The sequence below is a fragment of the Setaria viridis genome, chromosome 2 (genome assembly GCF_005286985.2).
Source record: "Setaria viridis chromosome 2, Setaria_viridis_v4.0, whole genome shotgun sequence".
Classification (NCBI taxonomy): Eukaryota; Viridiplantae; Streptophyta; class Magnoliopsida; order Poales; family Poaceae; genus Setaria; species Setaria viridis.
This window is the reverse complement of record NC_048264.2, coordinates 4,800,489-4,859,955: the sequence shown is the minus strand read 5'-3', so window position 1 is coordinate 4,859,955 and position 59,467 is coordinate 4,800,489. Positions and strand designations below refer to the sequence as shown.

Sequence of the window (59,467 nt, the reverse complement as noted above, 5' to 3'; positions counted from 1 at the left end):
AATTTATGATAAATTAATTAACCTATTTTTAAACTAGTTATAGCTTGTCATGAAAGTTATATACTGAGGATATATAGTATATCGATAGGCTATAGCTGATAGTATTCCCACGGGCTAAGTTTAAATTTTGGCTTATTAAAAAATGGAGCAAGGTAAAATGATAGTGTCGTGGCAGAGTCGCTAGAATAATAAGATGGATTAAAAAAGAAACATTATTAGGCATTGATGAAGGTATATGTTATAATGTTGTTAGAGGAATTTACATATTTTAAACATAATGAAGGAATATGATAAGGATGTATAAAATGAATTATAACTATCCAAATTAGCAATAAACAAAAATTGATCGGTGGTCATCCTTTTCAATTGGATACTTCTGATCCAGATTACATGTTGAAGACCAATGTGGATGAAAATTAGATAATCTCTTCAATAAGCCATCAATCTGGGATACTCACTACCAGAAAACCGGAAATTCCTGTTGGTTTGAACCTTTCCCGTCAGTTATAAGAAAACCGACAGGAAACTTCACCCAATCCCGTCGGATGGGGAAAACTGATAGGAAACATCCTACGAAATCCTTACAGCTTAGTAGAACCGTCAGGATAGTGAAAAACCGACAGGAATGGTCTACCAGTTCCGGTGTGCATAGAACCGACAGGAAAGGGTTCCTATCGGTGAAAAAACCGACGGGAAATCTTTCGCCATAGGGCGCATGCAAAAAACCTGCGCAAAAAGTCACTTGCGCATGAAAAATTGACCAGTGCGCTCTATCCCATGCTACTTTACACTTGGGCCCACATACTGATGACCCACCCAACAAAATATCCACCCTTCCCTCCCCTCCGAACCCTATCCCATTTGCCGCTACCACCTCACGCCTTGGCCGCTCGACCAAAGCGCACACCCCCAAACGCCATCCCTCCCCTCCACGCCCGCCGCTCCCCCGATGCTGTCCCTCCCCCAATGAACGCCGCTCCCCGATGCCGACCCTCCCTCAACGACCACCGCTCTCCCGCCGCCATCCTCCCCACAACCAACGCTCCGACACCCTCCGCCACTGTCGCCTTCCCCCCAAGCGCCGTCGCCCCCACCACCGCCGCCTCCCTGACACACTCCTCTCTGCTCGTGGAATCCACAAGAGGCGCAGGCCGCAAGAGGCACGAGAGATCCAGAAGAGGTGCAGAAGGAAGGATCCACAAGAGGCGAAGGAAGGGAGTTAGTGTCGAGCACAAGATCCAATAGTGAAGCCTACCGCCACCTCCTGCATCTCGTATGATTAATTTGTCCTCTTTCAACTGTTACTTTCAGATATAGAAGTTAATGCATTAACAATATCATGTGCCATTTTACTTGTTCATGTGTGCTTTATGGATGCCTTGATTAAGTTTTTTTTATTTTGCTCATGTCGTGATAACCAATATGAAACATTGGATGATAACTTTTTTTTTTCAAATAAACACTGTGATTCCTCAGTTTTAGAGAATAGATGTAGCCATAGTAGTATTGAATCACTAACTGTAACAATTTGTGAATGGTAACAGTGAAAGTAAACTAGGCTGAGCGTGATTGGATGTATGGTGGATGGAACCATGGTAGACCAACATCTGATTGGATTGACCATACAAAGGAATTCTTGGATTTTCCCTTCGCTAATCATAGTGTAGTACAATATGGTACCATTAAATGCCCTTGCTCTATGTGTCGAAATTATTTTCGGCATGAAAGGGGTAAGGTAGAGCTACACCTATGTCAAAATGGGTTTAAAGAAAACTATAGAATTTGGACCGCACACAGTAAGAGGCGTGGCCACAGCAGCGTGAATTTGAGGGTTTTGGTGAAATAGATGACATGGATACTATGTTGGCTGACTTAGTTGCAGCTGCTCCATCAATAGTGGATGAGGAGCCAACAGCTGCTGCTGATTTTATAGGATGATTGCTAGTGCGGAAGAGTTAGTTCACGACCAAACAACACATTCAAGTTTGTCAACCACAGCTCGGTTGATATCTATAAAGTCACAGTGCAACCTCTCCATTGCGTGTTATGATGATATCGTGGCACTCATCCAAGAACTCTTACCTGCTGATAGTAAATTGCCAAAGGACTTCTATCCTTCAAAAAAAATTGTTAGAGGGTCTTGGCTTGCCTTATCAAAAGATTCATGTTTGTTGCAACAATTGCATGCTTTATTATAAAGATAATAAGGATAAACAGAAATGTGACTTTTGTGATTTACGTGGATGACTCAAACAAGGTCCCGCGTAAAGTCTTGCGCTACTTGCCCGTAACAGATAGGTTACAAAGATTGTATGCACATAAGAAAACAGCAAAAATGATGTGATGGCACAAAGAAGGCCCCCTTCTATGTCTGGTAGAATGGATCACCCACGTGATGCTGAAGCTTGGCAACAGAGACAAGCTGCCGCAACAAGTGGCCAGGTCGAGCTCCTCACTGCTCCCATTGTGGAAAATCACCAATAATCTGCGGTTTGCCTTCTGCGTGTGCTGATGTATCTCCCAGACCACTTGTTGCTGCTCCGCGATTGCCTTCTGAAGGGCTCTCCTGCTCTCCCACATTGAACAGTTGATGTGGATGACCTGCTCAAACTCCAATTCGGCCAGGGCTCTCTTCACATCTGGTGAAGTTGGGGTGGCGATGGCTCGGAGAACGGCGAACGCCCCCAAACCATCCCAGCCATCGAAGTAGAAGACGTTGTCTCTGCTACCGACGCTTCTAGTGGTATTAGCCTTTTCCTTCAGCGGATCAACAATTTGTTCAGCAGCCCAATTTCGTGCTAGCCTCAATAACCCGCGCACATTCGCATATGCATCATTCAGTGTTCATCGAGCATTCGGGGTGATCGGTGACTACTTTTCACTTGAGATTATGGCACCCTTCCTAGCATATGCTCCCTCCATCCTCAAATATACGACGTTTAGGATAAGTAAATTAGTTCATTTTTGAACTAAATAGTACTGTGTCCTAAACATTATATATTTATGGACGCATGGAGTATATATATAGCAGTACTAACTAATAAGCACTAGTACATCAACCCGTGCTCCCACACGGGCTAATATTTTTAAAAGCTATTATATTTGAAAATTAGTTAGAAATTAGACTTATAGCTAATAATCAAAATTGTTTACCTACTACTCTCTCCTTTTTTAAATACTTCAACATAATACTCATATATTTAGATGTGTACTTATCTTTATCCAGTTGTGATTATTTTTTAATTAATAATAACTCTATACACCTTTTCATCCACGTTCACAATTCCCTCCATATATTGTGTTTAGCATAAAAATTAATATTTTTTCATCACTTCCTCATATACATGTATAAATGGTCTACATGGTGACAGCCCACATGTATATACCTTAACTTAGTATTTATATATTAACAATAATATAAATAGGTAATTTAGAATCACATATTAGTTTACTTTGGACATTTTTGTTTGGTGAACATGAAGATAGTTAGATTAAGATATAGGTGTTTACTTTAGGTTATTTTTAATAACGACATACATGGGTAACTTATATACAAATTTAGAATAGAATTTTAAGCTATGCTTTATAATGATATGCATGGGTAAATTGGATAAGATTTTTTATAATGGCAGAGCTTGGTAATATAGATATAGGTTTAGGGGTTTACTTTATAATGTTTTCTATAACAATAGTGGTGGGTAGCTTTTTAGAAAATAAAATAGACCAATGACTATGATTATTAGCGTTTACATGATTGATATTTGTTGTTTATGACTTTTGCGAGATTTCTAGGATTTTTTTAGCATGTATTTTGAGAACAAATGTGGAGTCTCCGATGGGAAAAAAGGACACATTGCTAAAAAAACTATTATAGAATATTTTCATGATGATAGTGTTGGGTAAATTTTTAGAAAATAAAAAAGACCAATGACTATGATTATTAGAGTTTCTAGGATTGATGTTTGATGTTTCTAATTTTTTTATAATTTCTAGATTTTTTTCTAACGTGTCTTATTTGTATATGAAAATACGATGTAAAACCTAATCAACTTTCATTTATAAATATTGATGTATAAATTATACCATTTAAACTTTTAACTTTGAAAAATAAACTATATGTAATAACTTCTAATCGCTATCTTTATATGTCGTGTTGGACTAGACAAGTTATAATTAGAAACTCATTCATATTGATATTAATCATATTAACACTTGCTTAAAGAAAACCGATGTATAAACCTAATTAGCTTTTAATTAGAAAAAGCTAAGTAAATAAGTATTAGTCAAAATTAATATCATATTTATTATAAAAACACGAAACACGACGAAACAACGTTGCTAAACTATAGTTTACGATTAGAAGATTAATGCAGCAAGAACCAACTAGAACGAAACTTTGGTTGAGAAGATACACTATCAAAAGATTTGGGTTCATAAAAGAAAAGAAACTATGTGCTTCATACATTTTAAATGTATAAATCAATGTGCATGATATTTCAAAGAAATATCTTATGTTCGAACTAACTCATATTATATTTATAATTTGAAAATATGAAGTAAAGCTTAGTCAAATTTTAGTTACAAATGTTCATGTATTTTTTTTACCACTTTGAATCATTTAATTTGGAGAAGGATAACCTCTATGGGAATATCTAAGTGCATAACTTTATGATTCGTGTTGAACTAACCAATTTACAATTCGAAAACACATTTATATATATGCCAAATTAACATTTAATTAAGAAAACTCGAGATATAACCTATGTAACTTTTATTTAGAAAGCAAATTGAATAAACATTAATCAATTTAACATTATCATGAAAAACGGAAGTGTAGATCTAACTAGATTTTATTAGAAAACAAGCTTAATAGGTATTAATCAAATTAACATTTAATTATGAAAGCGAGGTATAACTCTAATTAGATTTTATTTAGAAAACTCAGTTAAATAGCATTAGTCCAATAAATATTAACTATGAAAAACCGATATGTAAACCCTAATTAAATGTTATTAAGAAAATGTATTCAAATAGACATTAATCAAATAAATTTTATAATAAATTTTTAAAACACACATTAAGGTAAACATCATGACTAGCGTGTAATTTATGGTTAGACGAAACTAACATAGCAAGAACAAGCTTAAACGGATACGAAACGCAAGAGGTATGATCATCTAAAGATTCTAGGGATCTAGCAGAGAGGAAACTCTAGACTCAGTGAATAGTCACTGCGAATAGATGAATCTCTGGGGTTAGATCTGCAAAAGGACAGGACTAGGGCTAGGTTGCAGGCATCTAAACTATCAGGGGTCGATATGTTAACTTTCCAAGACACAAAGTTCTTTTGAAAAGTTACACATTTCTTCAGGGGCGTGGATGCAGAGAGCTTTTGGCCATAGCGTCCGGTGGTTCTGGGCATTCGAATCGCCGGCGACTCGGGCGGCCTAGGGTTCAGACGGGTGGCGCAGGAGATGGAGGAGGCGGAGGGTGAGTCCGTGGGTGTCCTCACCTACGGCGGAGGTGAACAGCGGTGGCCGGAATTTGGAGGCGACGATGACCCCGGCGGTGGCTCGGGCTCCGCGCGGTGGAGCTCTTCCGGCGGTGGAACAGGGACGACGAACGGCGGCGGGTGCTCGTCCGGGCGTTGCGAATCCCGTGGCGTCCTTCTCTTGCCCCGACGAGCAGCGTCTCGGTGAATCGGCCGGTCAAGACGGTGAACAACGACCGGCTCGAGACTTCTCACGGTGGCGGGGTTCCGGCGACGATTGGACGGAGGTGGGCAATGCGGAGTTGCGATTCAGCGATGCGGTCCTCCTAACGGCGCTAGCTTGCTCCGATGGTCGACAGGCACGGCGAATCAGGCGAGCCGGCGGCGGTGCTCTGCTCCGGCGGGTGCTTGCACACAGTGGCGCAGCGCGGCAAGGCGAGGACGGCGGGACGAGGCGGCTGCAACAGGGGGTCGCAGGCTCACGGGGCGCCCCTCTATATACGGCGCGGGTGGCCGCAACTGGCGTGGCGGCGGCGCTGCCTGCCTGTGCAGCTCAGGAGAGAGCTGCAGGGCAGATGGGTTCAGTTGGGCCTGAACCGGGCCTCGTAGGCTCGGCCCAAAGGAGAGGTTGGGTCCACCTGCAACGAAGGAAAAGAGGGAGAGCTGGGTAGGGTTAGGGTCTGACGGGTTGGGTCGGGTTTGCTTGGATCCGGGATTTAGGGTTTATCATTTTCCGGAATAAAATTTCCAGTGCAAAACAAAATCAGGATAATTCTAGATATCGTTTTTAAAGCATGAAAAATATCTAGAAAATCCCAAACATACCAGGAAGAATCCTAGAGATAGTTTGGGATATGAACAGTCCAAATAAAACACTTGAAGCTCGTGAAAAGGGTTCTAAAGCCTTCTAATAAATAGATTTAGCTCTAGAAAATTGAGAATAAATCTCAGAAAAAGCTAGAAAATTCTCAAAAGAACCTGATCGTCGTCTAAATACATTTTAAAACATTTGCACTCAATAAACACTAAGATGCATTGACATGAATGCAACACACATAGAACAACACTATTTAATTTAGAAAAACAACCAATTATTTTTCCTATACTACATTTCCTGTCAAGAAAAATAAATGTTGGAAAATTTTTAAAATTATGAGAAAATTATTATTTCATTATTCTTTTTAATCACATCCTGAAATCCAGAAAATTCAGGATGTGACAATAACAAAAAAAATCCTATGCGTGTTCATCAATTTAATGAGGAGCTCATAGGAAAATTCTCACATAAAAGTATCATATTTTCAATAATGTAACTGTGATATGAATTCAATGTGCTTGAGTACACATGCCACAATCCTAGATTTCATGTTGCCAACTAAAATATTAGAAAAAAAACACAAATAAGCAAAATCTGCACATGTTAAGGAAAGAGAGACAGGATGCGAGAGTCTCTTTACCTGGAGTGTGGAAATTGCCAGAGCATGAACCGTCTTTGCACACCTTTGTGATTCGGTAGGACTCGAGATCAATAGTGAAAAGCCCCTCATCTGTCAGCACAAAGATGACAGCAACGCCATCCGCAAAGCCAGCTACATCAAGTGAGGCTGAGAAGACATCATGAGGAAGCAATGTCTCAATGTCAATGACTCTGCTTTGTGCCCATCCTGCATCAGTTATGTCAATTTTGATAGTATATCTGTTTTTTCTAATCATTTACACAACTTTCATGTCTACCAGAATTCACAAAAGTCTATTGCAGCGTAGTGAGGCTTACATAAGCCAAAGTCAGGTTTATGAAGATTTTGCCAGAATAAAGCATTCTTGTTCCCTTACTAATTATTTGCTTAATGTTGTTAACCTTGCTTTAATATTAATCTAAACCACAGAGAGTTGGAGAACACGACATCAGAGAAAACTGCAGCTTGCGAAAGGGTCAGAATTCTTGAAGAGAGGCTCAAAGAGCAGACTGAGAGACTGCAGAGTGAAACCAAGCAATCTCAAGAGACTGTGGCTTCTCAGAGAGAACTGCTTCGAGAACATGGGGTCCTGAAATCTGAGACGACCGAGAAGGATAGGGACCTGACCAGTTTGGGCATAATAACACTATAGTTGAGAAAAAAGAACATATATAGACGTCCAACAGAGAAATACAGGTATAAAGTTCAAAGTTCAAACCTTTGCCTCGTAAGTTCCCATATTTTAGCGAAGTGAATGTTTTCTTTACAGTACCTTTTTTATTCCTCTGTACTCTAGTTGTAGAGGACCGGATTGGCCCTGTCGTCAGATTAATTAAAAGCAGCAAAATGGAATTCCAGAAAGCTAAATAAACAGCTCAGAAAAGCCATCAATGTGAACAACAAGCTGGTGATAGAGTTGAAGACCTACAATGATCTTTTTGCCAAGATCCAAGGATCCACCCTGAGATGCTAGAGGTTTGGTTCTTTAGGACCTCCTAAAATTCATGTCACATCGAATATTTGGATGTTAATTAGGAGGACTAAATATGAGCTAATTATAAAACTAATTACACAGATGGAGGCTAATTCACGAGACGGATCTATTAAGCCTAATTAATCCATCATTAGCACATGTTTACTGTAGTATCTTGTCAAATCATGGACTAATTAGGCTTAATAGATTCGTCTCGCAAATTAGTCTCCATCTGTACAATTGGTTTTATAATTAGTCTATGTTTAATACTCCTAATTAATATTTAAACATTCGATGTGACAGGAATTTTAGGAGGTGCTAAAGAAACAAACACCCCTATCAGTCTATCCATTCTCAAAGACACCGAGAACACGATAAAGATAGGTCATTATGAAGATCTGTTGGCTCGTATTAACAATCTGGGAGAGGTAAACAAGCCTAAGATGCGGGAAACAATCAAAATAGCCACAAGCATGTCTGCTTACGGACCAGTCGCCACCATTTTTGTAAGGCTTCGTGCCTATCATGGAGACGACTTTGATCTTCAAAGGCTTCTTCTGCCATATGGACACTCAAGATTATGCTAGGATTCGAAATGCAGTTGAACCCCTGGCAGCAGAGGCTGCACAAAAATATATGGACTGAATTATGGTCACTTTTGAACACCTGTAACTAATTGTGATGAAGTCTAGGTCCGCCATACATTTGTGTTGTGGCAAGATGTTATTAGATAGGCTTAAAGTTTTGTTAGTTTTTAAGCTGAAAACCAAACATATGTTTGGTGCTACACCAAGTTACATCAAAGACAGGCAAGTTTGCTGTGATCAAGGCAAGGCAAGGCAAGGTAAGGCAAAAACGCAAGGCAAGGTAACCAAAGAATAAGAACATTTTGGCCAAGAGGTGACCTCTTTTCGTTCTCTCCAACTAGAATTTAACTGATTTGGCTATTTTATTATACGGCTGATGTGCAACCTTTGTACATGTCTTCACATTGTTATAATGTTGAGCATGCATGCCAATTGCCAAAAGAAGCCACAAATAAGAAGGAACATAAAGAGATGCTATTAACAAACAATAACAACAACAGCCAGGCCAATGATGAATTGAACATTTCGACCAACCACCAACCGCACTAGCTGGAACCGGATGAGTGCAACAGTGTTATCTTTCTCAAACAGGATTCAAAACAAGTTTACAACGGCAGATGCAGATAATATTCTTGCAAGGTACATAGAAAGCACCAGCATTTTTGCATTCCATGGAAACATTATCTCATGACAGTCAGTACATGTAACAATGGTAATCCAACTAGTCCAAATAATTGTGCCAAACAATTAGCACTTTTTTGTAAAGTAAGTGCCAATGTATTCACAAAAAAGGATTCAGCATATAAAATTGACTTGACTTTATCTTGATTTCGTTTTAAAAAAATGCCCCTTTATCACCTGCCTATGATCCTTCCAGTAGTGGATTCCATCCAGGCAAAAGTACTCCAAGTCTGCACCAGAGCACCAGCTATGAACACCACCTTTCAAGTTTCAACTACTTGCTGTCAACAGCACGTCAATAACAGGTAAACTTCACACAAGCGTCAAACATCCAGGGCTGGTGACAATCAGATTAGCAGACTCATGACGGAAACTTGGAAGGAAAACCTGCCATCGACGGCAATGAACAGTGCGACAACAGCTGTTACCCACACCCTAAGATAAAAGGTGGCAGCATGAATCCTGAACACATGTTAAGTCAGCCTAGAGGAATATATATAGCTTCAGGTATGAACCAGTAGCACAAAAAGGGGCTAAAACTTTAACAGACAGTTCTTATCAAGACGGCGACTTGTAGACAGAAAAGTGAAGCCCAGGAGGAGCACGCTCCCACTAGCAAGCCGATCATCGCACGCTCAGCCTCCATTGACCGAGACCTCCATCCACACACTGGAAAAATTGACAGGATATCACGCCACCATTTGACATCGACGTCACCTTCCATCTCAACATTCTTTCAAATTTCGTCAACCATTTGCTCAGACTTACGCACATACATCAGCAGCCCCTTTTCATCAGTCCAAACATCCACTACCAAAAGGGTGACCAGCCCTACCACAAAGTGTTTGGCTAGTGCACTACAGACCCAAAAGGAAACAGCATGAGAGCAGGCTAGACTCTTTGGTAGCTCTACCCATCACTTGCACTCATAGGCACATTGAAAGATGTATGAGCCTGAGTAGAATATTGCTTACCATACCTTGCAATCAAAGCTGCTTTGAACAAAATAGGGAAAGGGGAGGCTACATCATATACCAATTTAACTGATTCGAGAGGGGATGATCTTTTAGGTCCTTTCCTACTTCACGGTTAGCACATTGAAACGCTCGGTATATCATACACTTTGGATATATCGATGCCTAATAGTATTAGGGGTGAATGCACGCTAAAGTTGATGTTACTATACTACGAAGATGTATTGGGTTCAGGCTTCAACGAGTGGCCATCCTGGGGGTTTTGAGTGTCGTAGATTGCCATTGCAAGCGAAATCGGCATCATGCATAGCGCTTTGGACTGGAGGAACTGCATCGCTGCCCCGATGTCTTCTTCCATCAGCTTTGCTACCTGCTTCTCTGTGCCATCAGTTGACCACTTCTCCCATATGTGCTGTGTGCTCCCACTGTCACTTGCCTCACCCTAGTAGTTCAAGCAAGATTCAGTTTACAGTGTAAAAGATAGGGTGCAACTCATGAACGAAGACACAAAAGAAAACTACCATGAGTCTGTTAATCAAGAAAGCATCATGGCTGTGTTATATTATCATTCACCATTATCAATGCAGCCATGCTATGAAAGTACAAAATTGACAAACCATATGTTTTCAAGATTGGTTGCTGAAGAAAGGTCAGCCCACAGTAAAAGCAGGCCTAGCCACATAAGCTCTACCAATAAAACAAAATTGGCATTTCCTTGATAGATGTAGAAAATATAACCATGACCAGTCAACTCAGTAGTAAACATAGAATATTCTTTACCAACAAACAGCAACAGGTGTGGTCATTGCTGAATAATAAAAGCCAAGAATGCATACATGCAAATAATCTGTGGCAACTAACCTAAACACCAAACAGTTATATCTCTGTTCTGTTCTATATATGCAAAAGGGGTTGAATAATTTGTGAAAATTAGCAAGCATTTTAATCAAAATAATTTCATAATGAGCTACTAGCATAAAACCCTATATTTTTCCGAGTGTTACCTTAACTGAGAGTGGAATATCAGCAACCAGCTGTGCAACTGCACCAGCACCACCCAGTCTGCTCATACTCAAAACCTGCAAGTTTAGAACATTTTTCCATATTAAATAGATAAAAGACATTGGATGTTTAATGTTGTTTATGATGTTAAAGACAACACTACATTGAAAAAAAGCATACCTTTACTTGAAGCCTAAGAAACTTCACATAATCAAGGATCTCATCTAGCATGGCTGCCCTATCTGTCTGCAGAGTTTGAAGCAATACATCAAGCTTACTGTTCAACTTTTTTGGAGTTACAGCTCGAAGCTCAATATCCAGTTGATAGGTAACGTTTCTCTTTCATAAAATTCACATAACTATTCAAACTGAACCAAGCGAGGATTATTTCAAGCGACATGCAAAATACTGTTGGTGAACACAATTATGTACTTATGAGGGAACAATAATTATCACCTCTGCAAATAATCATGTTCATAAGACAAAAAGAACTAGACGCACTATGAGAAACCCTGCTGTCAGGTCATCATAAGCCTGGACCACTTGCTGAAAATTCCATGCTAGGCATGTCAAACACGCAAGTCCTGGCATGCTTATAATGAGATCCGGAAATATGGCATGAATTATTACCTTGTTTGTGTTGGGGACCAATTCCTGCAATGCCCTCATCCTTTCTGCTATTCTCTCTCTCCTTAGCTGCATCAAAGCAGATGGAGGTTAAAGAAAGAACTGCTAAGAACCCTATGAGAATTCAGGGAAAAAATAGTATAAATAGAAAGGAAGGATAAAAAAAGATGTGGGCAACCAGCCAGCCATTCCATTCTTAATGGCTATTGTAATGCATGACCTCAGTACCATGTGGTTTACACCTTGAAACACAATCATTAGATACCTCTCTGGTAATCATAGCACCCTCACTACAAAACAAGTTTCCCGTTTGATGTATGAACTGTCCAAAAGGTGGTGACTTCCAACACAATGCAACATCATGGTTACGCGGCAAGTAGCTCATGATGCTTAAACAGCACGCCATATGCCGCCACCACAACAGCCACCCAACAGCTTAGATATGAAAGCAACCCTTTCCTTAAACACATCCAATTACTTGCACCGCAACATCCGCTATAATCTAGCTTAAACCCAAGGCAATCTTGTGAGCAAGTGACCTTCTTTATAACAGAAAACGGCGCCCGAAATCTCGTGGTCACTACTGGCCAGATCAGCCACAAATTTCGCTAACGTTTGCACCAAGATGATGACATAGCAGCCTAAATTGCAACGGTTTTTAGTTTAGCTGGATAATTTAACAGCTATTACCCTCTCAGCGATGCTGTGGGGATCGGTCGCCTGCCCCCGCCGTGCCCGCACCTTGGGCCGCGGTGCCGGTGGCTGCGGCGCCATGGCTCCCTCACCCGGCTTCGGCTGCGCGTGGAACATCTGCAAGTAACTGACAAGAATCAGCAGCAGCCTCCAAAACTCCCCAAAGTAAAGGAAACGGAACATAGCATTCAGATGGGACGCAAAATTGGGCGTGCGGGTGCTACCTGGGGAGGCGGCGGGCCGCGGAGGTGCGGCTGCTGCACGCCGCCGCCGCCGAACACCGGCGGGAAGAGGCCGGCGAGCTGCACGGGGTCCCGGTCCTGCAAAGAGCACGCGCACCCTCGGTCAGGACTCAGGAGTCAGTCGGTCAGTGCACTTCGACTAGTGAAACAACAGGGGCCAGCCGAAGGGGGCCACTCGCGCGGCGTGGGGGGGGAGGAGCTCACCTGCTTGGCGGCGCCTGCTGAGGCCTCGGCGGCTGCGTCGAGGCTGAGGGCGAGGGGGAAGGGGTGGTCCCCACCGTGGAGGCCGGCTGCGGCGCCCGCGTGCCCGTGGCCCCCGCCGGCGCCGGCGGGGGCCGCGGAGGGGAAGGCGAAGAAGTGCTCGAGGAAGTCGTCCTCGGCGCCCCCTGGCGGCGGAGGAGGCGGCGGCTGGCCCGCCATGGCCGGCGACGGGGAGGGGGGAGGGAGGGAGGGGTCCCACGCGTCAGGGGCCGAAGCTTCCGGTGGCTCGCGACAAGAGAGACAAGGGGGGAATGCGGTCGGCTCTCCTTTGCTGGGGAAGTGTGAAGGACTGAAGGCGTAGGGAGGAGGGGAGGGGAGGTTTGGCGTTTCTTTAGTAGAGGGGAGAAGGCGAGGGGTTATGGGCCGTGGGCCGTTGGTAGGGCCCAGCTGCTCGGGATGCAGACAGAATATGCGGCTGGGCTTCATTCCTTAAAAAAACAAAAACTTATTGTGGACTCCATCCCTACAGAATTTTTTTTTTGCAAAAACCAGCCCATATATATCTAAATTTTGAGATACCACGCTATAAAATGTCTTTGCAAATGAGCACCGCTTGATCCACTCCATTGTGAAAATCCATCTTCCTACACACACACACACGAACTTGATGATGCTTAGGTGCGAGGAGGCACTACAAGTTGAGATTAGCTGATTCAAGTTTGTACTGGTCTTGGATTATGGTTATTCATCGTGTTGGCGTGGAGACAATTTTTTAGATAGAAGCGCAAAAAACTTAAGATTTTCATCCGTGATTCTTTTGGTAGAAGCTCTAAAAATGTTGGTTTGTACTTTTTTATAAAACTTTGATAAAGACTATATTAACAGCTCCTTATTGGCAAAAAAGTATGAATTGACTTAACATATGTATGGTAGGTGGTTTTTTGCATAGAAAGATATGAGAGTAGGTCTAAGAAAGTTGCCTTACAAGTTACTACCTCTGTCTATAAATATATGATATTTAAGATTTAAGATAAGTTAGTTTAAAAATGAACTAATTAGCTTTTTCTAAATTTTATATATTTATGGGGGAGTAGAAACTTAGAATCTCGAAACAAGAGTGACGTACGGGGTGGTATCTACAATTTTCCCTTCCTTATACATAAGTCAAGCTGAGCATTTTTTTAAAAAAAAAAAGAGATGTCAAGACAATTCACTAAAGAGGCTGCGAGTTTTGCAAAAAAAAATAGCCAAGTTACTTAGACCATTCTTATTCTTATTGCAAGTTTCACGAGAGTTTCAATCTCATCAAATGAGATGACACGTAGGTAAAAACAATAACATGGCATGAAATTTATAAGGGGAGAGAGGAGTTGGGTTTCATGAGGATGAAATCTTGTGTACACAAGTACCTAGACTGAGAAACTAGAATGAAACCTCCATTAAGAACAATTTGTTTCATCTCCATAAATTTTGTCGATCCCATATGATTAGTGTGCTAGTACTTAATTTAGGTATAATTACAAGTGGTTACATATTCATATGGCATATTTGATCTCAACATCGTGCAACAATTAAATGTTATGCCTAACCTATGAAATCGTGAAATGAAATTGTTCGTTGTGAGGGGTTGTTTCATTCATCAATATAAATCTTTAGAGATGATGTGGCACTCTTGGAAATAGCGTAGTGAAACTCTCCACTGAGAATGGTCTTAGAGAGTGTTTAGATCCATGGACTAATTTTTAGTTTGGGTCACATCGGATGTTTGTATACCAATTAGAATGGCTAAATGTGAACTAATTATAAAACTAATTGCATAAGCCGTGGCTAATTCACGAGACGAATCTATTAAGCCTAATTAATCCATGATTAGCACATATTTACTATAGTAACACATGGTCAAATTATGGACTAATTAGGCTTATTTGTCTCGCGCATTAACCTTCATTTATGGAATTGATTTTTATAATTAATCTATATATTTAATAGTTCTAATTAGTATCTAAACATTCGATATGATAGGAACTAAGCTTTTATCCCTATCTTCAAATAGGGTCTTAGATTTCTCTCGTACTAAAATCAAATCAAGGGCGGTGGAAGGAAAAGTCACTGGCATTCTCAGTTTCATTTCATCCATGGCATACCAAACGCAAATCTCAATACATATTCGCTCCATGAATTTTGTACACCGCCAACTGTCTCATGCGACTGCGATTTGCGTGCTTGGCTGCAACGGAGCATCGCCGCCGTTCACGCCAGGAACGGGCGGATCCAACCGTCGCGCCAGCCGGAGCACAGGATATCCACTCGGAGTCTCGGAGAGGGACTTGCCTGTGTTGCTAGCTGACCACCACCAGGCGTCGAAAGCCGATTAGTGATGACCGCTTCAATAGAAAAAAAAATTCAAAAAGGAGAGAAAAGTAAAGAAAGAATCCTGTGATGACCGACCGGGTTAGCGAAGAAAGAAAGCCTCCTTCCTTTCTCCTCTCCCGTCCAAAAGCAAACAGAGGCAGAGCTGCGGAGAGCGCGAATGAAACAGCCTCAGACGGCGTACAGCGTGCTGATCCGACCGCCCGGACGTCCTGGCGCTGCCCGTCATTTTCCAGGCTGACGCCTCGCGTGTCCATCGAGGGATTGCTACGTTTTGGGCACTTGTCACGGTCTTTTTTCCTTTTTTTTCTTAAAAAAAGAATATGTCGTTTTCGTCTCAACCACTGGCTCGCTGCTACTCCCTCCATTCCAAATTATAGTTCGTTTTAACTTTATTAGATTTATAAATAAATCTTATTATGCACTTAGATATACTTTATATCTAATTGCATAATAATATAACCGTCGGAGGAATTACTACGTTCGATTGTTTTTGTTTTCTTTTTTTTTTATAAAACGTTTGATCGTTGTTGGGCTTTGAATGGTGCCGGCCCGGTCGACGGGCGGACGGCGTTCGGGTGCCCGTCCTTCCCTGCTGTTTCCTCTCCTCGGCGGAGGGCAAGGACCGGCGTCTCCGCGCGTGCTGGTCCCGGTGCCGTTCTTCAAATCGAACTACCCAACCCAACAGCTTTTGTGCTTTTCTTTTTCCAACGCTGATTTAGCGCACGCTAAACGAGCTTTTAGTCTTTTACTTCACAACAAAAAATGTGTACCACTCCTAGCTTGCAACCTGGTAGACGTTTTTGGTAGGTGGCCAGTAGCGTTGGTGTTTCTTGATGACAGAGAATCAACATACATAATACATTTTTTATCGAGTAAAGAGAAGAGAATTACTAGCAGATATAGTTTTTTATATATGAAATGTGTAGAGGCATCACACGTAAACTTGACGTGGTCTGAAATGGTAAAGTTCGATCACCATGCAAACTTATTGTAGGTTAAAATTTATCGATTCGATTTCAAATCCTAAACTCTAAATGGATGTACTTCCTCCGTCCCAAAAGCAAGTAAATTTTACGATACATTAACAAGAGGTATAATAACATTTATTGTTTATATTTATTAACGTTAATTGGCTGCTGCATGCACATGGGTATATGCCAAGTTGAATATAATTGACTAATTTGTTTTTTAAGTGAGGGAGTAGCACTGTTTTTTTTTTAATGGCACGTTAAATGCCTGCAGTGACTTTTATCTTTTATCCACCTCAAGATCCGTCGATTCAATTTCGGATATCCTCACATGCATGAGAGTCCGACGCTCACAATTTACGCCGCGCACGTGCTTGGCATGGAGATTCGCGATCCATATGTTTATTTAAAATACGAAAATCTAAGCGGAAAACGCCGTGGAGAGTCAGACGCCTCCTCACTGCCACTGACACATGCGTGGGCCCACAGGCGCCCGTTCGTCGCGTCCATCTCGGCCCACCAACCCCCCCGCCGGGCCTTCCCCGTCGTTAAATGGGCAACGCCACCAGGTCACCACCTCACGCTCTCTCCCTCCCCCACCCCTATCCCCCACGAGCTCGGCGTGGGCGCGTGGTGCACGTGAGGCAGCCAGCTAGGCAGAGCGGAGCCACCGCCGCCGCCACCACCAACCCCGCATCCTCCTCACTCAGCCATGGCGTTCGCGCTCAAGGCCGCCGCCTCCACCGCCGGGTCGGCGTCGTTCGCCGCCGCGGGGCCCAGGAGGGGCGCCGCGGCGGCTCCGGGGAGGGTCTCGTTCCGGGGCGCCGCCCCCGTGGTCGCCGTCAGGACGGCGGCGGCGGCGGCGGCTGCGGCGGCCGCCGTGGCGGAGGACAAGCGCAGCATCTCCGGCACCTTCGCCGGCCTCAAGGAGCAGGGGAAGGTGAGAGCGCCCGAATCATCACCCTACACGACAAATCCTTCTCTCTTCTTTTTTTTCTTAGAAAAAAAGACGTGCGATTTGTTGCTCCGTGCGTGTCGGTCCATTGGGTGGCTCTGGGTGCGTCTGATCTTGCGGGCAGGTAGCACGAGTACGATCCGGTTGGTTGGCATAGGATGCGTCGCGGATTCTAGGCGTTGACTGACTGTGGTTACGACTGCGTCGTACTGTTTTTACTCACATTTTTGATTTGGGAGGTGAATTCGTGTCGAGGTCGTCCAGATCGGTCATGGTTCGGGTGATGTGAGCCGTGGATGAACCAGGCCTGTCCATTTCTGCCTTGGCCATGGTAGTCTTGTATTCTGGCGCATAATGATGCGGATTGTGGGGAGTAAAATATTGCTGGTGCGTAGGATGCATATAAGATTCAGTTCCTCCAAGTGATCAGTGTTAGGTTTGGTTGGGTAAATTCCTAGTATGCAATTGCATTTTTCCGGGGATCCCCTGAATGCGCCGATGACGTGTGGGGCGCCGCATGACAGTCACACATTTTGCCGCTAGAGACAAAATCCATATGTTTGCGTCGTAAGATTTACATTTCAGAGCACAACTATACTCAAGTTGCTGAGATTAGGTGAGATGTATCATTCAAGATCAGCATTTGAGTTCCAAACTTCAATTTCTTTCATCTATATTGTCTAGTTTAAGTTCACTAATATCTGAAAATCTCCAGACTGCCCTTGTTCCCTTCATCACTGCTGGTGACCCTGACTTGGCCACCACAGCAAAGGCGCTCAAGATCCTTGATGCGTGTGGTTCAGACGTGATTGAATTGGGTGTGCCTTACTCTGATCCATTGGCTGATGGCCCAGTTATTCAGGTAAGTCACAGAGTGCCCCTGCTATATGTGCTCTTATTTCCTGTTGTGCTCGTATGCCTCTGCTTATGAGTTATTGACTTTTGGTTGCACCATTTTAGGCCTCTGCAACACGTGCGCTAGCAAAAGGCACCACTTTTGAGGATGTCATCTCCATGGTTAAGGAGGTGATACCTGAGCTGTCCTGCCCCCTGGCACTTTTCACATATTATAACCCAATTCTGAAGCGCGGAATCCCAAACTTCATGGCTATTGTTAAGGAAGCTGGTGTACATGGTAATGTTTTTTATGTAACAGCACAGTTAAATCTTCACAGCTGATATTGTATAGAATTTGGATTAGCTTCACAGAAATTCTTTTTCCAGTGTGATAATCAAGTTACTTATGTATTACTACTGTGCAGGCCTTGTGGTCCCTGATGTTCCTCTGGAAGAGACAGATGTTTTGAGGAGTGAGGCTGCCAAGAACAACCTAGAGCTGGTAGGACCCTTCTCATAATATGATGTACACTTTAACATGTTACATTTTACACCTGTTGTCCTGGACATTTTTTGGGGCAAAGAGGATCAAGAGTTCCTGCTGAACTCTGTTTTTTTAAGAGGTCTTATTAGATACTTATTTAACTCCTGGTACAAAATTATAACATATAACTATTGTTTTGCTGCAACTGCAAGTAAATGAGAAGCTATATCTACTCAGTAGTGATAGTTTTCTTAGAACAGTAACAGATGAGCTCATTGGTAAACAAAATATGCATCTATGCAGTTTGAGGTAACATTGTTTGTAATGCCAGCTGTTTAATAGGATCTACTTTTTATGAGTGTTTTTCAGGTTCTACTGACAACACCAACCACACCAAATGAAAGAATGGAGAAAATTGCAGAGGTTTCAGAAGGATTTATTTATCTTGTGAGTGTCTCAAACTCTGTAGCTGTTAAAATATCTTTTCTCATTCTGCATTCCTCTGATCCCTAATCAATAATTTGCACCTTAGGCTAGTTAAATTAGTAGATAAAGGTTTAAGAAGAACAACTGTGTACTGTGTACAATAGACCTATTACACACAGAGTCTGCAATGAACAGCCTATGCCATTTCAAGTTGACCGCATAAACCTAGAAAACACATGTAGCTGCTCTGCCAAACTTTCCTGAAAGAAGGTTTTACTTAGTACTGTTTGAAAACCAGAGCTTACAAACCAATGTGAAACATTTGGATATTTAGCCTCTGTCACCGAGAAGACTTCCTGGTGGTAGCTGTGCTAACATGCTCAGACCGAGTGACCAACTGAGATATGTAATGGCAAAAGAAGCTATAGTTTGAAAAGACATGCACCTGACTGCTTTTCCTTTACTTTACTATGCGGATTTTGCATGATAGCTAATTGGGATTCACCCTGTACTTTGAACTTTACCATTACTGGAACTCTTTTAATATGTTTGATAATAGACAATTGGATGCATGATGTTTCGGTTCTAACCTCTATGCTATTCAGGTAAGCACTGTTGGAGTTACTGGTACACGTGCGAATGTAAGCAGCAAGGTGGAATCTCTTCTTCAGGATATCAAGAAGGTTTGCAATTGCATCTTTTAATGCTACTTGGAGAAGTAGTATCAGTACCTAAGTAGTGTCCAAAGGTCACAATGCTAATACCATGTGTTGCTTTTCATAGGTCACAGAGAAACCCGTGGCAGTTGGCTTTGGTGTGTCGACTCCTGAGCATGTGAAGCAGGTAAATCATAATTTGCACTATTCCTGCTAAGTACAGTATCTGGGATTAATACTACTCGTTGCTGGTCTGACACCCTGGTCGATCCATTGTTGTATAATTCAGATCGCAGGATGGGGTGCAGATGGTGTTATCGTCGGTAGTGCGATGGTTAGGCTATTGGGGGAAGCTGCTTCTCCTGAAGAAGGATTGAAGAAGCTCGAAGAGTTAGCCAAGAACCTGAGGGCTGCACTGGCATGAACCAACCATTTTCTTGAGAAAAAACACCGAATATTTTTTCCCAGTTTAGGATTGCGGGGCTGTTGTTTTGTAGCGAAAATAATTATGTCCTTATATTGAATGCTCAAATGAATAAATCAAGGCCATATGTGTTAGAAGTGCAGAAGACATTGTTCATATGCATAGCACCTAGGGAATATGAATAAGGTCAGAATCATGAATAGCTGTTTCTCAATGAATCCTACCATTTGAACAAGATGTGCCTCCATTGTGTTTATGGATGAGGTGGCACGATTGTCAAAGGTGTTACTTCTGTCCATTCTTTCCCTAACCTGATATTTGAACAAGTCGACAGCTCAATAAGGTAGGTAAAATGTATGGCATGTATGGGAAGCAGTGAGCTCGTGTCAAGATTGAAGTGAACCGTTAATGCTTGCTTGTATTGTACGCCGGCCAATCAAATAAATTGGTCAATGTGCTAATAGACTTCTTTGTTCTGTTTCTATAGATGGATGCCAAATACTTGTTCAGAAGGACAGCTTCCATTTTATCTTCATCCAGGCATCCGATGCTAAGATTTTTAATGGGAGAAAGGTACCTTAAACATCATTCAAGGAAGCAAATCCAACTTTGATGTTTGACTCTCAAACGAGGAAGAACACCGATGTGTCGACTTGAAAACTGAACTTTTTGTTGAATCGTTGGATTTATTGTACGTTGTGCAGTTGCCAACGAGAATATCCATGAGAGGATGGTAGCTAGTAACAATGGAGTACAGAAGGACACAATATTAAAGTTGATTGAAAATGTATTTTCCATATTATAAACAAGAAAACCATGTAGAAGATATGCGCAAATCCTAAGTACAAGTATTTTTCATTATCACAAGAAAAAGCGAGTTTAGTTGATCAAACGATGAAACATAACTCTATTTTCCATCAGCAGAAGTGACTCCGAAGGTTCAGGTTGATCAAATGATGAAGCACAAGAAGACCAGATTTATTTTAGTACATTCCGCTTTGATGGAACATCAAGTTCACAGCGTACAATCAAATTGCTCCTTTTTCTTCCCATTGTGCACAATCCTTCATCTAATTAAATAAATGATATCCTGTTCTCTAGAAATGTGCTTGCCGGTTCTCTCTGGTGTTGATGAATGGAGTATGTGCATTACTTCCGAGGGGTAGCAAGAACGGAACCTAAATCCGCATGGTTTGTTCTGCACAGCAACGCGTACAAGCGTTGTTGGATCCAAGACGTATCTGTCGCTAGCTTACAACGCACTTTTGCACGTCGTACCAACGCATAGATGTGCGCTGTAACGGACCCTTGCAACGCATATGATCCTCCATACCAACGCATTGACTCTATGTTTGTTAGGGTTCACACCTTGCGAGTAAAATGACAAGCATTGACAAACCACAATATCTAGCATCATAAAAGTCAGTGGCTAAGTCATATTTTATTATGTACTTATTAAACATAAAAATGTGGTTGGTTCTATGAGCGTGCCTTATTTATGCACATGTGTGAAAACATTCATACAAGTTTATTATATAATAATAAAAATATCACCAGGAATAACATATTTTAAGGGATAAATTCCTTTGCTTCCAGTGCGAGTAGTGCTCCCAACCCCACCTTGAACGCGTGCCTCCGATCCAATATCAATTATACGGGTGGGGGTCCATGTGTCAGTGAGACATTGCTGACAAAACAGGAATTGTGAGCATATATTAGCACTAAAAACACATATACATGTTGGTAAGCTACAATCCAGTGCAAAGCGTGCAAGTTTATATTTCCTTATGCACTTTTCAAAGATAAAGAAAGCTGTTGTGGACAAGTAAAGCTTCACTGATGAAAAAAAAAGTTATAAATGGATAAGCATAGTTTGTTAGCTAATTAGTCAAGGATTACTACACATGTAGCAAATGACACAAAAAAACAAAAAGAAGAAGAAGAAGAAGAAGAAGGAAACACGTTATCCCATATCCCCATATGGGATGTAGCTGGGATTTATGCTTACATTTTCTTTCATTTGGATAGGTTAACCACATTGAAATTAAAGTGAAGGTTATTAACTTGTTACATACATCCTTTTGTGTTTCTCCTAGTTTCTCCACATCAACCTCAAAGGTCTACCTAGGTTGAACAGAAAGTGCAAGTGCATGTTGGTAGCCATGGTATCTAGACCAAAGTCAGTGAGGCTTGTTCTCTAATAATGATTTAAAGTTAGAAGCACACGGACACAGTTAGTTTGATTTGTTCTTGGCTTATTACCAACACTTGTTAAAAGTGTTTAAAGGAAGCAAAGCATGCATGCACATAGCGTCACGATAAAACCCATAACTTTGCATCACCTAACTCTGCTTTCTGTTAGCCTTTTCATTCCATTCCCAAACAAAATTACTTGTCCGCATTGCCTTGGTCACATCAAACGTGGGCTTCTTGGTTCACATTGAGTGTAAGGGCCATGCACTTTTGCCTCTCGAGAAATTTCCATGGACACAACCCTGCACTAGATAAACGGGCACCCTTCTAACCTACACACCTGAACATAACTCATGGCTGCATAGCAACAGGCAAACCCAGGCCACTAAGGTCCCTCCCTAGCCTTGCAACTATTGTTTACCCTCTCCAAAGCCAATTAGATGTAGTATTTGTTTCCTCTTTCAATTTTGTAGCATTCCATCGACATGGATGATCATGCCGTCTCAATGGAGGAGATCATCCCTGACCCGTTTTGGGAGGATCTGCCACCACCACCGGAGCCGCATCTGGTGACTAGTGATGGTCTCATAGATGGAGTTGTTACTGATGGAGGTGGGGAGGGTACCAACGCAATGGACCAGAACCAGAGCCCCTCGGAGTGGAGCTTTGAGAGGTTGCTAGAAGAGGAGCTTCTGACTGACGCAGCACCATTGGAGAACTTCAGTGGCTCAGCTCCTCATGCTGACACAGTGGTTGAGGAGGTGGACCATGCAACGATGGCGCCTGCGGCGGTGAGCACGGTAGGCGATCCCATGGAGTACAACACCATCCTGAAGAGGAAGTTGGATGAGGACCTCGCCACTGTCGCCATGTGGAGGGTACGCCACTTTAATTTGCTTATCTTTCTTCTGTGCTCTGTAGATTATGATTTGTAGTGTGCTTAGCTAGGGTGCAATTGGAAGAAATTAAAGCTTTGTTAGTGATTAAAAATATATTCACATGGTTGTGCTACGGTGAAGTAGTACTAAGTATATGCATCACATCTGGGGCATCTAAACGCCTTTAAAAGCAATGTGGATAGATAGTTCGTGATGTAGAGACAGTATTACAATTCGTTGAGATCTATGATCTGTTGGAGTTATGTTATGGCTACACAAACTAACACACAATTAGTTCATCATAGGTCGCTGCGTTTGTTTAAAACTTTGTATGGTGCTAATGGCACAAGAGTTAATTAATAATTTTGGGACACTCCATTCTTTCTTATTTTGCACCTTGTTTAGGTGCTACCTACAAATTATTCGCACAATGTTAACATAGGGAAAAAAAAGTATTAGGCTTATCAGAAATAAGGTCGGTTGTGATCAGATTAGGATGTGGTAAACCAAATTAGATAAGTCCCATGAGGAATTTAAGAGATGAAATCATGGCAAAAATCCATTGGTATGTAAAAATAATCATTACAGTAGAAATAGTTGACTCTGCAAGTGCATGTGTTTGTTTTTTTATATAGTTCTTTTTAGATGTTTCCACTCTTCAGTTGTTAAATCCATTTTTGTTCTTTAACTTCAAATAGCGGCATGTCCATTCACAGGCTTCTAGTGTTGTGCATCCAGAACATTCTCAAGGCTCAAACAATTACATTGGAGGTACTATATTTTGTCCCTGTTACATATGGTCACTATTGTAGGGGCCATTGCATAGCATGATTCAATAACATTAAAAACCAAAGTTGGTTATTTTTAACACATACTTGTCTCCTCTTTGGGATCATTATTCCAGGTAACATAAATTTCGTGCAGAACATGCGGTCCATTAGTGAAGGTCCAATAAATCGCGCTCGAAATGCATATATTCGCGCAAGGCTTGCTACTTCCTCTTCCTCAAGGGATCCTTCACCCTCAGATGATGACGACATGGATGGAGAAGTAGAAATACTGGGATTTAAGCTGCCTACTGAAGAGAAAGTGAGGAAAAGGTAACAACTATTTGCAACATAGTATGTGTTTTACCCACATCCTTCTGAAGAGCAGCTGAATGATGAAGAACTGCAAAATACTCCAGATTTCTGAACTTACTTTGCTATCAAACTTTTAGAAAGGAATCCAACCGAGAATCAGCCAGGCGCTCAAGATATAGAAAGGCAGCTCACTTGAAGGAGATGGAGGACCAGGTGCGGTGTCGCAAACTAAAATTGCTTCATGAATATGCATACTAAAAAAAGTTTAGGAATGTGAGAGCAATGCGTATGAATGGTGCCACATCATTACAGGTTGCACAGTTAAAAGTTGAAAACTCTTCTCTGCTGAGGCGCCTTGCTACTCTGAACCAGAAGTATACTGATGCTACCGTTGACAATAGGGTGCTGAAAGCAAACATGGAGACCCTAAGAGCTAAGGTATGATGTTTTCTATGACACGTCCAATGCATTTAATCCTCAAGTACCTTCTTGCAAATCACTTGGTGCATATGGTGAGGATTTATCTGTCTATCAAAGTGTTGGGAGAATAAGGTTTTTTTTTTGTATTATTGTCGTGTTTATGTCAAATGAAGGACGCACGTAACATATCAACATATCAAATTCTCTTGTTGATGCATGGTTCCTAGAAGGACAATAATAATTTAGTACTCGGAAATGGCAAGCATATGTTTTCATTTATTCATAGGACAAAATTTTGTTGTGGCATCTACCACAGCAACATGCAACAACTAGACAGTTAGAGCAAGAATCAGGTGCCATTACTCAGTATTCCCTTTTGCAGCATATATAATACCAGTGTCTAATCCATTGCCTAATGCTTGTAATACACAATGAATCAAAGTATGTGGATGGTTCACACACACTGCACCGTGTGATCTAATTGCAGGTGAAGATGGCTGAGGACGCACTGAAGAGGGTTACAGGGACGATGAGTTCATCACAGCCCTCCAGGCCTTCTCCTCCGGTGCCAGCCAATGCTGACGCTTCAGGCCCTATCCTTGACAACATCATTGACTACCTGATGAACTCAACAGATGCCACGACTGACAACAATTTTGAGCCGAGAACGGCGACGACCCCGTCGTTCTCACAACAAGCTGAGAAGCCGGCGGCGGCCAGCACGAACAGCGCCATGATAAACCGGATCGCTGCGCATCACGCGGTGGCCGTCGAGCTTCTCCACAAGAGGCTGGGTGCCATGCCGACGGCCTCCTCTGGGGTTGCCCCACCGCCGGAACCTGCGCCGCCGTCGGATGTGCTGGTTGAGTCCACTGACATGGGTGTGCATTAGGCATTACTACCTCTATTGGGAATACCTGAAGTAAGCTGAACAATGTTGTGCCGTCGTCGTCGTCGTGGTGTAGACTCGTGCGTTTTATGCATAACACCTTCTGAATAATTTTGGATGAGATCATCAACATTGGAATAAGTTGGTAACACCTTCTAAATAAGGCACAGGGTTGCCTCCTTCGACATTCAAGTGATTGAAATAAAGAGTATACATTCTGATTGCTCCTAGTCACGAAGGTCTTAAGAATAATGTCATTCTGTCCATCTTTGTTCAAGATTTACTGTAGATCGTTCAAACATAGCTTGAACCGGGAAAGAATTTAAAAAAAACACACACACATATTAGCTTTACTAAGGCGATCTAATGTTTCCAGCAAAATCCATCATCGATTGAGCTTGAATCTACACCAAACCTTTTATATGTTGCGGAGGACTTGAGAGTCGCCTTCCTCCAATTCGCTTGAATGCATGTGCATGATGCACGCTGTTAGGACCAGCAAGCGGGACTGTAATGAAATCTAAATAGTTGAAGGCTACCCCGTCTTGCTCCTCCCTCCGCGACTCGCGGGACGCGTGTCGAACAGAGAACGCGGGAGAGAGCAGGCAGAGAGCGCGGGAGAGAGCAGGCAGAGAGCGCGGGGAGAGCGGGCGCGCGCAGGAGAGGCGGAGAGCGCGGGAAAAAGCGCGCCCTGTGGTCTTCGCAGTCTCCTCACATGCGTGGGCCACTCGAGCCTTATCCCCTCCCTCTCCTCTCTACCACTCAGATGCAAGCGGCGACGGTAGGGTGGTGGCGGCGCCGCAGCCTCGCCGCCGAGGCAAGGCGGCGGCGGCGGCGCGACCTGGCGAATGAAGGCGGCGGCGGCGGCGGCCTTGCTGGCGAGGGAAGGGAAGGCAAGGCGGCGGCGGCGGCGCGACCTGGCGAACAAAGGCGGCGGCGGCGCGGCCTTGCCGGCGAGGGAAGGTATGGCGGCGCAGCGCAGGACGAGGTGCTCTATTCCGTTTCCGCTTCTCGTCGTGTCAAATAGCAAAAGCTTAGAGGATCGGTTGGAGCACATCGAGACAGAGAAAGGGGTGGATTCTGTTATTTCTGTATGATGAGCAGGAAGTTGAATATCTCCAAATACATTTTCCATTTTTCACAAAAAAAATCCCTATTCCACGTGCCAAGAAAATTGGTTTCATTTTTTTTTTGGAAAAACAAAATTGGTTTCATTTGGGTAGCTGCATTTTTTGAACGTTAGAGCATCTCCAAGAGAGGTCTAAAACCAATCCCAAAATTAAATTTTAGGAACCAACGAGGAAAAATACTCTCCAACAAACGCCCAAAGAGATTTCGAATTATTCGCGCTTCCCAAAACCTACCGCAAATCGAGCTAGGAAAAGGGCGCTCCTCCGCACTCCCAATCCGAAGTTCCCGCGCACGTATCCCGCCGTCCCTGCGCACGTATCCCGTCACCGCCGCCGTCCACCCTGCGCCGCCTGTACCGCCCCAGTCAAAAGCGCCCCCGCTGCTGCTCCACATCAGCTCGACGCCGGCGTGATCTTCAATCACCACGCGGTAGCATATTCCCGGGCGTGCTAATCGCCATCTCCGATAGCCGGCCTGCTTTCCTGCTGCTGTCGCTGATCATGCAGCCGAGCAACTAAGGTAGGTCAGCATCTCTGCCAACGGACCTTCAGTTTTCAGAGGAATTTGTATCAGTATCTTGCTAATTGAGGTCGTACATTCATCTTTTGAAGCAATCTCTGCACAGTTATGTGCAATCCAATCTGTTGCAGCATGTGCATGATAGGAGAGTCAATTATCACGATTCAAATTAGTTTCTCGCTGTTCATGGACTATGGACGCTCCACTTTGTTTTTCTACAATTAAAGCAACGTGCAACCTGTGGAAAAAAAAAAAGGCCACGCACAAAAATCATGTAGAAGCCCAACATGGCCCATCTGAACGACGTGGCCCAATTCAAATGTTTTGGGATCCAATTTTTAGGACAACTCTTGGAGAATGCGGTGAAATTTGGGTCCGACGGATCTTGGAGTAGCTCCCGATACAGATGTTTTAGGACTTTTTTTTTTTGCCCTCTCTTGGAGATGCTCTTACATGGGTAGCGGCATCATGAATGGGCCGTGGTTCTCCATAGAAAAGAGGCCCAGCCCAGGTGAACATCGCTGCCAGCCTGCCACTTTTGGGTGTACGTGGCCGGGCTCCGCCCCCGCATTCGAGCTCGAACCCAAATCTAAAGCCGACCGGGTCGGTTCAGCCCCGCAGGCCGACGCCGACGCCGACGCCGACGCCGCCGACGCCGTCGAGGGGGAAGAGGAGAGAGAGAGAGAGGGTGATTCGGATTTAGTGTGAGGCTAACGGAGTGCCGGGGAGTGGAGTGAGGAGGACGAAGGGGGTTCGCCGTCGCCGGCGGAGCATGTCGTCGCTGGGGACGTCCAAGGGGATCCTGGAGATCGCCAAGTTCGGCGTCTACGTGTCCGTGCCCGTCGCGCTCACCTACCTCGTCGCCACCGACTCCAAGACCCTCAAGAAGCTCATGGGCCTCGTACGTTCCTTCTACCCTCCCCCTCCCTACCTCTTGCTCCCTGAATCGTTGTCGCTCTCCTCCCGAGGAGGCATCAGGCTAATTACCCGGTCGGATTGGGTACTACTGCTTGTGCGATTGATTGTTGGCCAGTGACTAGGGCTCGGAGCTGATTGGGGATCTGTGGCTCCGCTGTGCCTGTGCCAAACATTTGGGGCCGCTAGGGTTTAGCTGATTTTTCCCCCCTTGATAAGAAAGTGGATAGAAATGTTGATCGGTACAGAGTGAAGATGGGTGTGGGAATGCTCTGGATGCTCCATGAGCCAGATTCTGGAAATGATTCTGAGCTGTGCCTGTGTCAGGATTCTGGAAATTATTATGAGCTGTGCGCCTGTGCCTGTATTGAATTCTGGAAGTAGCAATGCTTAGCTTGGCAGTGATGTTTTGTAGGATGTTGTGGCATAGTTGTTCCTGTTGATTGAGAGCTGGACGCTCTTAAGATGATGCTACCCCAACCTTACTAGTTTAAGCAAATTCTATTGGATGCATAGGCACAATCTCATTTTTTGTTCCTTTTCGTTGCATTTAGAAGAATCTTTTTCCCCATGTATGTGCAGTATAAGTGTGTATTGTGTCATTAAGAGGAGAAATTTATTGGTTTTGATACAATGATAAGCAGGACTTGCAGCATACTTAGCCAAACACCACAAAGAATCTTTCAGGAAGTTATACAGCACAAGCTACAGCTTGTAGTTCATTCACCCGGTTGCCGATTGCCTGCTTGCCCCAATAGCAACTTCTCTTTCCTAGGGAGGTGCGGATGCACATGGGCACATTCACCACCGTGGTTTTAGCCCTCTTTGGCTTGAATTGCGGTGACTTTCATTTCTTGGTGAACAAATAGCCAAGTTTCTCAGTTTCTCTTTCTCCTATATGTTGTTCTTGTGATTCTTAATAAAGATGTTCTTGGTTTGGTTTACAAATGGCACTTTGCTCAACTCCGAGGCAACATGGCTGGTCTTGTATGTGTCTCAATTGATGTTTCAATATTTGATTCTTAGTGAACATTTCCTACAGTTGTTCATTCATTGATCACAAACTTGCCAGAGACAAATACATTAGCTTTATGTGTTGAGCAACTGTTGATTACCCTGCATTTATATATCTTTACATAAAGATTGAATTATCTCTGTGCGCCCTTTGCAGCGTCCTTATGTGGTTTATCCACCTGAAGGTCCACGCCCACCACCGCCCGAAGAACTTCGTGAGAGGGCTCGGGAAATAGCTCGGAAGAGGCAGCAGAGTTGAATGTATTGGTGACTAGGGAACATCACAGATCATAAATCCAGCTCACAGATATGGTAGAGAATGTCACTCTGGTTGTTGATATGGAGCACTTGTTTGGCCCTGGTCTGTAACATCCTTTTGATGTTGTTGTCATAATAACATTCAAGTGGCTGTGGGTTCTCTGTTTTGAGCTGAGGATTGACTGAATGTAACGCACTGTATTTCTTGTTGGGAGCCAGTTCAAATGGTACATTTTGAGTTCTAGACTCCTTGAAATGGTACAGAATAAAAGAAAAGTCATATTTCGTATCTCAGCATCTCATTTTGAGTAAAATGAGTAGTAAAGAAAGCAATTGTCCTGGATGAGACTAAGATACCTCTGAGCATAGATGGTTAAATGTACTCTGTTTTGATTACATATTTACAACAGAAGCTTGCATGGTGCCTCAAGGATGCTCATTTTTGCATTGCCATGTGGACTCGAATGAATCTGTTATCCGTTGGCTGAGAGCACTGATAAAATCACGCCCAGCCAACAGTGGAGTATGTACATGCTCTTGTTCGTGTGTACTTGATGGATCAATCTGTTCTTGGGCGATTTGAGCTTCTGTAAGACCCATTGTACAGAGGCAGCAACGACCGTGCAATTCCTTTCCTTCCACCCAGACAACGCCAATAAATTGCCAAAAACCACAGCACCACAACGATCGGGATCGCCCATCTGTGCAAGAAGATCAGCAGCATATAAGAGAAACAACATAGCAGAGATTATATGGCCGCTGTATTGTTACAGGGAAGAAGAATGCAAACCTGTCAAGATCAAGAATAGGGCTGTAGACGATGGTTTCCCAGGTAGAGACGACTATGTGCCAGACAGGATTGTAGTACAGGGACTCTGAGGACCAGAACAGCCTTGTGTATGTCTCCAGGAAGGCAAACATCACCCAGGCAGCGATCTCGAGCAGGAAGAACTTGACCACGAAGCGCCCGATGACAACCATGACTAGGGAGAATATCACCAGCCAGTTGAAGAGCTTATTGTTGTACTCTTTGATGAAAAGAGCGCGAGACCTTGCCAGCATCTGGAAGAATGGATAGAAGATAGAACTCGATTCAGTTTAACAATGTCAGATAGGAAATACAGGCAAAAGGTGTTGCTTCTATTTTATTACGGGGAACATATATTATAGTACACCTAACAGCTCTGTGCATTATCCCTGAAATCTATCACAGTTATTCACGAACCTCATGGAAGCTATCCTAACTTGCACTGTAAGTAAAAAGAGAGAAACCTTTGACATCCGGCGTTGATAACTTTCCTTGGCAGGCCCCACACAATCCATTTCGAAACTTTGATTGCAGAGAAGAAATCCTGCATCGAATTTTGCCATGGACGGAAGCTTTAAGACTTGAAGGTGTTCCATTTTATCTTCACACTCTGAGAATCGTGCTTCACACAGCTTTGATGACTGATATTCGTTGGCCTGACCAAAGTTTCTGAAGATCTAAAAAGAATACCTGGTTAGGCATTACCAAAGATTTTTTTTTCCATATTGCATAAGCTGCAATGCACACAAGATTAAAAATGACAAAACACTTCTTGCCCTAAAAGCTATGCAAAAATTGATCTCAGATTCTCCACAAAATAAAGTGGTTTGCACAAAAACATTATGCTGTCAGTGTCATACTTACTCTATGGATCTGAGAAAATAAATTGAAAATCTTAAACTCTTTAGCAAGGAGTACGAAATTTCATGACAGGGATAAAATGCAGAAATAAGATTTTATCATGGACTGAATAAAATATGAACAAAATGTCAAGTAAACCTTTTTAATCGCTTCATCAAGCTTGAAGATGGACTGAGCAGCATGATGTTTACCGAAATGCTGCTTGTCGAAGAGCCTTCTAGCTTCATCTTTTGCGAGGTCATGAAACTGCTGAAGTTTATCCACTGATACTGGTAGACCTGCTCTGCCCATTCTTTCATTATACACCTTCAAGCAACGTTCAAGGATGGCCTTATTGAAAACTTCAACAAGCGATCCCGTCGATGGAATTTCACCTTTATTTAAAGCCTCAAGTATCTATAACAAAGGGGAATAGTTTTAAATATTTTGCAGGGATATATTCAGATACTCTATGTAAGTAATGAACTTTCAAACAAGCATTACCTGCCCTAGGAAGGATACAAATTCCGTCCCGTTTAGAGTTCTACCCTGCACAATTTTCGGTTTTATCATGGATGAAACAATTTGTTTCAATTGATCTCTCCTTTTTAAATACAATGGATCAAGTTCCTGATCCTCCAGATCACATAACTGTGTCCTTTGCAGATGAGGCTGAAGAAAGGAAGAATTTCAGCATATCAGCTACCCATGGGCGTGCAAAGGGGGAAAAATAGTGCATATCACCAAACTGAATTCACATTGGAGACATGTTAAAGAATTGTCATATGTGTAGCTTGAAAGAGCAAAGTTAAACAACTTAGTCCTCCACCAAGATCATGTTTTGCACTTTTAATAAGCACTGGATAAATTTAATCCACATGACATGATGTGTACTGAAGTGAGATACTTGAGAACCCAACAATTCACAGCCATCAGTGCAGCTAAATGGTACTACTGCAGAACAAGAAAAACCAGAGGTTGTCTGATGCAACGCACCTGTGGCAAGCTAAAAGCTGTACTGTTATCTCCCATAACCGCCAAAGAGTCTCTGATTTGGTTGATCTGACATAACATGAAAGCCAATTTATTCAACCAAAATTTCATTTCATATCTTCAAGTTAATAACATATTGGCTTAAAGAACTATTACCTCATCAATATATTTGTCTCCTGTAGCAATACAGAAAAGGGTGAGTTGAGTTCAACTGCTGATAAAATATATCCAGCTCTGAAAAGTGCAAAGGAAAATGCTTCTATAGAAAATCAAAGCATATTAAATATAGTTTTGTAAGATAGCTTGAACTAACCATTGTTATTAGGCACCCTTTGGAGTGCTTCATCGACCATCTGCTGAACAGATTTTCCTTCTGCATAACAGAAGTTAGCAAGATCAGAGGAAGTTTAAGAAGTTTGATATAATACGAGTGTATGGAACTATTACTGCAAGTCTACAAGACATATTAACTATTGTGCAACAACTACCTTACAAAAATGCTGGTAACTAAAAAGAGCACAAGAAAATTAGTATGGAATGTACTCTACAAACTCCATGACAAAATCATTCCATACAGATAGTAAGAGTAACGACTCATTACCTATATATTTACCATGCATTTTTTAATCACATCAATGGTATATATTCAGAAAAAAATATTGGGTAATAAAGTGTTCAAACTTAGATTGCTAGGGGTGGTTCCCTGAAGGAACTAATTATATGAATATTCTTTGTAGAAATCAAAAGGATCAGTAACCAATTTGAAGAGTTGGCACCAGTTTCTTTCCAAAATACAATTTAGGTCAATCATACCCTAATGTGGAGCCTTGAACAGACTGCAACATTTTCAATATTAGGAGATCAGAGGATTATTCCCTAGAACCACAATTCTGATTATCTGATCTATACTTATTATCTATTTCTCTATACTTTACACAAGCCAAAATAAATAAGGCATCTCCCAACAAAAAAAGTGATATGCGAAAAGGAAGCAACTTACGGAGAAAATCCCTCTGGATTAGCCACAGAAGTTTTGCTGGCTCAAAAGCAACATCTTGCCCCTGCAGAGCCAAACACGTGATTTTGATATAGTTTCCGGCTTCATAACTCTGAGACTTAAGTTAATGAAGTATTACCTTGACTCTGGTTTTCACAAGTCCGAGGGGAAAAAATTGAAAATATGTTAGAATACAAGGTACTTATTAAACTGGAAAGGTCCAAATCAGAGCTAGCAACAAGCAAACCTTCCATAGAATTCTTCAGCAATTTCAACAGCAAATGAAAGCCTAGATATATCAGCTTCACGAATCTGTCACCAGAAGATGTAAATTAACTCCTACCAAATGAAAGACTGGAGATGAAGGCCTGAGGACATCGTAAGAGGGACACTCACTGTCTCAGGAAGATTATAGATCAGAACAGAACTTAAAACAGTTGCCAGAGCAAATATCCTGCCACAAACAAAATTTCAATGCATTTGTTTCCATATCCAAACATATGTGTTCTTTGTAGAAACCAACCTATCATCATATACATTTGATTTCCCAACACTCTCAAATCCTTCAGTGTCCAGGTATATGACAGAAACTATGGAGCCATCAATATCCAACTCAATGGGGGTGCCCCAAACCCATATGCCTGCAAAATGTGGTTTAGTTGTTCATATTCTTCGATAAAAATATAATGAGAACATTATATTGCTTTTAATTGGCAGGTTATCTTACCTTTTGTTTTGGTATCCCGCATGTGTCCAACTCCAAAACCTGCGCTGGAAATTTATTACCCCTCCAGTCCAAAATCCAAATACTTATTTTTCTGAAGCATGATTTATAGAAAAAGTTCAGTGTACCTTTATCACATGATAGGGAGAGAAGTTGGTTGAGAAGAAAAGATTTGCCAGATCGATATGGACCAATAACCTGATTTTACAACAACAAATTAAAGACAGAACTTGGTAAAGGCAGCATGTATGTGTTTGTTATGATAGAACAAAATATCCTGTATCCCTGCAAACCATTAAGTCACTTGAATATTAGAGTTTGAACATACAGAGATAGCAGCTATTGGAGTTTTGATCCTCTGAATGGCCTCCAAACCTTCTTTTGCAAGACGGAGTTTCGTGTGACTGTAGTCTGGTTTGACTATTGGAAACCTGCATAACAATCTCTGATCAAAAGTCTGAAAAATAAATGTATGTTTTCGAGTCTATCTTGTTGATAAATACTGATATTTTCCATCTCAATTGATTCAAATCTTCTTAATTATAGTAGAAATAAATGTAACAGTTCTAGTATGCATATATTTCACTGCCATCCACTCAGGAAACATATGTTAGATTAGCCTTACCATCCATCCAAACAGCAAAATGCCTCATTCCGTTAGATCACAATTTGTGGATAAGCTCATATGGTCAAGTGTTCAATTTAATAATTGCCAATCATTCACATAGAAAACAACAACTTTTGTATGCTTGACTAGTCATTTGTACAATAATACCACACAAAGTACTACATACTCCACGTTTCACAGGATTATACCCACTGGGTTTCATCCCCATTCATCAGCAAGAACTACTTCCGCCTTCCATAACTCAGCTTCGCAAATAACTACATTTCACATAAAAATAGGCCAGCACAAGCTCATCAAAGCATTTCTCTCACTCGACCAAAGCAGCAGAAATTCGCACATTTTTAAAATTACGCAAAACTGCGCCATATGCAATGGATGCGGGGACGATCGATTGGCGACTGAAATTTGGGCTTCTTCCTAACTAAAAACGTGACTAAAATGAAAAGATGCTGTCATCTGAACCCGATGCTAGTACAATCTAACGCCGGAGGAAGAATCCAACGCGAAACCTGACGCTTAAACGCAGGAAACGGGTGATTGGGAATCGTCAACGAAAAATGTTCAAGTTACACTTAGAACTGCATCCTCATTAAGCTTTAAGAAACCATCTGCAACTTACGCGCGCTCGAGGTCGCCGGCATCGGCATCCCCTGCCGCCGCGGCAGCAAGCAACCACAGAACCGCCGCCGCGGCCAACACCGCCGGCGCCGGGGCACGCGCCCACCACCCCATCGCCGCAACAAATCCACCTTCCGCCCGCAGGGGTGCACGACCCGACCTCGAAATCGAAGCGCGATCGCCCTCAAACGGCTGCGACTACGGCAGCGGTTCCTCGGGTCGTGGGAGGAGGCTTATTCGATGCAGAGGGGGGAAGGGAGGGAGGGAGGGAGAGGTCCCGCGCCAGCAACAGGGGCGGGCTGATAAAGGGCTCGGGTTCCGTGACCTCGCCCCCCGCGGAGACGGTGGCTTTTGCTTGGCGAGAGGGGGGAAGGAGACGTCGAGGCGAGGCGAGGTGGGCGGCGGAAGGGGGAGGGGCGATCAGAGGGGAAGCTTTTGATTCGTTGGTTCAAATTTTCAAATGCGGATTCGACGATTCGTTCGGGAGACTTTGATTTGGTTTCGAAACTTAATTTCCACGTGTCAGCACGATGGGCCACCTCCCAGCCAGCTCGGACGCTGGAAGACTGGCCGGGGGCCCAGCGTGTCAGCGGGGAAATTGCTGTGAGTTTTTTTAGATCAGGAAATGGCTGTGAATGGGTGGGTCCCCAGATTAGCATTTGGGCCTAGTTTACGAGCCGAAGGCAGAGAGGCCCGGCCCAAACGAAACATCAGCAAGTCCACAACGCGGCGGTTGTGCATTTTGCTTTCAGTTTTGCCGCTGCCAAGCATCCATCCATCAAAAGCAGAGGCATAGCTTTTCAAAAATTTTGCGATTGGTTCAACCAGATGTGCAGATGGTGTGTTGCTGCAAGATGATCCATGCTGCTCTACCTCTACGGATTCAAGAGCCATGTTGCTTCTGGCTCTTCAGATTCAGAGTCGTTGCGTCTTCAGATCCAGAGCCATGTTGCGTCTTCCTTCAGATTTAGAGTCATGTTTGAGTCTTCAGATTCAGAGTGGAGCTAACATTAAACGGTTGCCTCTAAAGCTACTGTTTGGTATTACAGTATTTACTGTTAATGGCATGGGTTTTATTTTTAGTCATTTTGTTCAGAACACCTGAATGGCTTCATCCCAGTTCCATTTTCTTTAGACTGATCTGCTGTATGTCAGGTCTTTGCATTGAAATTTTGAACTCATTCAGGTAGACAACAATCAAAGCCTTTGCTTTTATTCCAACCTCAGTGCGGTTTGCTCGGTTTTATTACAGCCTCAGAATTGCAGAGTGGCAGCATGGCTCGTAACGAGCCAATCAGCCCCGAAAGATGGTGTTCTTTTTTGCAATCTATCATCACCGGCCAGCAAACAAACTCACTTTCCCACATCCATTCAAGTTTATACAAAGACAACTGAAAGGCCAAATAAAATGAACCAACACTAAATCTCTTGATGAAAATATGCATCATTCAAAAACACTGGATGCAGAATAGAAGACATGAGATCAGAGATCTGGGGGCGTGTCGAAGGGGGACATCAGAATTGCAGAGTTGGCAGCATGGCACGAGCCAATCAGCCCCGAAAGATGGTGTGTTTTGGTTGCATTTTTCATCACAGTCCACCCATCTCGCGCTAGGAGATTTATCATCCGAGCAAACGAAACCAAACAGGAAAAAACAGAGAAAAATCTCCAGACAAAGAGGAAGACAACAGAAACAGAAACCCAAGAAACAAACCACAATGATTCGTGATACAATCGAATCGGGAGAAACAAATAGGCGCCGAGAGAACAGCGCCGATCCGCGTTGCGACGGCGGCGGAAACCCTAGTTTGACATTGGATGGGGATGGAGGGGCAAAGGCGAGGTAGTTTGTTTTATAGGAGGTGGGGGTGAAGTCCCAGCCGTTGGATTGGGCGTCGTGACAATGAGAAGGGGTCTGCCGCTCTGGTAGACCTAAAAGGCCCCATTTGGGTCGATAATGTCGGCCCAAGAGAGAAGGGACAACCCAAGCAATTCAAAACCTAATATTTTGGTTATCGTTAGCACTACGTCTGTTTTACACTTTTTATTATACTGGACGAACTTCACCTTTCAATTTCTCAAAAACAATTGACGATAAGACTAATATAACTATAGTAAATTCTATAAGGAGATGTATTAAAAATAAATATTTAATAGCATGTAGATTTTTTTTTCAGATCTATGCATTTGGCTGATAGTTTAGTGCTTTTTTAGAATTCTCTTAAATGGCCCAGAGTTTTCATATATAAATTAGACAATTTTCTGAAAGGTTTTTTGCAAATGAGGTTGTTCATTTTATTACTCGCACGATGTTTTTCACCCGTGAAACCTCTATTTTGCAATACTTACCGTTATGTATGGGTACATTATTCATCCCAACCCAAGTGTGGAGTTATTGATCTTAGAGGAATCGCGTCTATGTTCACCCTACCTAGCGAAAACATAATACAAGTCCTAGTTTGTGCACATTTATGTGGTTAATATCCCAAATAACATGCTAACTAGAGATAATCAAGCCAAGCTGGAACTAGATTATGGCTCGTGTTTGTTACGTGGAAATAGGAGGGTTTTACCTGTATGCCATTATGAAAGTTGGGTCTAACCTCCATGCCCCTAAAAAGTTCGTCGACACCTGTATGCCCAAGTGCAACTTGGTTTGTCCATCCATGCCATTCCGTCACTATTCCGTTCGGTTTTGGCCGTTTGAGAGCTCTTACAAGCGGACCCAGGCAGCGAAAAATATCCATTGTACCCTTTGTCTCCAACGCGCATATGGCGTCACCAGTGGCAGAGCTGGCCATCAATTCAAGAGGGGGCAGTTTCTACTGTCTATGGTGTCTATTACCTAGTATCGACGCCGGCTTCTTAATAAAAATTGTTAGGGAATTGGATATGATGCTGATGATTACTTAATTAAGGCAGAAATAGCTCTTGTGGTTTATAAGTAAGAAAAAATAAATAGATGAACTAACAGTAGGCAAGCATGCTACTGATTAACCAAATGGTACTGTATCTGAAAAACACCAAATGGTACTATATGGAGTTAGCACTCCTGACAAAGCAAATGAACTACTCGATAAAGGAAAAACATATGGGTGAGTAGACACATGTTTACACCATGTAGATGTTCAGGAGTAATGTGCAAGCAACAAAAAAAAGTCGTTTGAAAGTTTATTGCGCACAGCGGGGGAGGGGGCGCAGGGTCCTCCATTGCTCTAAGGAGGCTAGAGCTTTTGTTTGATCTTCCTAATAGCTTCTCAACGTGAAAAGTTAGAAGCTCACACAAATAGAGAATTTCTCGTGCAGCTTTTGGAAAGTCGTAAGCCTAAAAAAGATGAATTTATATGAAAAGCTAGAAAACTCAGTTTTACGAGCTTTTTTAGCTTTTTAAGCTCATAAGGCTAAACATATCTTCCAAAGCTAGTGTTGTTTTTAAGAACAAAAGGCCAGCAGCAATTTTTCAGAAAAGTTAGGGTGTATTTGGATGGAGGGACAAGTGGGACGGTATAGGATCATCCTCTTTTTTAGGATGAGATGATCCCACTTGGTGTTTGGTTGGAGGGATGGGGCGTCCTAGTTTCGTTGTTTGGGTGGAGGGACGAGGACGAATGAAATAGACGGTGTTAGTATTCCATTAGCCGCGGGGTCCACTGTCAGCCTCAGAGGAGGGCCTCATCCCCTTCCTCCTGCGCCCCTCTAATCCGGTTCACACACCGCTCGCGGCTCCTCCTCGCCAACGCTGTCGTCACGGTCACCGAATCCCGTGCTAGAGGCGCGGATCTCGCGGCCCGGGCACCCGGCCGATCCAGCGATTGGGATGAGCGGCTCGGCAGTGGGGCTGGGGCTGCGGTTTGAGTGGCGGCGGAGGACCGAGCGAGAGCGCGCGGCGGGCGGAGCCTGGGGCGGGGGTGCGGGGCCGGCGGGGGCGGGGGAGCGGGAGGGGTGGAGTGGGGGTAGGAGGGGGAAGAACCGCCGCCGCCGGTGGCAGGGCCAGGGACGCGGGCGTCAGCGGCGGCTAGGCCGAGAGCACGACGGCATTGGCATGGGGCACGGGCAGCACAAGGCAGCAGCTCGGGCGCGACTCTGGGCGGCGGTCAGGGCACGTGGCGCCGGAGGCGGTGGGCGCAGGCAGCGAGCGAGGCGCAGAGCAGAGCAGCAAGGCGAGGCGGATGAGCGGGCGCGGGATGGCGCAGGAGGAGACGGGAGGGAGACACTGTCCGCGAGGGACGGATCGGTCCGACCGATTCGGAGGAACAGTTCCATCCCACTTTTTTCAAGAAATATTCTACTTTGATGCTGTTCTCGTCCCACCGTTCCTCTAACTAAACACATGCAAAATTGAAATCGTGCTATCCTTATCCCACCGTTCCTCTAACTAAACACATGGAAAACTGAAATCATACCATCCTATCGCATCATGTTCCTCCGTCCAAACACACCTGTTGACACCGCACCTCAAGACCTCTGAGGGTGTCTGCCGCTGGAGGATGGAACTCGGAATGCCTTGTCGCTTGTGTGACAGAAGCGGAGGCGATTGGTCCACAGACCCAGATGAGAGGTTTTTAAACCTCTAGCTATACTTCACTCGAATTGGTCCACAGACCCAGAGGTCGCGGGTGGCTGCCCGCCGCTCGCCACGCGCTGCGCTGACATCATCAACATGGGAGAGCCCCCGCATCCGCCCCCGACCCCGCGGCCCGCACTCCCCTCCACCGCCGGCGCCGCCACGACGTCATGGCCGGAGCTGCTCGCGCCGTTCGACCTCTCCCGCCTCCGCGCGACGCTTTCCTCCCACCCGCTCACCCCGCGCCGCCTCGCCCGCCTCCTCGCGCTCCCGCTCTCCCCGGCCACCTCCCTGCTCCTCCTCGACTGGTACGCGTCCTCCCACCCCGCGCTCTCGCTCTCCTCCCTCCCGCTCCGCCCCGTCCTCGCCGCCGCCGACCCGGACCGCGCGCTCTCCCTCCTCGACTCCCTCCCGCCCTCCCGCCTGCCCCCGCTCCGCGAGTCGCTCCTGATCCCGCTCCTCCGCTCCCTGCCCCCCGGCCGCGCCCTCCACCTGCTCGACCAAATGCCCGCCCGCTTCGCCGTCACCCCGTCCTTCCGCTCCTACAACGTCGTGCTCTCCACGCTCGCCAGGGCCGATTGCCACGTCGACGCGTTCGCCCTGTACCGCCGGATGCTCAGGGACCGCGTGCCGCCCACCACCTTCACCTTCGGCGTCGCCGCGCGCTCGCTCTGCCGCCTCGGCCGCGCCGACGAGGCGCTCGCGCTGCTCCGCGGGATGGCGCGCCACGGGTGCGTGCCCGACGCGGTGCTGTACCAGACGGTCATCCACGCGCTGTGCGACCAGGGTGGGGTCGCCGAGGCCGCCACGCTCCTCGACGAGATGTTCCTGATGGGTTGTCCAGCGGACGTGAACACCTTCGATGATCTCGTTCGCGGGCTGTGCGGGCTCGGGCGGGTGAGAGACGCAGCCAGGCTGGTGGACAGGATGATGATGAAGGGATGCACGCCGAGCATGCTGACGTACGGGTTCCTCATGGAGGGGTTGTGCCGAGCAAGGCAGGTGGATGAGGCGTTGGCAATGCTGGGGAGGGTGCCAGAGGTCAACGTGGTTCTGTTTAACACTGTGATTGGTGGGTGCTTGGCTGAGGGGAAGCTGGATAAGGCAACAGAACTGTATGAGATAATGGGTTCGAAAGGCTGCCCTCCAGATGTGCACACATACAGTATATTGGTGCATGGTCTTTGCAAGCTTGGGAGGTTTGGTTCGGCCATGCGGTTGCTTGGTGAGATGGAGGAGAAGGGTTGTGCTCCAAATGTCATGACCTACACAACCTTGCTGCATTCATTTTGCAGGAATGGCATGTGGGATGACACAAGAGCAATACTGGATCAGATGTCGGCGAAGGGCTTGAGTATGAATTCCCAAGGATACAATGGAATGATATATGCGTTATGCAAGGATGGCAAGTTTGATGATGCAATGAGGCTCATCCAGGAGATGAAGAGTCAAGGGTGCAAGCCTGATATATGCACTTACAATACAGTAATTTATCATCTGTGCAACAATGACAGGATGGAGGAAGCGGAACATGTTTTTGGAAACTTACTCGAAGAGGGTGTTGTTGCCAATGGAATAACTTACAACACTCTAATTCATGCACTTCTGCGTAGCGGAAGGTGGCAGCAGGGCCTAAGGCTTGCAAATGAAATGGTACTTAATGGTTGCTCATTAGATGTTATTAGCTACAATGGGCTGATAAAAGCCCTCTGCAAAGAGGGGAATGTTGATCGGAGTATGGGGTTGCTTCAGGAAATGATGGAAAAGGGAATTAAGCCAAATAATTTCTCATACAACATCCTGATCAGTGAGCTCTGCAAAGCAAGGAAAGTACGCGATGCACTAGAGCTCTCAAAGGAGATGTTGAATCAAGGGCTCACTCCTGATATTGTGACTTACAATACACTCATAAATGGATTGTGCAAAATGGGATGGACACATGCTGCTTTAAATCTCCTAGAGAAGCTACCCAACGAAAATGTGCATCCAGATATTATCACATACAATATTCTCATTAGTTGGCACTGCAAAGTCAGATTGCTTGATGATGCGTCTATGCTTCTAAACAAGGCAGTAAATGGAGGGATAGTTCCTAATGAGCGAACTTGGGGAGTGATAGTGCAAAATTTTGTCAGGCAGCCAGTCAATCTCGAGGCATATTAGAAGGTTTTTATTGTATATGCTATATGTTATAATGGCTGCCATGGTTTTGGGACTATGTGCAGCTCGATATGCTTTGAAGATCAAAATGGAGCGCATCTTGACTTCCAGCACAGTGTTCGCCATGCACGTTGATCTGGTATTCTGGTACATATTTCTTCTCCACTTACAACTTGTACCATCAAATTTACATCTGTTGACCATGTAGCATGTAAAATTATTTAATTCGTTTTCCTATACCATGACATCTGAATGCCTAGTGGTAATAGGTACATTAGTACAGTATTTTGGCATATTTTGAGCTGTACTCGCAAATAAATTTGCCAAGGTAATGGCTTCTTATAAATTGTGCTTGTCCCATTGCAATTTGCAAAATTATTCCTGTTTGTAGCTATTTTTTCTATGTAGAAGAATAGGTGAACACCTTTGAAAATCTTTACCCTACCGTGTTCTTGTGAACTCTTGAAATTAGGAAATCTGTTATAAGATTCATGAACTGTACTTGTATTCCTTTTTCATTGCCACGACCATGATGGCAAACAAGGGCCCTACTCAACTGAAACAATGGGCATATTCATTCGAGTAATAATGTAATATAAAAGAAACTCAACCACGGGGTGAAGCCCAGGCTTTGCCTTAAGAGATCGGACTCATGAACCCCTTAGGAAGGTATACTACAAGATGCAACACCTGAGTTCGTGCTCAGGGGGTGACCTCTCAACTTGGGGCTCTACCAACCGAGCTATCGCCTGGTTCTCAGTAATTATGTAATATAATTGATTAATCGCATGAATTATATTACGACTTGAACTTTGCAGGAATGCTGGATCCCTTTCTCTTAGAATACTGATTAACCATTATAGCAAACACACTGGCTGGTTCCTTTTACATAATTCAGCCATAGTGTTGGCTGAAAAAATGCTTGAATGGAGAAGGGAAGGGAAGGTTTGTAGTACAATGACCATATTTGTGAATGATACGTGATGGACTTTTCTACCTGTCCAGTTGCACATCCTATCTGTAGTATTGAACCACCCCAAGGTACAGAACTCCAAATAGGCAAGTAATCAAGCTAGACATGCTTGCTTACATCGCCTTTTCCCCCTAACATATAGTATGAAAAGAGGCTCACCCCAAATTCTATTCTCAGTGTATCGCCTTGAAGTTTGCACCAAGCCCCCAACTTTTTCACAGTTTGTTCTTCAGAATATAACTACTCTAATTGAGGTACCCAAGGCAATTCCAGTGAACATTCTAGCTTGATGGGATCTTTCTGTTGTGGAGTAGCAAATGCACTGTAGTTTCATCTGAAGTTTTGGGCACATCCAGCCCATCGCCGTGGGCTCTTGCTGGGTGCTCCATAAAAGGAGTTGAGTTTGTGATGGGATCTTTAACATAGTGTAAATAGAGTTGGTAAGTTAAAGTTTATGGGTTTTCTTAAGGCAGAGATTTATCTTAAACTTGAAATACTGTGGTATGAAGACTGAACTAAATTTGAGCTTAATGTATTGTATGGGTGTTGGCTACTAATCAATCATACAGAGGCATAGGAAGAAGGGCACATAGCCCAGTATGGCCTCCGTGAGGCTCTGTCCCCGCTGGTGGCTGCATAACCGTCATTGCGGGGCTTGGATGGATTGATGATTCCAATGAAAATGGCATGTTTGCATTGAAAAAGTAATTAAGTTTCGTGTCATTCAACTGGATTCTACCAGAGAGTTGAAATTACGAAGTTTTATGTACTGTACCTTTCCTATAGCTATGCAAAATATATTCTGTTTGGCAACTGAAGGCTAACTTATGCTGTTTCCTGTTTTCTCATTGCGTTAACCAGTGGCAGCGAGCAAGCGAGCACCATGAATCACAGCGCCACGGGGTTGGGTGGGCGATGGTTGTGAACAAGCGGTACCGTTTTAAGTGATAACTGATAAGCATTTCTGCAGTACTTAAGGCGAAGTTTGGTGTCCTGAGATACTGTCATGTGATTTTTCCTCGATCACTGAAAATCCGATAAATTATGCTCGTGTGCGAAGGACCAGGGCCTCTGTCTCAGGTACTAGTACATATCTTGTATGCTTGTGTCTGTTCCCAGTTTCTGAAGTATTAATTTAACCCAAGCATTTCCTAATTCTCTTTTTGACAAAGCATTTCCTAATTCAGTGCAGCGCAACATGGCCGGATGAGCTTTCCTCTGCTAGAGCAGGGGACCAGCGCGTGCGGCGCCTTGCTAACGCAGAGCGTGGTCGCTTCGTTGCTTCCCAGGTTCCCCCCAAAGCACGATGCGCCCATGGCCAAGGCGGCCAGGGGCGTAGCCAGGAATTCGGTTTTTCATTGTTAGGGGGGCCAACAGTGCTAATTTATCTAAAAATTTGATTGAATTTAAAAATTTCAGTGGAAAATTGCAAACCACGGGGTCTGGTCCCTGCCAGACCCCTTCCCTCTGCCATGGGAGGCGGCGGCCATATAGGGTCTGTTGTTTAGTATGGCTCCAACTCCGTAGATTTCTGCTTCACTCCACAACTCCAGCTGGAGCATGCTTCATGTGGTTTGATTGACTGTACTGTTTTGAGTGAAACAAAAAATCTACAACTATTTTCGCCATGCATATGAAATAAAATGACCATGGGAAAAAGTTAAAATCCCAACATATTACAAGTTCATTGTCTACAACCGAATATTGCATAATATCACATGTTCATAAATATTGCACTAGTTCTATGCTAAGGCAATAGATGTAGCCAAACTATTATGAAATGCATCCATGGTTACAAAGCTTGATTCCGAAGTTGATCCATCAGAGGCATGTTGAGACACATGTACCTTTCTAGGATCGTAGGAACAAAGTTTATATCTCAATCGAAATTAGCAAAGTCTTCATCCTCATTTGCATGTTCACGTATGAAATTGTGAAGAACCATGGTGGCAGTGACAGTCTTCTTTTGTGTGAGCATGGAGTAGCTTGGCATCTTATATAGGATTTGCCATTTCATCTTCAACAACCCAAATGAGCGCTCTATAACATTACGAATAGACAAGTGTATTCAGTTGAACTTCTCTTTTGGAGTACCTGGTTCCATACCTCGATGCCACTCGGGTAAATGATACTTTTCATCCTTGTATGGAGATAGGTAACCCGGGCGATTAGGATAGCTCGCATCCACAACATAGTACCAAATGTGTACAACATCATAAGAATTTGATATAAGAATATGAGCATCTATGATGGTAGAAAGAATTTTACCTAGAGGAGGATGTGGGAAGACATTTGTATCCGCTTCCAATGTATAGTACAATACACTTGTGTCATGTAAAGCACCCGGTTGACCCACAGCTACATATGTGAAGCACATATCAAAATTACAAACAGCAAGCACATTTTGAGTTGCAATTTCAGTTTTACCAATATACCTCACTTGTTCTTCAAAGGAAGAGAGACACGAATATGAGTTCCATCAAGAGCACCTATGCAATCTTTAAAGTGTGGATATGCTCTCTTATCATTCTGAATCCGCTTGTGCACAGTGCAAAAATTAGGATATTTTGGTCTCAAGTAATCCTCAGCCATTGCAACCACACATTCTAGAACTTCATGAAATTTTCTATTAATGGTTTCACCAAAATGCTTGAACTCGTTTTGACCTCTTCTATTTGACTCACAGCCACTACATATGAATAGAAAGATTGCAAGCAGTGTTCATGTGCTTTGATGGTTTCAGTCCATACCTCTCAATTAGGACATCATGAAGATCAAATAATTTGTTCATCCGAAGCATAGTGTGGCATTCTCCTGGAGTGTTTATGGTCTCCACGAGCCACTCCATTCCACTGAGTTGTGATGTTCTTGGTGGTGCCTTATCCATATACAGGTCAACATTTTCATCCTCTCGATTGTCTTGAGTTTTAGGAATGTACTGCTCATTATCTTTTGTCTCAAAATTGGATGGCTCCTCTTGTGTGTCACCACCAAGTGGAGCTGTTTGAACATTTGCACCACGAGGAGACCAATGATCAGCCCCAATATTAGTGATGTCTCTTAAACATGTTGCCAACTCATCTTCATTTTGAAGGGCAAGCTTCCTAAGCTTCCTAATATTAGTGTAATGGATAGCACCATCAATGATAATGACAACATTAGCAAAATTGACAAGCCACTTACAGCTCTAGCTCTCTTCCACAAATCATCATCCATATCATCAATAGTGCTTTTTTGAGGGTCCCAACCAATCCTCGTTTGCCTCAGCATTAGCTTATTCCATGCCTTAAAATCTTCCTTTAATTTGTCCCACTTATTCTTGAGTTGCAACTTGGTCACCTCAAGACCTGTCCTTTCTTTGAACCCTTTCTCAACCTCAGCATAACCAACTTATGTGTTGAGCCGATTCCCTCTCTGAACTTGTTCGGCAAACAACTTACTTACAATCCGAGTGTTCTCAGTGTTCCAATCAATTTCCGGCATCTATACCAACTCACAATAGCACTTTAGAAGACATACCATTACCAATTGAAAGAATAGCATGTATCACAACCTAGAACACTATGCATCTCACTGGATAGCAAAGGAGTTCACAGCAATTCCATCAAATCAAACTAATTTGCTACCTGCCTAAACCAATCTAGTACAAAATAGTACCAATTTCTAACAAATAGTACCAATTTTCCTATAGAACAAATGGAAAGACAGACAAAGAGGGGTTGTTGTACCTTGGCAGTCGAGCTTGGACCCTCACCGGCGATCGGCGCCTGCCCTCACCAGCAGCACTAGGGGACGCGCGCCTCCCCTACCGGCTGCTGTCGGCGAACCGTAGCAAGACAACTCTGGCAGCCGCAGCACGACCACCCCTGCAGGCGGCCAGAGTTGGAAGGATGGCGCGGGGAGAATGCAAGGAAGAGGGAAAGGTGGGGGATAGCGGTGGTGAAGGGCCTCTCGGCTGGCGGGGGAGGCGGCGGCGGCGGGTAGAGGAAGGTTTGGGTGGATGGGGGAGGCGTTAGGGGAAGCTAGGACATGATACGGTTGGGAGGCGTCAGGGTGCGGGAGGAAATAGAAGCAAACCGTTTGCTTGTGTAATCAGTGGCAGTGGTGGGTAACTATACCCCAACTCCACGTCTAGGTTTGTTTTGAATGGGTTTAGAGTTGGGAAAGAGATACTCCAAGAAAATGAACTAGAGCTTCATCAACTCTATAGAGTTGGACTGCTCCAGAAAAGGTAGAGCTCCATCAACTCCATCGAGTTGGGCTGCTCCAGAAAAAGATGGAGCTAGAATGTTTGTTTAGCTCCGCCTAACTCCAGCTCGGAGTTTGAAGCTGGAACCATGTCCCACGGAGCATACTACGTGCGTGGCTGCGCGCGAATTGGATGCAGTTGTTACCGTTCCTCGCGTTAACTCCTTTTTATTTAACCTTGGTTGCCGCGGCTGTCTGCTCGAAACTGTAAACGGCTTTGCCTCGGTTTACCTGCGTTCTCGGGCGAGCGCGGGAACGCTGCCTGATGCAAACTGCAAAGCGTGTGGTCAGCCGAGTAGTAAGATCCTGTGGCAGGGAAGCCGAAGCTGAAGCCACTGGTACGTGTCGGCTGTCCCCAACCGGCCAAGGGCTCAGTTAAAAGTAAAACCTGGTTTTGATCATTTTTTAAAATTAATAATTATAGGTGTTGGGTGATCGATGAATGTGGTTGCTGTTGCGGTCGTTCGAGGTGACCACCAGTCCAGTCCACCACGGAGCCCAAAGTGCTGGCTTCAGAGTTTACCGTGGTGTGGTGGTGCGTGGAAGGCCGAGGTCAAGCGCGGTGAGCGTGCGCTCCTCTGTGCGCTGCAACGCCGTCCGCGGCCGTGGGGCCTGCGCGAGGCAACACGCGCACGCGTCGTCCCAGGCCTCGCACGTCTCGGGCTCTTGCCTCGCCCCTCGAGACACCACGGGCGCAGCGCGGACCCTGCACGGTGCACGCACGCGCTGATCGCTGGCGCCGCAGCCGCAGCCGCAGACCTGGCCTGGCCCCACCTGGCAGGGAGGGTCAATGGACGTGGGTCCCACTCCCACACGGCCACACCGCAGTAACCGGTGGGCTCGCTCGCTTTTACTCGGTCAAAACGTCAGCACCACCGCTCGGCGCTCGCTCCGTGCGTCGTGTTCAACTGTGTGCTCGCTGGGCAGGACACCAACGCCGTCGTCATGGGCCTGCGCGCGCGCACGAACACCCACCCGCACGCACGCGTCGGCCTCGCTCGTCGCCGCCCACGGAGGGCTGCGCGCGCCTCTCGAGACGGCACGAGCGCAGCGCAGGCCGGCTGCACCTGCACCTGCAGCGCTGCGCACCGCACGCACGCCCACCTCCTAGAAGAACTGCAGCACTGTACGTGCGACGACGACCTGGCAGCCATATCCATATCCTGATATCCTCCCCGGTCAATGACGCCGGGCCCCACCCTCGCAGTAACCGCCCCGGGCGCCACTCCCTGCTGCGCTCAGCTCAGCCCGGCAGTGCTCACCTCACTGTTCGCCGTTTCTTCTTCAGTTGCTTCGCGGGTAAAGCAGTAAAAAACTCGCCGTAACCTGTCGACCCATTCAACACAAAGGCTGTTTCGCAGCAGAGCTCAGCTGACGACTGATGACAATTGACATGTACTCCAACACTGTTTGCAACAAGGTACAGTACGTACGTACTCTTCAATTTTTTTTACTGCAGTAGTAGGATAGTAGAATCGAAAGAGAAAAAAAAAAGAGTCGATAGCTGCAGTAGAATTTTTTTTTTACTAGTACCTCTTCAATTGAAATCACAAGCCTGGCATGACCTGATGGATATGGTACAGCACTACAGGTAGTAGTAGTTCAGAGCTTCCAGCTTCAGATCATGGCGGTGAGGCTTGTTCTTCCATCTTCGTCTTCCTCTCGACAACAACGAGGGACGAGGAACCAAAAACTCGACCCCCGGTTCCTTCCGTTCACCCCGGCGGCGGAAAACGGAAACCTTCGCAGGAACAAAAAACGGACAAAAAGGAGGCGTTTTTTTCTCTCTCTCTCTATCGTTTCCAAGGCGCCGGAAAACCGCTAAAACACCTGGAGCCGGCCCTCGGACGGATCGAGAAACGCGAGGAAAAAAAAGATCGGCGACAAAAAAAGTTTGGGTGAGGTGGGGACTGGGGAGTTCTTGGGTGTGATCGGCTAGCTAGCGTTATTCGATCCACCACCGCCGCCGCCGTGCTGGTTCAGAATCAGAGCACGGAGGCGAGCCCCGTCACCACCTTCCCCTTGGCCTGCGGCGCTCCCGGCGGCGGGCTCGTCGCGCTCGCCTCGGCCTCCACCGGGTGCCACGGCGACGGCGACGGGGACACCACCACAGTGATCTTCTTCTCCTCCCCGTCTTCGCGGGCGGTGCCGTCGGGCGCCTTCGGCTTCTCGTCGAACCGCAGCTCGAACTCGCCGGAGAAGCTGGCGGCGGACACCGGCGTGGCGAGCGTTGTCGTCAGCGGCGGCGTGTCCGGGACGCCGGCGCGGGCGTGCGGGGACAGCCACTTGGCGCGCATGTACTCGGGCTTTCGCCACGGCGGGAAGTGGAGGCCGCGCTTCCGGAGGCTCTGCCGCGCGGCGTCGGCGACGAGGGCCACGACCCGGCCGAGCCGGTCGGGGGTGCCCACGAACAGCGGCGGCAGCGCCTGCAGCGCCGCCCGGTACACCTTGGTGGGCCGCGCCACCTCGAACTCCGACCGGAAGTCCACCTCCACCATGAGCCGGACCGACGCCGCCCCGGACCCTGCCACCACCGCGTCGATGTACTCGTGCTCCCCCGCCGGGTGGGAGGGCGCCTTGTCCCACCGCGACACGCACACCGCCGCGTCGTACCCGAGAGCGCGGAGACCGTCCGCCACCGCCCGCCGGACGTCCGCCTTCTTCCGGCCGGAGCCGCCGCCGCCCTTGCCGCAGCGCTCGGCGATCCGCGACGCGTCGGCGAGGAGGTTCCGCTCCGCCGTGCTCGCGCACTGCACCAGGCCCTGCGATGCGGACGAACGCCGAAAGGGGAAGAAAAGAAATTAAAATCAATTCGTGGACTGGCCACTCGACGACGACGAGCGCGACTGATTCCTCGGAAGCGACACGAGATGAAGAATCAGGACAAGAGACGCTACCTTGAGGAGCTCCAAGGCGTCGCCGGTCGCGGCCGGCGCGGCGGTGGGGGCGGAGGCGGAGGGGAGGAAGTCGAAGTCCTCGTCGTCGCTGCCGTCCTGGTTGCCGTTGAAGCAGTTGCCGGCGCAGCGCCCGCGCGGGGGCCGTTCCGCCACGGCCGCGGAGTCCTCCATGAAGCTCAGCACCATCCGGTCCAGCCCCACCGACCCCACCTCCACCTCCGCCCCGGCGGCCGGCGGCGGCCTCTCGTCCTTCTCCCTCTCCCTCTCCTTGCCTTCCGCGGCCAGGCGCTCGGCCGGGGTCACCCGCACCATCAGCCGCCGGAACATCGACGACACCCTCGCCGGCGCCGGCGGCCTGCCCTCCATCGCGCCGCCCTGCTGACTCCTGACCGGGAACAGAAACGTCATCGACTGCCGGCAACCACCGCACCCTCTTCCACCCAAGACCCAACCACCGCCGTCCTCACTCAACAGACCAAGAATGACGCCCGCCGCGTGCGTTGCTTACAACCGAACGGTGTCTACGCACCTACACTGTCCTAGCACTTATGGTTCTGGCTCGCAGGAGGCTCGCCGGCGTCGGCCATCTCCGGCGACTCGGTGCTTTCTTCTCTTCGGAGACGGAGACGGGGACGGGGGAGTGAGACGGTGAACTTGCCCGCAAGGTCTTATAAAGAGGGAGGCCGTGGGTGACGTGGCGCGTGGGTGGGCCCGCCGAGTACGTGGCGTAGTGGGTGGAGGCGGTGTGGGGACGGGGGCAAGGACGACGTTGACAGGTGGGCCCGAGCGGTGGGTCACGGTGTTGTTGCCGCTGTAGAAGGGGACGCGGGGGACTCCGTGGGCGCGAGGAGAAGTGACGGATATACCCCTTCTGTCAGGTGGGTGAGTGAGAGTACCTGCCGTTTAGGCAGGGGTATTTCAGGGATTTCTGTGGGAAAGGTCGATTTGGGTATGGAATGCCGAGTCTGCCCTTCTTGGAATTTGCCTTTGCCCTTGTTTACTTGCCAATTTGGGAGTGCCAAAATTGGCATTCTACCATAAATGCGACACTGTAGAGTTTCGTTTGTATTTGTGAATTATTGTCTAAATATTGACTAATTAGGCTCAAAAGATTCGTCTCGCAAAATACAACAAAACTGTGCAATTAGTTTTTGATTTCGCCTACATTTAGTACTCCATGCATGTACCGCAAGTTTGATGTGATGGGGAATCTTCTTTTTGTATAGTGCTAAAGTTGGGAGTTGGGGGTGAAGTAAACAAGGGCTTTGTCTCGGCTGCCCGTGGTTTTGTGCGTGTGAATAGTTGAGGAATCAAGGCAAAGGGTACAGTTAGGGACATGTATAGTTTTTGTCATTATTAGTTTTAGCATTGTAGTCTGAAAATATAATTAATTCGATTAGGACCGCTATTCAAGTAGATAGAGACATTTACGTGATATTTTGTGTATTGGTTAATGAGAAACACATAAATCGCTTCTAGAATATGTGAGTTGATTTGAATAGATAGTTCAACTCATGTATTGGCAATTTGTAACAAATCTTGTTAGTTGATAGTAGACAGACAAACTGATAAGACTCGTGACTATTAAAAGATGACTTTATTCATCCACATTCTATGGCTTACTTTTTTTCCTCAAAACGTCTCATATTTTTATTAACATTGATTACTTTATTACTAATAAGGACATTACACAACTAACAATCTTTGGCCATTCTAAATAGATCTCTTTAACAACACCTATACACTTTACCAAAGTGGTGAAGGAAAACCTCATCATCGCCCTTGCCGTCCCCAAACCAGAAACCAACAGGTGGTGCCAAGCCGTAAATTGGTCATGTCTCAGGGGGTAAAGCAGGAAAGACCACTGGCGGCTGGGCCCCCGCACGTGTACAAGGCCTGCGAGGGGGACACGCGGCTCGCGGCGCGTGGCCCGGGCGCGGGCGGCGACAGCGACGACCACAGGCGCGTCACGCAGGGGACGATGCCTTCCGTGTACTGTGCGGAAAGGGCGAGCCCGGCACGGAAAGAGCGGCCGCGACGTGCCCCGCGGGATCTAGTGTGGCCGGACCGCCTGTGCCCTTTTTTTTTCCCTTCCTATGAGCCATTGGCTTTTCCTGGCGCCTTTGCTTTTGCCTGGTCTGGCCGGGCAGGGGTTGGATTGGTTGCGAGGTGGTCCTGGCCTGTTGTAGATGGAGGCCTTAGAGTATGCAGGCTGGTGAAAAAGGGTTTTGTTCTTTGTTTGCCCTCTTTGCTAGAGACCAAATGAGGATGTGTAATCCATGATGCACAAATTAAATGGGAAGTCAATTAGTATTTGCATAGTAACGGTTTGTTACTCTTGCGTGAAGACATTGATATTTTGTACAAGCTCTGCATTTATCTTATACCGGTAATCTTGTATCTTTTGTATCTTTTTTACCAAATTAATTAATATTAGAAATTATACATTAAAAAATATGGACATTATGTCGAGAATAGATAATATGTTGGCTTCATGTCCCCATCTGTTTTTTTATCCTCATTCTTACCATGGCACTAGTACTTTCTTATCAAGTTTATTTACTTCCGTTGAACAAAATTGCAATTGGACCGATCACTTAAGCTTCCATCGGCAAGTGAAAATGACTTGTCTATTTCCACTTGATTGTTTTATGTGGACTTTGAGGGACTATTGGGAGAGATAGCAATGCAATACATTATCTGCATGACTTTTTACCGTATGAAACTTATTCAATAATCTTTTCAGCATAAAAGTAGATTACAACATATTCCAAAAATAAGATTGGCCTGTTCATTTGACACGCCACCAACGGTGTCTTGGTCAAATTGTTGAGTTTGAAAATATTTTTTTAGACTCACCTATAGCGTGTCAAAATGCTATCAGTAATGCACATGGCATGGTAAGACAACCATTCCTAGTAAATACATGTATTTCAGGTTTTTTAAAACTCAAGGCGTGTATATGTTGCACACCTTCCACAAGTAGACATGCATGTTATTATCATGCCATTTTTATAGCATTTCTCTAAATTATTTTTTTGTTGGTTTTAAATGGATCATTGGACCCCCAATACCACTTTAACCAGCGAGAAGAGCAGATCATGATCTTTTAATTTTGTGTTTGTGAGAAGGGGCCTACCTGACGGGTGGTTATTTGTTCCTATCTATTGGTGTAACGACTTGATTCTTTCTTGACACTGTCCCCTAACCACTATTCGCTGCCTCCATTAAAAACTGAAGGCTACACCAAAGCTGATGGTTTGGTTCCTCATATATGCAAGATGATATATCATGTATGTACTGAACCAACAAACCCACCCAGCCGGATCATCACACCTTTTTCTTTCTTGAGAAATTCTTAGATCACACACAATGTGTATATTTGCCTTATTTTGGTCGTATGCACTTTTGGGCCTTTCTATCTTGACTTTCGGCTCTAAAAAGTAGGGAACATGGTTTCAGTACTGTGTTGAAAACTGCATATGAGAGAGAGAGAGAGAGAGCAACACTGCATATGAGAGAGAGAGAGAGAGAGAGAGAGAGAGAGAGATCCTATACATCCTGAAAAATCCATTCATTGTAAACTTTTGTGATTTGAAACAACATATTACCATAAAAATTTGACGGATGAAATAATATTAATAATTGCGTCTAAAATTATTGCTCTGGTAGTTTATGGCACCCGTTTCTCCATCTTAGAACAGACTCAAGAAACCTCTGGTCTGGGTATATATGGTCGTATGGAAGATGTCCCAAGAAGCCAAATTATTGCTCTCTAGAACACCACCTCCCATGCCATTTCGTTTTCATCTGACTACATGATCTGATCGGAATGGATAAGCCAAAGGCACAATGATTTAATTCGAACAACTGGCTTGATGACGTGCTTCATTATAGTTTGATGGAATGATGACCACAAATGTCCTCACTAAGCTTTTGCACCGTCTAATTTTCCCAATTTCATTGACAAACAAGAAATCAATGTAACTTCACTGTTTTTTTTTCAGAATTTAATCCTTTTTCTTTTTGAGCGGACTTGTGCTAAATGTTCCATGTCTCTTTCCATCCGTGTCTTTCAAATATATTCTATCCAAAGTTCAGTTTACATCTTTCATGATTCATGGCCAGTGATCGTCTACACTCTGCAGATGAGATTTGATATGTATTGTATTGTTTTAGTCACTAAGTTTTGACTAAGTCTTAGTGGACCAATACATCAGCATTGGTGTATGCACAATTAGATTACCACAAGTTTTTGGCACATTCTATGATCTCATCTTTGTAAATTAGATTAACAATGAATCATAGGCAGGCTTACGCAGGCCTTCCTCACAGTGAAAGTTATTTTTTTGCTCTATTTTTGAATGAAACCTTTAAATATTCTGGAAATCATTGCAACGCGGAACAGCTCAACTGTTTTGGGTGGGGTTAGTCTGTCTCTTGTTCCTTTGAGTATTTTTACTTCATCAACATCTCAATCTACTTTGTTAATCTATCCCGAGCTTAGGAACTTCTGATCATGCCGTCCTTGGCGTCATGCCTAGTAAGAAAAACTTATCCGAAATGATCTATAAATAAATCTCTCGTGAAAGCACTAGAGACACCGATGAATTCGGAAAGTAAGCACCATTTCTCTTTCTAACTTAATAAGCTGTTCTTTTTTAGAATAATTTGCTGCCGTTTGTGTTCAGAATAATTCAAGATTTTTATGTTAATTTGGCTTGCCAATGCAGAAGGAAAGAAACTTCATCAGAAATATTACATCGTGAATCGTGACACGCATGAATGTAGTTCTTCAAGTGTTCTAAGCACTAGTTTCCTTAGGATCTAGGAGAAAGGCATTCAGAAACCATAATGTTGTGCAGAACCTCGTCATGCAGTCTATGTGCATAGCAATCAAAAGACCCATGCTTATAGTCCCTAGTTACCTAAAAAACAAACACATTGAGAAGCTCACATCAGCTATTGCTCAATCACTTATTCACTTCCGAGGATCAAAAGGAAGAGATGAGGCCATACTATATATCCTCTCACCAGAAATGCTGTTCTCAGCAAGATTTGGCAAGATTTAGTTCAGTTTAACTAATCTGTGTGGAACAAACAACAAGGGAATTTAATCTGTTTGTTCACTTAGCCTTTAGTTTAAGTGACCTAGTTTTGGAAGGAAATGCCAACCTTCAGAGTTGATGAGAAGTTTAGTTGCTGCGAGTCCAAACTGTTCCAGTTGGTTACTGCAATATGACCAGTGTTTATTTGGTCTAAGTGGTTGAAGAATGCCTGTCCTATGGTCAAGCCCTACAAGAAGTAAGTGCACAAGGTGATGATTGGTTGGGAAATTATTACACTAACCATATATACAAAGGCAGAAACAAAAAAAAAAAGAAGGCAGGATGATGATTTGGTAGGGATATCATGGAGGATGCATGCATGATTTGCTCCCATGACATTTTCAAATGAAAGAAGAGCAGCACAAAAGTCATCAAGTACTGATCACTTTCATGTGCACTTAATAGTGGGCTCACTATGACTGTGACACATGTCCTGGGTCCACATGCAGAGGCACGGCAGAAAGGGACTTATTGAAGCATCATAGATTGAGCACCACCAGGCAGGTGAGACTGAAAACTGAATAGCCTTAGCTCTAAAGAATGCTCCCTGCTTTCTTGTAGCTAGATAGGCTTTATCACCTGCCCTTTGTCATTAATCCTTTTTTACTTGTGCTAGTTATGATGTTGCACAAACAATGACTCATAAAAAGAGTAATTATGGATATACGACTGGATATTCATTACTGTGCATTTAACTTGTTCAAAAATAATGTGCGAACTTCGTTCTGAATGTGATACAACACTTCTCTTATTATGATGCTGCAGCTTTGATATAGTGTCATAGTGAGATGATATGTTTCAATGAGGGATGGTATGAATGACGGTTCAGTTGATCTGGTTGCATATACTAGGAACAGACCTGGGTATTATAAGCCCGGCCCAGCCTGCGGGCCTAGCCCAAGTCCGATGGGTTTTGGCCTGCCCATGCTAACGGCCAGGCCAGGCGTGGTCAGCGAAACCAAGCCTGAAAAAAATCGGGCTAGCTCAAGTCCACCCAAACACTTAATTTCATATATTTTTCAACTAAAAAAAATGGACGGCCCGAAAATTCAGCTCGACAATACTTATGGGACGGTCGTGGGTACAAATTTTCAGCCCGAAATGAACCGTCCGGCCCGCAACATATTCCTAGTTACGTGGATGTATCTTTTATTTTGACTCAGTTACCACATGTACTGGTGGGATCAACTCTGGTGACTTATTTTCACCACAGGAATAATTTTGAAGGACATTCTAGAAAGGGGGAGCACGGTGGGCCCACCGACCTCACACCACTTTTACTTCACAAAATGTAAATTCGTTGTTTTTTCTCTCTCTACTTCCATGAAAGCGATGCCTTTTGGACCCTTTGTTTGCCACAAAGCAGGTGTCACGTCTATTTGCCCCATACTAAGCGTTTGATGGGGATAGAGGTGATGATGATATCCTATGGAGGATAATGAGAGTTTTTTTTGTTTCTTTTAAGGGAGAGGCTTTTTTTTTTATGAAAGTGTGCTGTTTATGTCATTTTATGAGTTTATACATGTCATAGTTTGTGTTTGCTGCGTGCTCTATAATCTTATTTTAGTAGTATTAGACGTAGTAGGCTTAAGTTCCTAGGTCAGTTGCTTGGCTGGGACTTAAAAGAGCGGTTTTCTGTGGTTACGTTTGTGGCAGGTGGCGAAATGGTTAGCTAACAAGTGTCATCAGCATGGTCTGCAAAATTCCGCATGGTTCCAAATGTGTCATTGTTTAATAGTGGACCGACCTCGTGTACCTATATAATACTATCGGAAAACTAATGTGAACATCAGTACCAGTTGCATTTTGATCCGGTACTAATGTAAGCATTAGTACCGAGTCTAACGGCTAGTTCCCGAGAAACTCCCATGACCCCTTTTAGTATCGGGTGGAGGATTCACCCATTAGTACCGGTTGAAACGGATGAATCCTCCACCCGGTACTAAAGGAGTACCTCCCCTCACGCGTCAGCCCTCCTTTTCTCTCTCACCTCACGCTCACCCTCTCCCCACACATACTTAGCCGCTCGTCCCCCTCATCCAGCTTCTCACCCTTGCCTCTCTCTCTTTTTCTCTCTTCGATCCCCTCGCCGCCTCTGTCGTCGCCGCCCCTCTCCTCCCCCTTCAGCTCACTCCTCACCTCTTACATGTGGCAAGGAGCGGCGGAGGCAAGAAGGGAGGGTGCGGCGAGGCGGCGGAGCGTTGGCAGGGTGTGGCGGAGCAAGGAGCGGCGAAGCTCCGGCGGGAGGGCACAGCGGCGAAGCGTCAGCAGGCGTGGCGGAGCAAGGAGCGCGTGGATCTTGGAGTAGCGGCCACCTCTCCCTCAGATCCAGCGGCGGCGACGGCAACTGGTGGTGGTGGCTGAGCAGCGTAAGTACTCCACCTTCCTCCCTCCCTCTCTCTCTAGTGCGGGGCTCAGGTGCTCTGTGGCTGGGGCTCCGACGCTCGGGCGGACGGCGGCGGGGTGCGTCCAGGGCTCTAGCGCTCGGGCGAACGGCGGGGGGGTGCGGCCGGAGCTCCGATCGGCGGATTTCTTTTTTTTTATACCCTTTTAGTACCGGTTATTTGACCCGGTACTAAAGGACCTCCTTAGTACCGAAGTGGCAATACCGGTTGCACAACCGGTACTAAAGGGGGTTAGGAACTGGTACTGAAGGCGCTTTCCCCAGCAGTGTAATGTATCGCAATCTTGTGTATAGAAACATTGTTTTTTTTGTACTCCTTCCATTATAAATTATAAGTCATTCTAATTTTATTGGAGAGTCAAACTATTTTATATTTGACCAAAATTATAAAGAAGATCACAGAGGTTTATGGCACCGAACAGATATACTATGAAAATATATTTAATAAAAAAACTAATGGTACTTATTTGGTATCATGAATGTTAGTAATTTATTGTATAAATTTGGTCAAGATGCTTTGAATCTCCAAGAAAATTAGAATGATTGTAATTTGGAACGGAGGGAGTATGTAGGGCCTTGAGAATCAAATCATTTTGTTTCCTATTTAACTTCAATTTGTTTCGCAACAGATAAAATATTGATATTGATAAGACCCACCAACTTTGACGGCCTGATTTGGACAATATGGGCTCCTGGAAGCTTCAAAACCTTCTTCTGGCTCGCAATCCAAAATCGCCTTTGGACTGCTGACAGACTTCAGAAAGGGGATGGCCAAATCAAGCTACCTGCCCACTATGTCGGAGATCACAAGAATCGACGCTACACCTCTTCGCCGAATGCCGGGTTACAACAAGAATCTGGGTCATGGTGGCGGACTGGTTGTCAGCGCCAGCAGTCCACCTGAGGGCTTGGCAACAGGCCGATTCGCTGCACCATTGGTGGTCGATGAGAGCGGGAGCAAATTCCTGCTCTAAGAGAGGCATGCGAACTTTGATTATGCTAGTTACATGGACAATCTGAGGAAAAGGAATATGAAAATATTTAATGGCAAGGAGTCTTCTGTCAACATGATTTTCGAGAGGATCAAAGATGAGGCCACCGTGTGGATTATGGCGGGAGCGAAACATCTCTCCGCTCTACTGGTGCGATGATGATTGCGACTGAGTTCATAGTGTTGTTTTATTTTTCTGACTCAATTTTGCCTCATTTTATTTTTGATCTATTGTATTTATCCAGTCTGAATTTCTTCTTTTTTAATATAATCGGCAGCTCTCCTGCCAGGTTCGTTTCAAAAAATAATACCAAAGTAATTGCGATGACAAATCACAGCAACATGTGTGTCACGACTGGGAAGAGCGGCGGTCTCTCTCCATGGATAGATGATGAGATCATGTCGGGATTAAGGTAAGCGCCGGCTCACAAGTCATGTGCTGTGCAGTAGCATGCTCAGCGACCGTTCCGTGGAGACGACGAACAGACCCTGACCACCAATAGCAGGAGACACCAGGAAGGCTGCACTGGCTCCATGTCCACGACGATGCGGCCGACGACGACGGCCGACGGCGACGGCTACGTCGCCGTGGACGTTCGACGACGAGAACGCCTACATGTTTCGTGGCCTCGTACTTCTCACACGGCATTATTGTTGCATACTTGTCGTTCACGTGAATTCCGTGATGCCTCAAGCTCAAGCTTGTGGATCGCAAAACTGCAGTGGTGTTTGAGAGCGATCGAGGGCCAGTTTCAGGTTGCTGTGCTCCTACACCGCCTGTCATACGGCCCCCTGCAGTACTGTCACGTGTAGCCGTTGTTTTTTTTTTACATCACGTCGTATTCGGAGCATCTAGCAGTGCATTGCTATGAAAGCATTGCTCTTTTCCTTGTAGGAAAGCATTGTTCTTAATTGGACACAAATTATAGAAGTTACACATTCACACTTCTATCGGTCACCAAAGAAACTTGTACACACTTCTGTTTTATAAGAAAAATAAGTGTAAAAATACTTGTATTTCAAGTAAAGTTCAAACCAATTATTCTTCATTCATCATGTTCTAATCAAATTTTGCTACATTCACGAATATGGTTGATTGCCTTGTTTCCCCACCTCATCTCAGCCATCCATTTGCCATAGCGCGCGGTAGGCTTAAATTAAAA

General features: G+C 44.8%; 7 protein-coding genes and 2 non-coding genes across 10 annotated transcripts; 4 read left to right on the top strand and 5 right to left on the bottom strand.

Annotated features, from left to right (window-relative positions):
* Positions 1-10,144: 10,144 nt before the first annotated feature.
* On the bottom strand, positions 10,145-13,286 carry LOC117846187 (transcription factor UNE12). The gene is made up of 7 exons (XM_034727303.2): positions 12,932-13,286; positions 12,710-12,805; positions 12,483-12,602; positions 11,796-11,861; positions 11,346-11,411; positions 11,168-11,242; positions 10,145-10,605 (listed from the first exon to the last, which is right to left on the bottom strand). The coding sequence occupies exons 1-7, from the start codon at positions 13,145-13,147 to the stop codon at positions 10,375-10,377; spliced, it is 870 nt and encodes a 289-aa protein (XP_034583194.1). The 5' UTR covers positions 13,148-13,286; the 3' UTR covers positions 10,145-10,374.
* A 3,571-nt stretch (positions 13,287-16,857) lies between these two features.
* On the top strand, positions 16,858-20,286 carry LOC117845783 (tryptophan synthase alpha chain). Its single transcript, XM_034726866.2, has 8 exons — positions 16,858-17,209; positions 17,940-18,086; positions 18,185-18,359; positions 18,487-18,563; positions 18,915-18,992; positions 19,577-19,654; positions 19,755-19,814; positions 19,917-20,286. Exons 1-8 carry the CDS (start codon positions 16,982-16,984, stop codon positions 20,049-20,051), a joined length of 978 nt encoding a protein of 325 aa, XP_034582757.1. The 5' UTR covers positions 16,858-16,981; the 3' UTR covers positions 20,052-20,286.
* Positions 20,287-22,375: 2,089 nt separating this feature from the next.
* Positions 22,376-25,660, top strand: LOC117845768 (regulatory protein opaque-2). Its single transcript, XM_072292054.1, has 6 exons — positions 22,376-23,122; positions 23,839-23,905; positions 24,027-24,222; positions 24,342-24,417; positions 24,517-24,642; positions 25,112-25,660. The coding sequence occupies exons 1-6, from the start codon at positions 22,730-22,732 to the stop codon at positions 25,514-25,516; spliced, it is 1,263 nt and encodes a 420-aa protein (XP_072148155.1). The 5' UTR covers positions 22,376-22,729; the 3' UTR covers positions 25,517-25,660.
* A 2,070-nt stretch (positions 25,661-27,730) lies between these two features.
* On the top strand, positions 27,731-29,639 carry LOC117846181 (uncharacterized). Its single transcript, XM_034727297.2, has 2 exons — positions 27,731-28,064; positions 29,250-29,639. Exons 1-2 carry the CDS (start codon positions 27,936-27,938, stop codon positions 29,349-29,351), a joined length of 231 nt encoding a protein of 76 aa, XP_034583188.1. The 5' UTR covers positions 27,731-27,935; the 3' UTR covers positions 29,352-29,639.
* On the bottom strand, positions 29,529-35,373 carry LOC117846180 (uncharacterized). Its single transcript, XM_034727295.2, has 17 exons — positions 34,960-35,373; positions 34,041-34,143; positions 33,841-33,910; positions 33,716-33,754; positions 33,512-33,629; positions 33,385-33,442; positions 33,236-33,300; positions 33,128-33,134; positions 32,992-33,052; positions 32,305-32,364; positions 32,148-32,167; positions 31,995-32,060; positions 31,503-31,670; positions 31,158-31,415; positions 30,623-30,835; positions 30,141-30,412; positions 29,529-30,051 (listed from the first exon to the last, which is right to left on the bottom strand). The coding sequence occupies exons 1-17, from the start codon at positions 35,070-35,072 to the stop codon at positions 29,910-29,912; spliced, it is 1,833 nt and encodes a 610-aa protein (XP_034583186.1). The 5' UTR covers positions 35,073-35,373; the 3' UTR covers positions 29,529-29,909.
* Positions 35,374-36,207: 834 nt separating this feature from the next.
* On the bottom strand, positions 36,208-36,301 carry LOC117846681 (small nucleolar RNA SNORD96 family). The gene has a single exon (XR_004638407.1). It is a non-coding gene; the product is annotated as a small nucleolar RNA SNORD96 family (small nucleolar RNA).
* A 167-nt stretch (positions 36,302-36,468) lies between these two features.
* On the bottom strand, positions 36,469-36,557 carry LOC117846680 (small nucleolar RNA SNORD96 family). Its single transcript, XR_004638406.1, has one exon. It is a non-coding gene; the product is annotated as a small nucleolar RNA SNORD96 family (small nucleolar RNA).
* Positions 36,558-39,564: 3,007 nt separating this feature from the next.
* LOC117843917 (uncharacterized) lies at positions 39,565-44,338 on the top strand. Of its 2 annotated transcripts, none has more exons than XM_072292053.1 (3): positions 39,565-41,822; positions 43,518-43,736; positions 43,844-44,338. In XM_072292053.1, exon 1 carries the CDS (start codon positions 39,620-39,622, stop codon positions 41,684-41,686), a length of 2,067 nt encoding a protein of 688 aa, XP_072148154.1. In that variant the 5' UTR covers positions 39,565-39,619; the 3' UTR covers positions 41,687-41,822; positions 43,518-43,736; positions 43,844-44,338. The 2 variants fall into 2 exon arrangements, with proteins under 2 accessions (XP_072148154.1, XP_034580569.1); XM_034724678.2 differs by having other exon boundaries at positions 39,566-41,830.
* Positions 44,339-48,283: 3,945 nt separating this feature from the next.
* Positions 48,284-50,434, bottom strand: LOC117843918 (uncharacterized). Its single transcript, XM_034724679.2, has 2 exons — positions 49,802-50,434; positions 48,284-49,666 (listed from the first exon to the last, which is right to left on the bottom strand). The coding sequence occupies exons 1-2, from the start codon at positions 50,207-50,209 to the stop codon at positions 48,890-48,892; spliced, it is 1,185 nt and encodes a 394-aa protein (XP_034580570.1). The 5' UTR covers positions 50,210-50,434; the 3' UTR covers positions 48,284-48,889.
* Positions 50,435-59,467: the final 9,033 nt, after the last annotated feature.

Bases quoted from the DNA above. Each gene is read 5' to 3' on its own strand.
- LOC117846187 (XM_034727303.2), bottom strand. From the start codon at position 13,147: ATGGCGGGCCAGCCGCCGCCTCCTCCGCCGCCAGGGGGCGCCGAGGAC. The intron at 11,862-12,482 runs GTAATAGCTGTT...GCTTTGATGCAG, and splicing joins CCCACAGCATCGCTGAGAGG to CTAAGGAGAGAGAGAATAGC. The intron at 11,243-11,345 runs GTATGCTTTTTT...CTAAACTTGCAG, and splicing joins TTCTTAGGCTTCAAGTAAAG to GTTTTGAGTATGAGCAGACT.
- LOC117845783 (XM_034726866.2), top strand. From the start codon at position 16,982: ATGGCGTTCGCGCTCAAGGCCGCCGCCTCCACCGCCGGGTCGGCGTCG. The intron at 19,655-19,754 runs GTTTGCAATTGC...TGCTTTTCATAG, and splicing joins TTCTTCAGGATATCAAGAAG to GTCACAGAGAAACCCGTGGC. The intron at 19,815-19,916 runs GTAAATCATAAT...TGTATAATTCAG, and splicing joins CTCCTGAGCATGTGAAGCAG to ATCGCAGGATGGGGTGCAGA.
- LOC117845768 (XM_072292054.1), top strand. From the start codon at position 22,730: ATGGATGATCATGCCGTCTCAATGGAGGAGATCATCCCTGACCCGTTT. The intron at 24,223-24,341 runs GTAACAACTATT...TCAAACTTTTAG, and splicing joins GAAGAGAAAGTGAGGAAAAG to AAAGGAATCCAACCGAGAAT. The intron at 24,643-25,111 runs GTATGATGTTTT...ATCTAATTGCAG, and splicing joins TGGAGACCCTAAGAGCTAAG to GTGAAGATGGCTGAGGACGC.
- LOC117846181 (XM_034727297.2), top strand. From the start codon at position 27,936: ATGTCGTCGCTGGGGACGTCCAAGGGGATCCTGGAGATCGCCAAGTTC. The intron at 28,065-29,249 runs GTACGTTCCTTC...CGCCCTTTGCAG, and splicing joins TCAAGAAGCTCATGGGCCTC to CGTCCTTATGTGGTTTATCC.
- LOC117846180 (XM_034727295.2), bottom strand. From the start codon at position 35,072: ATGGGGTGGTGGGCGCGTGCCCCGGCGCCGGCGGTGTTGGCCGCGGCG. The intron at 34,144-34,959 runs GTAAGTTGCAGA...ATTGTTATGCAG, and splicing joins GCCGGCGACCTCGAGCGCGC to GTTTCCAATAGTCAAACCAG. The intron at 33,755-33,840 runs GTACACTGAACT...TTTCCAGCGCAG, and splicing joins CTCCCTATCATGTGATAAAG to GTTTTGGAGTTGGACACATG.
- LOC117843917 (XM_072292053.1), top strand. From the start codon at position 39,620: ATGGGAGAGCCCCCGCATCCGCCCCCGACCCCGCGGCCCGCACTCCCC.
- LOC117843918 (XM_034724679.2), bottom strand. From the start codon at position 50,209: ATGACGTTTCTGTTCCCGGTCAGGAGTCAGCAGGGCGGCGCGATGGAG. The intron at 49,667-49,801 runs GTAGCGTCTCTT...TCCGCATCGCAG, and splicing joins ACGCCTTGGAGCTCCTCAAG to GGCCTGGTGCAGTGCGCGAG.